Here is a 72089-nt window from a genome sequence, read left to right as displayed (position 1 = left end):
CAGTATCATCCAAGTTCCTGCACTGTGGGATTTGGTGAACACCAGATCCACATTCAGCTTACGACTACCTGCATGATTTTCTTGATGATGTCTCCCCTCAGCCTTCTCTGCTCCAAACTATATAGTTCAGACTTTCTAACCTCTCCTTGTAAGGAGGTCCTATGCTCGATCATTTAGTTGCCCTTTTTTGGATATTTCTAACACCCTTACATCTCGCTTGAGATGCATGGCCCAGAACTGCAACATAGGGCTCAAAATATGAGCATACCAGAGTGGTATACCGCAGAAGTAGTGTAGTGGAAAATGGCACTCTTCATCTTTTCCCTATGCTCTCGATTTTCCGTAGTGTATAATAGAGATACATGATATAGTTTAATATAAGGTAACTTTTATAGAAACAGTATTGGCTATCTGCTTTAACTTAGCCAAGTGTACCACAGAAGCATCAGTAGGTAAGTCTTCAGAAAATCTGCAACCTATAATAATCATTGGAGGCACACAGACGTTGCGGCTAGCTACACACAACTCTAAGCACAAGGGATTTTGCCATAGGCTTAGAGAAGAGGTTGACTTTCATGGACCTGTTCTGTTATCTTGCCTTGAAAGTCACTGCTGAGTCAGTCATCTTTTTAAAATAACTACCTCAACTTTCTTCATTCAAACCCAAAGCATTTGGCATCTCCTGGGAAACTGCACACATCATATTCAGAGCATTTCTCTAGGGCCCAAACTATCTTTCCTCTTCATAACGTCCAAATAAAGGGTTTTGCATGTGGAGTGAATATAAGCAGGCAAGGTGAAAGAAATCGTCCTCCCAAACCTAGAGGTGGGCTGTGGCACAGCTTTGTAGCCTATCTGCAGTTTCTACTGGAAACAACTAGGCTAGAGCAATGGCCAAGGACTGTTGCACATATCCTTTACACAATGGTTATCACACATGAAATCACATGGCCCCAGTTCAAGACAGTGCTAGCAACATATTCATCCTCAAATCAAGTAAAGTCGCAGGGGAATAGACACTGGTATTCCTCGTTTGCCTGTTGGAGCTTGTTGACTCTATACTTTTTCAATGAGTGAGCAGTTAGATAACTGCCTCAATCCCAAAGAAAAAAGGAATTAAGCCTTTGATATGATCAGCACATTTTGGCAAACCTTTCTGGAAGTGATCTGGAAGTGAAGGGCCATCCTTCATCTCAGCACTGGCCAGGTGAAAATGCAATCGCTATGCTCAAGCATAGACTTGCTACTTCATATCTCCCCAAGGTGAGCAGGGATGAGAAGAAGAGCAAACAAAATTAGGATTTACCTAAATCATTCCAGCCACACAGGGGGAAACATGTGCCACTATCACAGTCTGAAGCGGAGCAGCTTAGGGCTTTTCCCTGCTGGATCTTCCAAAGGCCTTCACGTCTCCCAGAGGCACAATGCACTTAGTGGTGGTGGGCAGACTGAGGAACAGGGCTGCCCTGGCCCCAGGCCCCCACAGCAAGATGTACCCCATCACTGAAGTATTTATCCATCTCTAGAAACATGGGTGAATAACAAGGACACACTGAAATCTTATTCCTGTATAGGCTGAAGAGCCACTTTCATCTCTCATGCTTGTTGTGCAGACTACTTAAGAGGAAGGTGTATATCCAATTCATCTTCCTGGGGCAGAGACTACACTGTTAAAATTAGTTGTTTCTATTTCTGCTATCACTTCCTTCATTTTAATATTTTAGTCTCTGCAAGTTTCATAAGAAAAGGACATGCAGCATGCTTTTTCATCTCCCACAGACTGAAATCCTCTCCTACCTACTCACATCACCTTCATGCACTCCTTGGCGCTGCGGCATAAAGATTTCTCTCAATATGCTAGCACGAATCATTGCTGATGAACATGGCTAATCATGTCAGATCCACAGAAGACAGAAGCAATGACACTTCCTTTACTAGTGTCCTCAGGACATGTTTCACCGACAGGATAAGAGTGCGTGGGGGGAAAAGAGAGAGCATAGAACTGTTGCCATCATCCATAGAGCTGAGCATTATAAAGACGAAAGACAAGGCAAAGTCCCAAAAGAGATCTGAGGAAGTCCAAATATGATTGCATAATTGCACCACATGCTGACAAATTAGGGAACACAAGTATATTCATTTCTGCATATTCTCTCCCTGCTTGTCATCCCTTATACTCTGTCACTACATACTGCTAACCGCCTGTGCGGGTCCAGTCATAGTAAGACATCCTTACTGGCATCCTTAGTCCTAGCAAAAGGAATCTTCTCAGAAGATAATTTGATTTCACTGAGGTCCATTTTATAATTACAAATTCACTTTCAGTATATTAGATGCTAGTCTGAATCTAACAAAATAATGATACTGTTTACATCTTTGGAATACCAGTGAAATAAACCAGGAGTCAGGAATCTAAATAGAAATTAAGAGTCTAAATATTTTCTTGCCACATCTCTACAGATCTACATCTAGACAGAGTTTTCTCACAGGATATAGTCTGTGATTAACATGGTCATAAATCCAGAAACAAAAGTATGTTGATTTTGGTCCATTTGTTTTGTAGTCTGTACCTATTTTTAAAAACATCTTTCCTTTTCGGCATGCGTCTATCCCTCCATACAGGTTGAGATGTTCCAAAGTGACTAGCATTTAAGTTTCAATGAACATTATCCAAATGACAAGAAGAGCACTGAAAAGCAGATAGAAACACAAGATGTGGACCTACACTTTTCACTTTTATAAAACAGGACAGAGGCAGGCTACCAAAATCACTGCTCAAGGTTTGAAAGGATAAATCCAGCTCTGAATCAGAATTGTTCCAATATTTGAGGAGATTAAGCTTCATTTTTACATGAGTGATTATTAGATACAAATATATACCCAAGGAAAGGTAGTTCAGACATTGTCTCTGGTTCTACTTTTTTTTCCTTTTAAACCAGAAGATAGCATCAATTAGTACATAAGAAGTAGAGCTGGATTACTAAAAGAGAAAATAACCCCCCCTCCAAAGGCTTATAATTCCCAATTTGAGGACTTTTCTTCCAAAAACCAACTATCTGAATTACTTTCAAAAATGAAAATTTTGCAAATCAAATACAGGAGGTAAATTGCCTTCCTAATGAATGTAATCTTTTTTATAAGGGAACAATTTTAAAGAGCAATATTTTTATAAGAGCACTTAAAACATCTTAAAGACCTTTTGCTGTTTTGGGTTTCTAGGATTTTTTTTTCTAAGATTTTAGTTGTTGTATTAATAGGACACCATGCTGCCTGGTAATGGTTTTTCACATACCCTTACAAACAACCAGAAAGATATTCAACATATCATTCATTCACTAAAACTTTGTTTATTTTCTGAATCTTATTTTGAAAATGAAAATTTCTTTTTGTATTTGTAATATAAAAATAGGACTAATTTTCTTTTCAAGATTGTCAGAAAATGTCTATTTGGTGATAAAACAAGAAGTCCTCTATTTAGAGAGAAAAAAAAAAGGCAAAAGTAAAATACATTCAATTTATTCATAGCTTTTATATAAAGGTTGTAATAGTAGGCTTAAATTATTGTATTAATTCAGAAAGCATAAATGTTACAGCCAGTTTAAGAAACAGCAGGCATTGTGCCAATTCAGAATTGCTACTTACCTTCAAAGTAATGTTCTTTTAGAATCTGATACAAAGCTCACTGAAATCAAGACATATGTCTGAAATGCACTTTTAGGTCTTGTACAAAAAGTGCCTCCATAGTACTTTTGAAAAAACATAAGAACTAACACCTGATAAATAGCAGTCTTCCTTTTCACAGACATTCCTGTAGTAAATAAAAATATGTTTTATGATATATTTTTTAGTCTAGATGAATTTTTTTCTCATCAGTAGATAACATTTTCATTTCATGTTTGATCTGTTTATTGTAGTTGGAAAAGCTGGATCCTTTACCTACTTGATTGTCAAGGGAACTTTAGTTTTCTCATAACCAGGTACTTTTCCAGAAGAAACACAAAAAAGTGTGTAACTACCTTAATATTAGTATAAAGTTTGTGACCTTTTCTTTTGAGGTTTCTTTTTTTTTGAAAAAATGCCCTACATTTCTACTATTTTTATTCCCAAATTGAGAGTCTGGCCCAACTATGAGTCTGGCCCTCCCATCATATATTCGTGGCCCCATCCTCATCACACCCTCCCATCAGATATTTATAAACATTGATAAGATCCCTTCTGAGCCTTCTCTTCTCCAGCCTGAATAGTCCCAGCTCTCTCAGACTCTCCTCATGTAAGAGATGATCCGTGTCTCTTTGGAACTAGGGAGCCTAGTCCTAGACCCAGCGCTCCACGTGAGGCCTCACCAGAGCTGAGCAGAGGGGAAGGACCACCTCCCTCAACCAGCGGGCAACACTCTTCCTAATGCAGCCCAGGATACTGCTGGCCACCTTTGCCACGAGGGTGCATTGCTGCCTCGTGTTTAACTTGGTGTCCACCACGACCCGCCGGTCCTTCTCTGCAAAACTGCTTTCCAGCCAGTCTGCCCCCAGCCTGCACTGCTGCACGGGCTTATTCCTCCTCAGGGGCAGGACTTCCCTGTGTTGAGCTTCGTGAGCTTTCTCTCTGCCCGTTTCTCCAGCCCGTCGAGGTCCCTCTGAAAGGCAGCGCAACCTTCTGGTGTATCAGCCCCTCCTCCCGGTTTTACCATTGGCAGACTTGCTGAGGGCGCACTCTGTCCCACCGTCTTGGTCACTAAGGAAGAGGTTAAACAGGATCGACAGTGGGGGACGCCACTAGTGACCGGCCTCCAGCTGGACTTGGTGCCACTGATCACAACCCTCTTGAGCCTGGCAGTCCAGCTAAGTTTCAGTCCACCTCACTGGCCACTTATCTAGTCCGTATTTCATCAGTTTGCCAGTGGGGATGTTACAGGAGATAGATAGTGTCAAAAACCTTACTAACATCAAGGTAAACAACATCCGCTGCTCTCCTCTCATCCACCAAACCGGTCATCTCATCACAGAAGGCTCTCAGGTTGGTGCCTGAATGTTTTGTGGAACCTCATTATAGAGTGCATTTGGCAAGAAAAATTCTGGGCTATGAGAGCTCCGTCCAAGTTAAGAATAGGATTTTTTAAGACCGCTGTGAAGACTAACACAAGTAGCATACCTGTGGGGTACAAATCACACAGAAAACAATAGAGCTAATGAAGTTCTTCCAGTGACATGTTTACCTCATAAAATCAAACTATAATTTGTATCTTCAGAAAGATAATTTCTGAAGCATTTGCTCCAGGGGACCTAACTGATCTTTGGCTATCTAGTTAACACTGCTTAAGAGCTTCTGCATAAAAGAACATGAGACAATATTAGGAAAATAGCTTTTCAAATGACCAGTTAGCTACACTTTTACATGCAGTAGGAAGATTAAAAACAGTTTTGCTACTAGATGTAGTGTGCTAAAGACCTTGTCCTCTGTGAAATGTAGCCCAGCAGCCAAAGCACAATAATTTCCAGTTGCTGCTGTTCAAAGCAAAGAAAAAGAAGAAACTAATTTCCTATAGGAAGCCATATTTAAGACATGCTTGCTGAAAATACTTGTTCAGAAAACTGCACTGCATAGTCCGTGGAAGTTGGTAGCCTGTTAGGGGAATGCATTCATATCAACCAGGGGATCAAACGAGGTGCAGGCTTCACAGTCAATGGCACATTGCAACAATTCTGATTTAGAAGTTTTAGCTTATTTACATGAGAAATTATGTTGTTTTCTGCAGACCTGGATACCATAGAAAAACTCCTTTCAGAAAACAAAGTCTTGTAGTCTTGAATGGCACTAGATACCATTTTATTCAGTGGAGCAGCTGTGAACTTAAATGATACATGACAAATCATTCTAGGGTAACTGCAAGTTAATATGACATCCATATCTTGACTTCCCTTAGAGTAGGCCCTGTGATGAAAAACAGTGATGCTTTCCAGACAATTGAGCTTTCATCAACACACAAGAAACATAGGCACCTAAATCCACCTCTGATGAAAGCTCGCTGAAGACAAATTCTACAATGAAAACTGCTATGGTTCATCAAAAAGCTTTCCTGCTTTGCCATTTACACCAGCCTTTGTTCTAGCCTCCTAGTTCTAACATGGGCCAACCAGCTTCTTTGTGATCCTCCTACCAAAATTGTCCTTTGGTTCAACATCCTCAGGGCAGGTACTGGGTTCCTTGGCAAATCATAGGGAGGAAGAGTTGTGGCAGTAATTGGCAGGTAAGCAGTGACAATGGCTCCACTACGGCCCCCACTGCTCCACTGTAGGACAAAATTGGGCCGGGTATGCTTCCAGGAAGCTCAGTTTCAGACACTTTATTAGCTCAATTTCTCTCACAGGTCAGTACAGCTCTTTGCCAGTAACATGATGTGAGCAGCACGAGTCCTGGGGCTAATAGCTGCGTTCAGCTCACCACCCTCAGGTGACCACGCATACTCTCTAGAGATTTTTCTTGCCACAAGTCAAGCCATTCAGCTGTGGTGCTCTTCAAATTCCTGCTGAAATCTATAGGGGTTCCAGATAAAGAAAAATGTCCTTGGCTGAAAGACAAAAGACAGCAAATTAACAAATGCCTGATGTGCATCCTTAAAGAGCAATTTTGGTGAGATGTGACCTTGTGATGCTACACCGAACACCCAAGGGCAGTGTTAAAAATGTTGACAAAGTTGCCTCATTTTTCAGGCAAGGATAAAGGTTTTACCTCAGGGCTACTTTCCTTGACATTTGGTTTGCTTTATTAATTCTACTTGATTTATTTACTTGCTCTTAGGTATCTTTGTTTAGCATTTATATGCTCTCTTGAGTACTCTTTTACAGGTAGAAAAAAACCACATCACTGTCTTTTAATAGACTGTTCATAGGTTATTTTGTTGTGGATGGAACAATACAGTACCTTCATTATTTAAGTACTGTGCCAAAGTCTCCACCATCATAGCTGAATGAATTAAAAGGAAAATTTCAGAACACGAAAATATAGACCTATTTTAAGTTATTTTTTCCATGTAATTTCAATGGCTCCTCACCTCCATGTATTCCTTCTACCTTAAATTATTTTTGAAATTCTAGAGAAGGAAGAGAGTAAAAAACTTCAGGTTATGGAGAGAGGTGTACTGTCAGCTGTTCCTTTCGCTTCCCTCTTTACCTTTTAATAAGATACAGTTAAATGTGCTTACAGCCAACACTGTAATTAGGAATTCATTTTCTAATGCTTTCACTGAACCAAGTTAGATTTCATCATTCTGAATTTCCCCTGGAAACAATAATTTTGTCAATTTTAAAATATTTCATTACATAGATAAGGATAATTTTTAAGTTGTTTGACTTACAGTTAAGTTGGGGGTAGGGAGAGGAAGAAATACATTCACATGTATTCATGCCGCCAAAAGATAGAACGTTAAGATTGTTTTAAAAATAGACATGAGAGAACAATAGATTCTAATGGATTACAGGATGAATCAGACACGTAACTATTATGAGAATCTGGGCCCTCTGACTTGACTTGTTTACTTAACCAGCAAGTTCAATAAGCATTAGGGAACAAGGAGAGACAAGGATAACAGTAATACATTCATATTCTTAAAGAGACTTTTAATAAGATACATATATACATATAAGATTCATATATACATTTTCGGAATCCTGAAAAACTGGTTTGTACATGCAGGAACTGAGAGTCTTGACACAGCTTTCATTAGTAAATTAGTTAATAGCATTAGTATCAAACAAAAATGCGTTTTAAGGCAGAATTTGAAATAGAAGGTTGTTGTAGCCTTATGAATTAATCCAGGGCAATGAACACATGCATAAAGAATTGGCATAAAAGGGTATAAAGACAGTAACAGAAGTCAGGGACCAAACAAACATTCGAAGCTTAACTCTTTGGCAGAATGGGTCAGAATGAAAGTTCATGCAGGAAGCTACATCAGAAGCTAAGCAGCAAGAAACAGAATTGTACAATGTCTTGAAGGTTAGAAGAAAAACCTGACATTTTTCTGTAATGGCAAAACAGCACTGACTCAAAGGCAGGGGGATTCATCAGCATGACTGGTAAGAAATAATTTGGAGAAATAATAAGTGTATGGGCAGTAATGGAACTTATGATGCAAATGTTATGTTCCATTAATGAATTAATTGCAGTAAGCACGCTTTTGGATTGAAACTCATGAACACAAAGAGTATTAGACCAGGGAGAGAAGTCACGAGGAAATGGACAGGATGGCCCATACAGGGGAGTGTAGGGGATGGAGACTGTCAGAGCATTAGGCGAGGTAAAAGCAGGGAAGCATGGGAGGAAAATTAATCAATCAATAAGCCTTTTTGGTCCATATGATATTTAAAATGACTGAAAGATAGTCAGAAGAAAGAGAGGGGGATTGTAGTATATCTGGAGAGCTGGAAATGTATAAGTCCTCAAAAGTCTTTATATAACACCATAGTGAAGCTATGAGCAAAGATTGGCCTGACAAAAAAGAAATATGAATCGGCAGGAAGAGAGAAGGAGGAAGCCCTCAGAGGAAGCTGAAGAAAGAAGACCAATGCAGACCTCCCATCTCTGCTTACCACATTATCATCTTCTGACCTATCTGTTCCATTGCTGGTCTCATACATCTTTGTGTACCTGAGCTCCAGATCTACACAACCTTCAGACCTTCTTGCCTTTTTCTGTTTGCCAGCTTCCCAAGCAAGTCCCTGGGATCTGGTTGCCATACCACTGTGCATGCCTGAAGATGGACTCTAGGAAGCGCTGTGGTCTCCTCAGCACAACTTTTCTCCTTGTCTAAAATGTTGATGGTTAGGCACTTGAGGCACAGAGTTCTAGGGCCAGTCATAGATGTATACCCAAATTGTAATGATTTGGGAGTGACTGCATAATCTACAACATGTAGGGCCAGCCCTGAAGGAGCCTTAGGTGGAATTCCTGTTGTTGAACACCGCCTATTTGTTATCTATGAAAGGCGGTAAGGGTTTGTTTTCCAGACTGGTAAATAGAATTTCCTTTATTTAGAAGGGGATTTGCTGTGACCTGCAAAAAATATTCCCCGTGGTCTTTATAACTTCATGGAAAAATAATGCAGTCACCACGTAGCCAGAGTGCTGATACTTATAAACTAAGTAGATGTAACACTAATGTTAAAAATATTATTGTACTGAACAAATGGACTATTGGATTTAGAAACAGCTTGAGACAAACAATACATTTAAGATGAAGAGGCAGAAGTATGCTCAGGTGTATGGTTTCAGAGGCTTATTGGACAAGGAGCTAGTGAGGTACAAGTTAACACAAAGGAAAACAGAAAATATAGACTATAAAGTTTTAAAAGTAGTCACCTTTGTTACCAGATTCCACACAGGTTTCAAGCCAGCCCACATTTCTTAGCCTTCCTCTTAGCTTCACTCTTAAATGATTCAGCAGGTGCAGCCTGCTTTTATAGCATTTAATTACAATCTCCATGGACAGGATGCAACACAGAATGCAAAGTTTTCCCTTTGCTGATTGTTTCCCAGGAACTCCCAGCCACTAAGAATAAATGTGGACAAAGAGACCCTTAGCAAGACCTGTACTATAGGCTGGAAGTCACAAATCCAGTAGGAGTTTGGTAATTATGCTGTCTCAGCACACAAGACCTGGCAAGAAAGCGTGGTCTGTGACTCCGGCTCGTTAAGAGTCATTGCACTGCTGATGTGCGCCCTCACCCCCAGCAGCTGGCACAGGCACTCCAGGAGTATGCAACACACTGGGGCAAAAGACCTAGGTTAGGTCTTTTAGGCCTAGTTTAGTTAGTTTAGTTTCTTTTTTTTTTCTTTTTTCTTTTTAAAGCACGCACTCATCCTTATTACCCACTTCCTAATGGGCCAGAAGCCAGCACAATTCTTAGCACGTTTCTCAGCTGAGCTCTTGAGTGGCCCCACAGCTATACCCCAGCACCATAAACAAGTTTCAATTTGAGTACAATCTAGGGAAGCTGCTGGGCTCTTCTTGCTCTAAGAAACCAGAAAGGATCCCAGACTTAGAGTCTTTAGTCCCAGCCCCTATAAAGGTTAAATGTAAAAACAGAAGGAATGATGTGGTGTTTCAGAGTGGTTATTTCTGATTCAAGCCCTGACACTAGAAAACCGCTGATTAAGAATCAAGTTTAGTTTTTTTTCAACAAGTCTTTAGTCTTCATACTCATGGACTCGAGACTGAAAATGATGCCAGGACTGTTGCTAAGGACTCAGAATTCGAGCAGGGCACTGCGGCTGAAGTTTTAAAGCAAGAGCTGTTCTGCAGCAGCTATAGAGAATCACAGAAAGCATTTCTTCCAGCACTCTCAGAAGATCATTATTAGAATACAGAAAACAATTATTAGCCCTGCAGCCTTTCTTCCCTCATTTAACTTACTACTGCATCTTCCCCAGGGCTCCTGTTGCTTGGTTTCCTTCCATAGCCTTTAAAGAGGTAGCATATGTCTCCATAGATCTTCTCTTTAGACTAGGTTTGTGATTGCTTATGTATGACAGCTTCACAGCTTCACAGGTTCTCTATCACGGCCCTGAATTCAGGGTAATATCTGATTTTAAATCGTTCCAGTTCAACTGTGGCAAACCCCTCATTGTGTATTCACTTACCCCAGTTTAAGCTTTGATTAAAACTTTCTCAGATGGCATTAGGAGACTGCTAAATTACACTAAATTGACTAAGCAGGTGATAAACCGGCTTAACCAGGTCTGTCTTTCAGTGGACTTAAGAAGACCAATTCAAAATCAGTTTAGGTAGATAGCTACAATGCGTCAATGAAGAGAAGTACATGTAAAGATACATAGTAATCCTTTTAATTTGAGGCTAAATTGCTAGAAGAATCTTAAATGTCTTATTTTATCAAAATAGGGACACTCTCTTAGTAGTCTCTTCAAATAACGGAAATGTGTAATTCCCTAATTAACTCTTTGCAAGTTTTCTTCTTGCACGTGCCAGACCCAAGAAAATCTGCACACATCTGTATTTCTCACACTGTGGCATGTAGCACCCATTGAAAAGACGTCATAGTGACTACAGAGGAAGAAAAGTGTTCTTAAAATTACAGCTGACAAAAGATAGGAGGATAAGTGTTAAGGATATACACCACTGAAGGGAAAGAGCAAGCCATTGAGTTGCATAAAGCCTGTTATGGAGACCACATAGGGGTAAACAGTGGTCATTAAAAAGAAGTAGAGAAGCATTACAAGGGATCTCCTGTGTAACACTTAGTTCTGAACTACCTTTTGAATATATTTTTAATAACATGTTATATGTCTCAATTAAAAAAATAGGGTGAAGTACTTCCTTTTATAAAAGTAAATTGCATAATCTCTATGCCACTTAAGCTTCCAGTACTACATAACTGGTAGTGATGGCCCTCCACATTTAATATCATGAGACAGTGTGAAGAAGGATATCGACTGGCACAGTTCTAAGTGGATCAGCTTATTTCAGAAAAAAGAATTATTTTTCTTCCTGTTTATACCTTGTTACTTTGAATCCAAAGTTATTATAGTTTATAGCACCTACTTACACATTTCTAGTAACTGCAAAATTGATGATTAGGGCAGTATAAGTTTTGTTCCTTAGACAGTATAAATTTCATTATAAGTAAAAGGACTTTTTAACTTTTTTATAGACTGAAAAAGGTAAACATAGGTATATTTCATCCATATTGCCTACAGTCTAAATAGAATTTGTAATAAGAGCATTCTAGTACCTATCTGTTAAAAATTATGTCTAGGACACTAGAAGAATGATATTTCACCATCTGCTGCTGAGTGGCTCATATTAATGCCTCATTCATCATCTTTAGCTTGTTACAGAAGTGGAATTTATAGAGCAAGAGTCAAACACTCTCATCAGCAAGCAGAACTCCTTTAAAAACATTAGAAAAATTTAATGCAACAGGTCTTCAGTAACTTTTGTTTTTCATGGAAAGGACTTTTTTTACATGTGATATTTATGAGATGATTTTTGGAGTTAGAAAATCCAAATTTTGTGTCTGATAAGTAGAGTCAGCAGTTGATTTCAATTGATTCCACCGTTTTTTTGAATGGAGTTTGCTGGAAGACCCACCGCCTCCATATTGCGTTGATGTGAACCTACAGCTTTCACAGAAGTCTTTTTAGCCTTTCTACATCCTTCATGTAGTCCATAAAAAATCAAAAAAATGCCAGTTACAAACTGCTGAAATCAATAGATGACTTAATTAGAAGGTCAAAGGGAATGCCTGTTTACAGTAAGTGAATTAGACTCCACAAAATTTCCCTCACCTTCAGATTATATGCTTGCAGGTGCTTTCAGTGGACTCCATGCAATAGGCTAAAAGCTGCAACATGCTCTCAATGACTGAGCAGGAAATGCAACAGCCGCCGGCACAGCTTTGCTTTGTGTGTTTTACTAGGTATCACCTTCATCTACTATGGCAACCTATCATTCCAACAACGTATCTTGCAAGTGACCTTTTACATCATACCTTGCGTGATAACTTTCTCATATTCACAACACACACTTGAATGGAATATATAAATCCTAAATGACTGAGTTAGCAATCATCTTTTGACAAATACCAATCCTATTTTTGTTGGCAGTACACATGATACGTTTCACTTGTCTCTGTAGATGAGTAGTAATGAGCACTTACATAATATTTTTGTGATTTCATTACCTGTTGTATTTTGTGCTCTCTTAATCTGTCACTTTACCTGAAAGTTGAGAATGGGAGGTATCAGAGATCTATGAAAAATAACAGCTTCAGTGTATCATGAGTCTAACTTTTTACATTTAAAATATGAGCTAAGTGAGTGCTGTCCTTCTGAATCTGTCTTTTTTTTTTTTTAGTCTGAGATGATCCCCACTGAATTCTACAGAACTGCAGGTTATCATCCCTGTAGCACATATCATGTCAGTGAACCACAAAGAGTAGATATTACAGAGGTAAAGCAAGCCTGCAGTATTGATGCATGCCTGCCTCTAGATTCAGAGCCAGAAATGACAGGGGATCATCTGGGTGTTCCTTGTTGTTGTGCAGTATTTCCCTCATATTAAAAGTACCAGAGAGGAAGGATACAAAGGAAGCATTTTTCGATAACTACGAAATACTTTCCTCTGCTTTTTTACCAAAGAACTGGAAGCAACCACATTCAAATTTAAACTGGGAACATTTCACTCTGTGTCAGCCTTCACACTGCTGTACCCTTCAGTCTTGGCTTCTCAAAGGCAGTTAGGAATGTAAATCACATTGATTTCAATGGCGCATGGGCACCAAAATAATTCTGCTGACCTGGACCTTAGTGCCTTTTCAGGGATACTGTATGAAGTGGATGGAAAGGGGTGGAAAAAGGCCACAACAAAAAACAGAAATCTCAGATGGTGTAAATGAGCAGCGCTAAACTGTTGTCAATTCTTCAATTTACACCAAAAGAAAATCTGATCCTTTGAACATGAATCCTGTCCCTAGCACTAAGCAGAGCTTGCTGCTTTTTGTACACAGAGAAATAGATAAAAAGTCACACAAAAGGAAAAAAAAGTTTTCCTATTTTCAAATGACATATACTTCATTTTAAGAATACAAGTCTCATAGTATTGGTGGCACTCATTAGCTGCTTCCAAAACTAAATATAGGCAATTAGACCAATAAAAATTTGTCATTTTAAGAAGTATGATTCTTTATCCTATTATAGTCTGTATTTGACTCTTAAACTTTTAAAAATACTTCTCAAAAATTATTAAATAGAAAATATTTCTCTGGAAAGTTTCAAAGGTTATAGCTGGTGAAAACATACACTATTATTTATCAATTAACTTAATCTAGACATCAAGAAAAAAAAGGAGATTATAATGAATCATAAAGCAGTCAGTGTGTGGGGGGTGAGTACATAATAAAAAATAAATAAATAAATCACATCCTCCTAGTCCATTGTCCGCTTTTTTCCAAACAAAAGCAACAACTTCAATTACACTGCACAACTGAAAAAAAAAAGTTCTCATTTTTTAAATAGTAATGAATTTAAATAAGCATTTTTTTAGCCTCTTAAATTCTAAATTAGTTGTTGCACAGTCCACAGCACTTGCCTGGGAAAGGTTGATCTTCAATAATTACTTTTTTATCCCCTATGAGACATTAAGTGTAGAGCTCCTGGTCCAGAGGGAATTTGATATTCTGCAGACTTCACCAATTTTAAAATAAGCTAATTTGTAATAGATAATTCAGAAGGCACACTGCAGACTTGAGCTTTGCACTGAAGATTATGTTGTTAATTCACTTTTTCTTTTCTTTTTGTCATGACAGTTTCCTAAACAATGGTGTGTTAATATAACACCATAGAAATCTTTTGCCTATCATTCCTTATGCTAAGATTGCTCTGGTTTTATGGGGAAGCTGTGGATTTTCTCACAGAGAGCCCAAAGGCCTGATTAAAAAGCTACTAAAGCCAGCAAGATTATTAACTTTGGGTGTTTCAGGAGAGAACATACACAAATTATAAAATCATCTCACAAAATGACTCTTGTAGATGCACTAGGAGAAAACAGTGCCCAGATATCGCAGGTTATGCAGTAGGACCTACAGCTGCATTTGTGCAAGGGGCACAGGCAGTTCGAGGAGGGCTTTTCCTTCTTTTCTCTTTCCTCTGTGGTCAACCCTTAACAGAAATGTTACGTTCTGATTCTTTAAGTTCATTTTAGTTAGTGATACAGAGAGCAAAGCTTGGAAAAGAACTATGTTCTGTGCAAATTATATTTACAGCTAAATGTATCTGCGTGTAAAGGGTTCCAGCCAAGAATCTTAAGGCAAATCCTTTCTGAGTCTTGCTCTTTCAAGCCCGTGGCAGCATACTGATAACAGATTTCTATCCTCTTCTTTCACATCACTTCTGAATTTGGCATGTTGAGCTGAAGGTGACATAATGTACACGACAGGGGATAAGTGAAGGAAATATAACTGTAAAAGAAACTTGGAGACAGCATAAACGGCAGCCAGTAATTTGGTCCAAAGAAAACAGCAATCGTTTCACAGGTACTTGCTTCAGCACTATTATCTTGAGCATCCAGGAGCTTAAATTCAGCCCCACAGATTTCAAACTGAATTAGGAACCCCCCCACCATGGTATAATATGTCTTCTTCCATATAAAGGCCACTTTTAACAAAAGCAACGTCACGCCTTTTGTATACCTTTGAAGATTAAAAAAAACCCTTAAAATTAGAAACAATACAATAGCTACCGAGATAACATTTGATTGGGAAGATAGCGGGACACAATGCACTGGGAATGAAAAAAATAACTCTAGACCTTACCTTTCCACTGAACTAACTCGTCTCTCAGGCATGCACCCCCACAGCTAGCTTAGATATGCATCAGTTCTGGCTTTAAATCCTCTGAGCTTCTTGACTTCTACAATTTTCTTCGACAGACTGTTTCCTAGGACTATATCTCTTTAAGGGCAAAATATCTTCTGAATATTGAGTCTAAATCTCTTTTCTCAGTTTTCATTATATTATTCTGCGTTGAAGAAAGGTTCATTTCCTAATTCTCTGTGGGATGTCCATTTGGGTGCCATTTTTAAGCCTTCTCTCAGGTCCATTTCCTTTTCATAGAGTCTCAAACAGAAGATATAGAACAAACCTTCAAGTCCGTCTTACTTATCCCATCGCTCGTACAAAACTATTCCCTGTAGAAAGTGCTCTGTTCAGTTCAATTTAAAATTGTTTCACACAATAGGATTTCTGTCCCTTCCCTTGCGAAGCTATTTCACAGCCTAGCAGAGCAGTGTTTCCCTTGGACCTTCTGAGGAAAAGTTTCTCTTATAAATGAGGGGCCCAGTTCCTCTCCATGGCCATGCAAAGTTTACTTGTTGCAGTTCTATTTATTTCCTGATTTTTTTTTTTCAGTGAAAGAGCAGAGGGAGCTTTACAAAAATAAGAGAAAAAGAAGTCCGTGGTGATTTGCTCTTCTCCAAATAGACTACCCTCTGAGAGTGCCTGGAATAGGAAGTGTATAATAAAAATGAGCTCTAACTCCTCTTGCTGTGAAGCTGCATCCTACTTTTCCTGCATCAGGATAACCCAGGAACTTCTCCAGTTTACTCTTTAGCTGCAACCACTACTATTAGGTCACAGATTACAAACACATCTTAGCTACTCCTCCAGCTAGCCAGCTAACAGGATAATTCTCAGTACCTAGGGGAAAAACATTTGTGGCTGAACTCGATGGCTCTGTATCAGATGATTCAGAGCCACAGTGGGATATTTTGGCACTCAGAAGGTTTTCCCTTATTCTGCCTTGGTTCCTCTCTTGCTCCCCCCCAGACCACAGGCACTCTCCATTTCGGGAGCAATCCCATTTTCCCAGCTGCTGTGGACACATTGCAGCCACTGCTATTGCCAGCCCACCACTGCTAGCAGGACTGATCTATGTTGCTTCACCCGTTCTGTAGCTTTAGGGCAGCTAAACCTGGGTGACAGCAGGATTACACCAGCAGCCAAGCACCCCATGCTGTGGCACCTAGTTCTGTGTAAAAACAACATTGCTATAGCTGAGAACATCATAATTATGAGGTATCAGGTCTAAACGTTGATCTAAGTTTTTTACATTGAAAATTTTAAGTAAGAAAGTTGTTAGAATAACCCAAGCATTAATCCAACATTATTTCTGCTAGCTAGAGGCACACGTGCTTTGGCAGAGGCAGAGAGGCTCTTTACTTTAATTGGATTAACTGTCCTTTTAGTGAAGGATGAAATTCAGTCCTATTGTACAAGAAATATGAGGTAAAATCCATTTCCTAAGTTAAGAATATATCAGGCTGATAGATGTAGTCATAGATAATCCACATAGGAGCTGCAGTTTTCTGACAGAAGTTACTCTAAGTTTGTGTCAGTAAATGTGAGAACTGTCTTGGAAAAAAATATTATAGCCCATCTCTAACTTTTATGTAGTTGACTATAACTTGTGTTCAGCTATTTCTCTATATCTAAAATACATATATCACCTTTGAATAGGTAAGTGAAACTTCAATCTTAGTCATACGAAAAAAAAAAAAGTTATTTATGTTTCTCCTGAAGTCTGGTCTGAGAAAGATGATTTTTTCCCTTTTGTCTTGCAGGCTCAGGCTCAACAACCTTCTCAGCTCCACTAATTCATCTTGCCCCAGCTGCTGCCTCTGCAGGTGATGAGACTCTCCACTTGTCAGCTAGGAAATACAGCTTCAGTAATAGAGAAAGGTTTCCATCTGTGAGAGTCTTAAAACCTCTGTTAAAAGCTTTAAAATAAGTTCGGAGGACCTTGCCCAGGTGATGTGAAGAATATTGGAACTTTGAAAAGTTCAGAAGCATAAACTACTAAAAGTTTAATTTTCCCCACCTCCCTTTTAAACAAAGGTTTCAAGAGCTGCTTAATAAATACATTTTTTTCCGTGTGCCACACAGTCATTCAACTGCAACATCAGAGTTTTCAGCTGACAAACTGTCCAGCTCTCTAGAGAAAAAAAATCACTTTCTTGCCCTCCCCTAATAGAACGGTATGCAACTGAAAAGGCTGCATTACTAGATGTGTGTTATTTTTCCTATGGCAACCAGAGGGAATGCTCTCCACAAAGAAATGCTGTAAGGACTATTTACCAAAATAACGGTGAGAAGTGAGAGTATATGGAGATTCACATCCAGCAAGATGACTTGATGATGAAGCTCAAATCAGCCTTTGTGCGGTTTTGTCTGTATTGGTAGGATGTTTTCATTTATCTACACTGTTCGTTAAGAATTGGTTGCTAGCAAATACAGCTTGAGAAAGGACTTTGAATGGCCCATAGTTAAAGTGAGCGTTACTGCTGGGGCTTTATTATAAACAGGCCAGAAGGTCAGCCTGTTTATTCCATCAGCCCCTTGCTTTGACCAAGGAAAGTAACATAATCTGACCGAATCGCTTTAGACTTGGCAATGGCAGGGCAGCTAGCGTGTAGTGACTGTTGTTTATTACACTGTCCAGAGCTCGAACACTCAAACAGGTGCTGCTTCCTCCTGTTGTAGCTGTACCCCGTAGTCGGTTCTTATATCCATGCCGAACTGCTACAACCTCCCTTTGATCCATGTGTTCCTACTGCACTGGGACAATGGGATTAAGGTGCTATAATACCACTAATAACTGTCTGGCTGTTCCTTTCCGCTATAGAGTGTTTAGCAATTTCCTTCTACTACTTGAAGTCCTGTGTATATAGGCAGAATCAACCCAAGGAGAAAATAGAAGGAGCTAATCTCTGTTCAGTGAAATTTGGAGTTTTGCATTTTGAAAACAGTTTTCTGAGGATAGTTAGCTGTGGGAGAACTTAGCTGGAGCCAGAGGAAGAAGTCAGGGGTAGTGAAGAGCAGCTGTCTGACTTATCTAAATGAGGTCATGGTTGCTGTGTAGAAGATCTGCTTGCAGCTGTATTAAGACACCACTGTGTTGCCTATGCTAATATATAAAACAAGGTATGGCCTGTTGTTGGGTGCTGGTAGAGGGCAGCAGATACTCCTATGGCTAAGCTCTTCTGCCTTCTCCTTTCCAGCCCCCAGTGCAAGATGGCCTTGTACATTCAGCCTGCTGGGAGCAATCCCTGGGGCAGGCTGTTGCCCGGGCTGTGGCTCGGCATTGTTAAAACTGCTCCAGGTTAAAACCACTTCATGCCAATAATTAAGCAGGATGGATGGACACATACCATGCTCTTTCCTTGTTTAGTTTACTAGTAGTAGTTTAGTGAACACCCTGTTTAGTGTTTACATAATCACATAGTTCAAGCATAGTTTCCCTTGGCATAGAGACTTTGGGGTGAAAATTTATAGTTACTTAGAATATTGAGGCAGGAAGGGAGCTGAAAAAGCTGTCTGGTCCATTCTTGTGCCCTAGGACAGAGTCTATATCCATATTAATCTTGAAATGTACTTCATAAATACTTTCTCAGGAACAAAGATATTCAGTGACGGGAAGTCCTGAACTTACGGAGCCAGTCCGTTGCGGAGCTTTATTATCATCACTCCTAAAAGGGTTTCCAAAAGGTATAACCTCAAGCTTTCCTACAGTATCGCTTTTTCCAGACCTTTGTTTATTCTTATTGCTCTCCTGTGGGCCTTCTCTAGTTGGCGTAAATTGGTATAAATCCTTCTTCAAGTGCAGCACCCAAAATTGCCTGCAGTGCTCCAGCCGAAGTCTTTCCAGTGGTGAGTAAAGAAGAATTATTTCATTTGTTTTTATACAACATCCTTGTTTATGCATCCAAGTACAGTTCTTGCCTTTCTCAGAAGGCGGTAACGTCACTGACCCCTGTTCAGTTCCTATTCAACACCTTAGATCTCTTTCTGTAGAACTGCTACCTCACCAGTTAATCCCTGATCTGTATTTGCCTAGCAGATTATTTCTTTGTAGGTGAACTGTCTCCCTCTAGTCTTGAGTAGCATATAATTTTTTCAAAGCAAACTACCAAGATTAGTTTGAATTCTAATTCTGAACTTTAATTTACAGAAATTTTTAAAAATGTACCCAAAAGCAGCTATCAGTTGCTCATTGTTAAAATCAGAAGAGGTATTGAAAATGAAATTACAGAAGGGTTGGGTCTGTTCAACGTTTGCAGTAATTGTGCAGATAATAAAGAAGAAGGTGATAGGAAATCACTTTTGAACTAACCCTACCTCATATTCACACAGACCACTTTCTATATTTGCTTATAATAACATAATGTGCACTATATCAGAAATTTTTCTAGGGTCAAGTAGATGACATTTATTGCAGTTTTCCTGTCCACAAGCCCTCTTACTGGGCTTCCAGATGAAATTAGATTAGTTTAACACAGTTTGTGCAAAAATTCACGTTGGCTTTTACCTATCTCCTTATTTTCTTTCCAACAATTCTAAATGGTCAGTTCAATTCTTTATTCCAGAACTTTTCCTAGGGAAATAAAATTAAGGTAAGATGTCCATATACAATTCCCTTCCTTTCTTACATAGTTTTGTTTGTTGGCTAAACATTACCAGATGAACAATCAAATGTTTTCTACTTCAGAATAAGACTGATTAGTGAAAAAGCTCGTTAAGCACAGGAATTAGCTTAAAATTAATTTAAATATAGTGGCTGAATGATCTACCCTTGTTCAGTCAGGACTATTTTTACACTCAGGCAAGAGTCAAAATAAAAAAAGAAAACTGGAAGATATTTTTTTTTTTTGCTCTTAAAAATATTCCCAAATATGAAAGAGAAGTCTAAACTCTGATAGTGCTTGCTGCACGTCACTCACAGTGAAGATTTCCTATTGATTAAGTAAAATCCCGTTCCCTTTGGTAAAAGTAATCATCAGATTTCTCAGTTCCAAATGAAAATGAGGAAATAACACCAAATATACTGTTGGAAGATGCAAAAGCAGTAATTAAAAATTGTGTCAGATCATTTTCCACAGAGGAAAATAAAAGATTGAAGGCACAGGCAGTTTAGAAAATTCATTTTATTTCATTTGAAACGCTTCATAAAAAGAAAAATGAGTAGAACCTATAGGAAGAACTTGTTGTTCTAAGAGAAGAGCTTAAATGTGCTACTTTGAAGATAACATTGTTCTTAATGAAAAGCACAAGATGGAGATTCTATGGCGAAAATAGCAATAAACCTGATAGAATAATATCCCATCATTTTACAAAATGAGCCCATAGGAACACTGACCCAACTAACTGAAATTAAGGCAGCCATTAAACATTTTTGTAGTATTATGTATTGCTCCCAGATAAACAGGGCTCACATCGATGGCATCAACTGCAAATGAAAGTTCCCTTCTTTCATGCCATGATTGTAAATCCTTTTTTTTTGTTTCTTTTTCTTTTAATATTCTGCTGCTGATGCCTGTTTATTCAGGATTCCAGTAAAGGTAAATCTCCAGGGCCAGATGGAGATCCATTTCAATAAAAAAGTAAAAGATAATTGCTCCCTTTCTGACTTTCTTTCAAAATGGACAAAAAATTGATAGCACTTACCATTAAACCTACATGATGACACTTTGCACATATTATATAAAATTATCTGGGCTACTGAAGAAAGTCGTCTTTAGCATGTCATGTAGATAGGAAAACCTCATACGCGTAACAGGTCCAGTTCCATACAAATTCCCCTGTGTTCAGGGTTGAATTTCCTGCCCCTAAAATCATTAGAGAAGTATTTTTAATTAAAAACAAAATAACAAATAAAAAGCAAACTGGAAAGGGAAAAGGAGAATTCTGAATTAAAAATCAGGTCAGCATTTAAAATTAATCAGTGCGAATGGCAAGTGTACCTGTTCACAGTAAGGCAATGAGACAAGCATGGCTTGACCAGATGGTCATGTTTTAGCAGCAGAAATAACCGGATTATTTTTCTGAGTTTTAATACACTCCTGGGAAGAGTAGATGTGGGAAATGTGAGGAAACATAGGAAAAATAGCAAAGGCCCATTTGTGCAAGTGATTTAAAAGTTATAGACCTTTTCCTTCTCCTGTGCCTACACCTATTGCAGTCTCCTGTGCCTACACCTATTGCAGTCTGAATGCAGAGTATAACCTGTGCATGTTGTCCAACTGTAAATGAAAACAGCTTGGGCAGGCAGGTGAGAAGGGGTGATGAGGAGCCTCTCCAGACACACGTACAGATTGTCGTGGCTACAAAAGGACAGGGAGTGGCAAGCACCAGCTGCTGGTAGAATCTATGAGAATCCATAGGATTTCTCCTGTCAAAAGTACTAGGAATAGCAGTTAATTAATCCTCCTAATTGTTTATTTTCACAAATAAGAAATGTCAACTTTTTTTCATTTCCTCATCCATAGGCTGTGCCTTCTGCATTCTCCCCCTGCCCCTGTAAAAGACAGTGAGCCTCAAGTATTATTCGACAACTGACAGTTTTGATCAACTCTCAGATTTTTAGTGTAATAAGATGGATCTAGCACTTAATATTTTTTTCTGGTGAAATAGATGGTTAAATTGAGAAATGATAATAAGAACTCTTAAAATTCAGAATTTTCAGAAATGTTGCCTTAAGATATTAAATCCTACTGAAAAGCTGTGAGGACAGAGCTCTTCACTTTGTAAATCACTCAGTGCTTCTGAAATTTTTTTAAGAATTATCTGTATCTGTCTTTTTCTTGCTCTTCCTATTTGCAAGAGAAGGAAGGATGAGAGGAAAGGGCTAGGAAAAGCTGAAGGTTAGTTTTTAGGGATCCAGCACTAGAATCCTTAGAAAAAGAAAAGAATGAATCATAGGGGCAACCACCCCCTTTCCAGTACTCACTATTCTTTTTAGTAATTTCTAACTAGCATCAACAAAGTTATCTGCTGGGAGAAGGAAGGAGTTAGCAGTTAGGCGCATTGTACTTTTCTTCCTCCCTCTCCCCGCTTCTGTTACATGTACCACAAAGAACACGTATCTCTTAAAAGACTTTGTTGTATAGGTAGTAGTGTAGTATAGTATAACATAGACATGTTTAGCATGCTCCCTTCAGTGCTCCCCTGAAGCTTTTCAATGACCATTTTCATATTTTGTATTTTACCATTGCAAATGAGAATAGCACGTGCTCAGTAATGCCTTCAAATAGCTCTCAATTATTCCAGACCCAAAAGTGACACCAAGATTGTAATAACACATTAGAATAATCCATTAATTATTGTTTATTCACTGGCAACTCTACATTAGAGTATAATTACTTCACATACTACTATTCTTGTGGCATACATAACAGAACTCCGATTCCTCACTATCGTTTTTTCCCCAATTCAAGTAGCACTGCAAATGTAAAAATACAGATGGGATTACACTCCAGCAGTTTGCACATAGATATTTCCCGTATACAAGCATAGCTCTGTCGTGGTGAAGTGACATCGTCTCTGGCTTACTTCTGTATCCCTGCAGACAGATAAACTTGCCACCCTGGGGGGGCCACCCTCACATCACAGCAGCTCAAAATGGTAAAAAGACATACAAAAGATACTGAGACCAAACGCCACTCTCTGCAGCTAAGCCAGACGTGGAGCAAGGCAGATACTTTTGCAAATGCTACTAGCTCACTTGCAAGGCCAAGTGCTGAGTTTGATAGGAGCCTTCTCTTTTCACCTTCCAAGGTTTTGTATCACTTCACCAGACAGACAACAGACATTTTAAATGAAGAGGAAAGGCAAATAGGCTTCATTCGTTCTTCTAAATATTTTTTCATTCTAACTAAAATCATTCCAGTCTTTCCATGGCTGAGATTCAGTTTTTGCCAATTTCTTTTTTTCTACTATTTTAGGAAAGTAGGGGAAAGGATATACCACATGTTTCACAAGCATGTGTTGTGGCGTTTAACACATTCCCAGCAAGCCTCCCAAGGCTCCTGAGAATAGAAGACATCTCTGTGGAAACTCTAATGCTAAGGTTTCTGAGAGACGTGGAAACTCATTTCTGATAGGCCTTTTTGCTCTTCTGTGTATTTCAAGGAATAAGGACTTTGTAAAACCTAAGAAGGAACAGAAAGAGCAGGACAAAGGCAAGCCCTGAAAGCAGATTGGAGCATATTTGGAAGTGACTGGTGATGCACAGGTAGAATTAATCCCAGGATAGGCACTATGCAACAAAGGTTTCTCTTGAAAACAACAATCTTCAGATTGCTTTTTCCAGTCACTTGTATTACTGTACAGATTTGGGGGGGAAGGGGGGGTTCTGATAGGGCCTGAGAATATACTGCCTTGACTTATGTGGGCTATTTTACTTAACATTCTGCTCAGCAGAGAAACCAAAGCCACTTCTGGAAAGTCCCATTTGTCTACTTACTATGGCACATAGGATGAATCTGATTGCAACATGCTGCTCTGCAGTGTGGCTCCCTTTTGCTGATGTTACTGCTTCCTGGAACCCGCTGTAGTCGATTAAGGAGAAAACTAATCTGCCCTGCCTATCTGTTAATACGATTGCCTTATCAGCCTAGCTGAACAGAATCAGGTAACAAAAATGTTCTCTTATGTAGGTTGTCATAAGAAGAATAATTTCTATCTAATATCATCTTTCTTGTGCTTTCTTAGAAGGGGTTTGCCTACTCTGACAATTAAATGTAAAATGAAGTTCTGTAGATGGTTTGCAGTTCAGAAATGTGTTTCTATAATGACTTTGGCTCATGCACTTAAAATCTGTATAAAGATTGAGCCAAGCTACTATTTTATTAAGATATTTTATTTTAAAAAAATCTGTAGCAAATATTCATCTTCTAAAGCACGAAACTGTAATTTTAAAGAGATCATTTCAGGTCAGAGAACTGTATTTGTAACAGTGTTAATCTACTAGAAAAGACCACCTTAACTGACTAAAAAGTCAGTTTTTTAAAAAAAAATCTATCACCATGTAGCCCAAATGTGATCACTGAAATCTTATGGGTGTAACTGAAGTGAGAACCTGATCCTTCATTTATTTCTATGCCATACATATGTTTTGCATTTCTCTTAGCTTGGATAACAAGCGTAGATTTCTGAGTTTCATATTCTCATTTGTTGATTTAGTCCAATAATTTTGTGCTTACATTGCAAGACATTTTGTCTTTTAATTCTCTTTCCATTAGAATGTCTAAAAAAAGGAAATAGTTTTGTTGGTTCTAGATTCCATTAAAAGCTAAAATTATCCAAATGGTTAACCAAAACTGACCTTATTTTCACAAAAGGTTTGAACATGCTCCTAGGATGGTTTATAGTCATGATTCGCTTGCTCTTTTAACTGTACATTTTACAGTTTCCTAGGTTATAACGTTTGCCTCAATAACGAAATGAATGGAAAGGTTAGCAGAGTTGTATTAACTAATGATTTCCTGGAAAAAAAATATAATACAGATAATGTTGCAATGTCATTGAGTGGTGAACTCTGGCTGGAATCTTTAAAATCATATCAGGTAAAACTTAGCAGAAAGATGGAGTGTATCTTCCAGTCTTGTTTTAACAGTAACATTAATTGGTGTTAGCTACAACATTCATGAGTTCTTACAGTTCAATCTGAGCAACTTCAAGGGCAAGTTCCTTCACATAGTCCGGTTCCCCTTGTGTTTTTTAAGCCAAGCTAATAGTGTCAGAATTTGGAAACAAAACAGGAAAAAAATCCCAAATATTCCTGCTTGACACTGTTTTCCCTTCTTTTCCGGGAGAAGGTCTCTTACCAGGACTCGCCCTCTTTTATGCAATGACCTCTACATTGTATGCCGCAGACTTAAAGGTCTCTACTCCCCCCTTCCACACAATTTTTCATCCCCCATAGACACAGGTCCCCTTTCAGCTGCCATTGGCCTGTAGTTGGCAAGGCAGATCAGGAGAGAAATGTATTCATGTTTTCTTTGCAACAGAGAGGAAAATAAGCCTACTGCCTTGACTGCAGAATTAGTTACATTTATAACATTGCAGCTAGACATTGATATTTTTATAGCTCCTATCACAACAACAGCAAAGCATTTCATGATATTAAAGATATATCAAACACTGCTAGAAGGAAGATCTTTCTTTTCTTGTTTTCTTAAAACAATTTGGTCAACTAAAATGTGTTGCTGGCAGATTTCTTTATGCTTCATTTGGCTATTAGTTGGTATATGCCTATTTCAGTAGAAAAGTTTTGCTAGAATTGGAAAATTTCCAATTCAGGTTCAACCAAATCTGTTGTGGAAGTCTGTTCCATAGTATTTTTTTTCCCTTCCTTTCCTCAAAATTCCCTTTTCCTCTCTCAGTTGGATAAAAGCTGGTTTCCGTCAGGCATTATTTTCAGTCCCAAATAGGAAGAATGGATGGGAAGATGGAGGAAGAACTGGTTCTCTGCAGAGATTTTAATAAAGAGCTTGATTGGACTGAAAGTCTGACTGGCAGTCAGGGTGGGTGCCAACTATATGTATCAGAAATTCATGCTGGATAGTATCAGCGCGTTTGCTGGGAGAAGGCAGGATCTGTTTCAGGTGTCAGATACAACTAGTGCTGACCCCTGAACTAGCTCTAAGTCAAATGCTTCCTCACCATTTGTCATGGGAAAACATAAATGCTTGAGGACTCAAGGCAAAGAGCTGGGAATGACTGGATCAAAAGGCCGAAGAAACCTAACTAGTAGTATAGAAATGAGCACTCACTTTCTTCTCATTCTGAAGTTTTATAATGTATGAGAATACAAACTTACTACTTTTTTTATGTAGAACCTGCAAGCAGCAAAAGGCATCTATTCTTCCTCACAAATATATTTATTATGTGAAACAGAGGTTTTGATGTAGAGTGGTTAGAAAGATGGTTACTGTAGCACAAAGATACTATAAGACAAAATATCCTGTTGTAGCAGATAAGCCTTTAATGGATGCAGTGAAAATAGAGCTTTCCAATTTAATCTACAAAATTGATCTAAAATTTAATCAAAACCAATGATAATCACTTTGGTGACTGCTTTTTGGTTGATCAGCGTCGAACTAACAAGTGAATAGCACATTCTGTACATATTTTTAAAAACTTAATTAATAACTCAGTAAATAAAAATATCGTATAAGATATAAACTCTATATGGAAGTCAGGGGAAAGGAATCACTAATTCATTGGAGAACTGCATAATTTCGTTCTCTAAGTACAGAATGAATAAATTAAAGCTCCTGTGGCATATATTAAATTTATATTATCCTGTAATTTCTGAAGATTAAAATAATACAACGTTGAGAGATATGAAATTTTGTTTGGCTTTTATTAGGTTGATACATACTAGGAAAGAACCTGGTGTGTCACCTCAGAGAAATAAGCAGTTTTCTAAAACTAATGTACTTTTTTCCATTCTTCTGAACTGTTTTTTATAAAGGAATATTTTGGGAGGTAAAAAATATTCTTTTTCTCTCTTTAGATACCTGAGATTTGAAACTATCCTTTAAATATGATGTTAGCAAAAATCAAGATTTACTTTTCTGCTAATTCTCCCCTCCAAGGAGAGGTACATAAGTTGACTGACCCCTCTCCAGATTCCTAATTTTTCATCATATATGAGACTAGGTCTTGTTTTATTAAAACTTTTACAGAATCATAGAATCACTGAGGTTAGAAGCGGCCTCTGGAGATCAGGTAGTCCACCTCCCTTGGTCAAAGTAGGGTCAACTAGAACAGGTTGCTTAGGATACTGTCCAGTCAGGCTTTCTGTATCTCCAAAGATGGCAAACCCGCAATCTCTGTGGGCAACCTGTTCCACTCCTTGACCACACTCACTATAAAAAGTTTTTTCTGCTGTTTAAATGGAATTTCTTGTATTGCAATTGTGCCCATTGCCTCTAGTCTTTTCATGGGGCATCACTGAGAAAAACCTAGCTCCATCTTTTTTATTTCCCTATGTCCGGTATTTATACATATTGATAAGATCCCTTCTGAATCTTCTCTTCCCCAGCCTGAATAGTCCCAGCTCTCTCAGACTCTCCTCACATGAAAGGTGCTCCAGGCCCTTCATCATCCTTGTGGCCCTTCTCTGTACTCAGTCCAGTAGCTCCATGTCTCTATTATACTGTACTCTCTTGTCCTATTCTTGTACTGTTCTTGCCCAGATCTAGACCCAGCGCTCCACGTGAGGCCTCACCAGAGCTGAGCAGAGGGGAAGGACCACCTCCCTCAACCAGCGGGCAACACTCTTCCTAATGCAGCCCAGGATACTGCTGGCCACCTTTGCCACGAGGGTGCATTGCTGCCTCGTGTTTAACTTGGTGTCCACCACGACCCGCCGGTCCTTCTCTGCAAAACTGCTTTCCAGCCAGTCTGCCCCCAGCCTGCACTGCTGCACGGGCTTATTCCTCCTCAGGGGCAGGACTTCCCTGTGTTGAGCTTCGTGAGCTTTCTCTCTGCCCGTTTCTCCAGCCCGTCGAGGTCCCTCTGAAAGGCAGCGCAACCTTCTGGTGTATCAGCCCCTCCTCCCGGTTTTACCATTGGCAGACTTGCTGAGGGCGCACTCTGTCCCACCGTCTTGGTCACTAAGGAAGAGGTTAAACAGGATCGACAGTGGGGGACGCCACTAGTGACCGGCCTCCAGCTGGACTTGGTGCCACTGATCACAACCCTCTTGAGCCTGGCAGTCCAGCTAAGTTTCAGTCCACCTCACTGGCCACTTATCTAGTCTGTATTTCATCAGTTTGCCAGTGGGGATGTTACAGGAGATAGATAGTGTCAAAAACCTTACTAACATCAAGGTAAACAACATCCGCTGCTCTCCCCCCATCCACCAAACCAGTCAAATCATCATTAAATGCCGTCAGATTGGTCAGACATAATTTCCTCTTCATAAATCCATGCTGACTATTCCCAATGACCTCCTTGTTCTTCACAGACATTTGAAATGGTTTCCAAGATTATTTGCTCCATGACTGTCCCTATATATTTTATCACGCAAAAAACTTTAGCAACTCCTTTTGGTTTATGGAAAGCATAGAAGTATAAGGCTTACAGAGGAGGATTAGACACTACACTGTTGAACACTGAGATGACAAATTTTTGGCACCTGGATGCCTACGGGAATTTGTTACTCCAGATTTGGCACTCCATTCTTTACTTGGAGAGCACTGTGTGCCTATAAAAGCAGACACACAGAAGCCAACAAGTTGGCTGCAGAGTCATGGAGAGCTAGCACATAGGAAAATGAAGAAAAATGGGACTGAGGGGTTTTTCCTCCAAAAAGTATGATGTTTCTAGTTTTGGACTGGAAAGAAACACACCTCCTTCACAGCCACGAACCAATTCTTCAACTGAAGAGTCTAAGCTGAGTCAATCTTTAATTTTTGGCCAAAAAAGTAAGAAACAATAGTGGCTGCTGTCCCTGTTCTCACAAGCATAAGTATAAAAATTGATTGGGTAGGAAAAGAGTCAGAGTGATTCAGAAATGTGGTGGCTCTGATATTTACCTGAGATTATTTGGTGAGAATCCCTTCTCCAATGCATATGGAAGTATATTAACAAGCAGACAAAAAGGGAGAGACAAAATTTACCCGTTCCATGTCTTAAAGGATAGGAAAACTCTCTGAGAAGTGATATTTCTGTATTCAGATCCTTGCTTCAAATTAGGCAAAGGGAGAAGACTGGAACTGGAAGCTCCGATGGCTTGGTTTACTTCTCTTCACTGTGCAAGCATCTTTGAGTGCTGGACTGGGGACACAAGGAGGGTGGGTTGGCAGCTGTGACTACCATGAGGTGGAGTTGTATGAAAAGTTAAAATACTCAGAGCAGTCCGAGAAAATCAAGCCCACATGCAAGAAAAGCTGGAAAGTGCTGCTTTGTCTATCATAGATACGAGAAGAATCTTGCTGGTGATAGTTTATGCAGCATTTAGGTGGCTTTATAAACGTTTAAAGGCAAAAATGCAGTTGCTGGAGAATGTGCCGATGAAAAATAAGGTATCTGTACATGTAAGTGGCAGTAGCGTGGGGTTTAGCCTTTTGCACTTAGCCACTACAACACACAACACCTAAAGTTGCATTTAGGAATTAAAAGTGGTTTTTAGGTTCCCAAATCCCACATTTCTTTTAAATAATTTTGTCTGGTCAGAATATAAATCACTCCAAGTAGGTCGAAAGTGAGATTTTTCAGAAGTGCCCTATGCTCACTTGGAAAGAATGATAAATATTCTAACCAGTGAAACCAGGATAATATTCCTGACCAGCAGGAAAATAACAGGGTCATTGGCCTTTTTGAAAATCCCTTGTTGCCAGCAAACCGCAGAGCCCTGTTTCTGGTAACACTCCTACACTTCTGGGTATAACAAGCACATTTGAAAAATGAACTTAAATGTCTTGGTTTTTTGTTTTGTTTAAGAGTCATTAATACATACTTCAATATACATTTTCTTCCAGTTTTCAGGTGACTGAAAGCTTGTACTGTGACTTAAGAGTATGAATAAGGACATTATTTTCACATTAAAAATTATTACTCACCCAGCAACTCATTATTATGAGTATATATATCATTAATTATGAAAATTAATCCATCTGCCTTCAGATGTGCTGAGCTCTTAGTTTTTTCAGTGTTGCCACAAAGGGCTGAAAGTGAAGATTTTCTTACGAATGCAGTGGACAAAGTTCTGGAATTATATTTTGAAAAATACAATCAAAATCAAAGAAACTGGCAATACTCGGAATATAAGATGTAAAAATTAACTTCCCTTCTGGACCAGTAGATTGCAATGGATTTTCTTTCAATAAAATAACAAACTTTGTATTTTCAGTTGTTTTTCCGTTGAGATGGTCTAAATTGCAGTCTAAAATAAGAAGTAAAGAGGTGAAGACTAACCAGATACGGGAATGGAAATTCCTGAGTTTTCTCTGTTCATATCTTTTCACTTCTTGTTTGGGGGATAACAGAGAGAGAAAGAAAATACATGCTTCATTCCCCTATCAAAACTGGCAAGTAAGTCCTTCCCCAAAATAGATTATCAAACCCCAGGAAAGTGTGCCCTGCAGGACAGAAGTTATGCTATCTCTAAACTGGGACTACTCAGTGAAACAATGGAGGATTCAGCATCAATAATGTGGCAAAATCCAATTCACAAACAGAAGATAGAGGCAGAGCCAATTCATGATGGAGAGAGGATGAGGCTAGGTAAATGCAGTTACCACCATATCCCATATTGTTCAGTTTTAAAAGCCAACAGATAAAAAAGTCTGAAGAATTCCAGATAACTGGACTAAAACTTTCCTCATGTCTCTACAAACTGGGCAGTTAACTGTTCCTACCTAGGAAAGACCTCCTTCATTGCCTACTGAGGACAGGAGTTACTTCAGCTACTTATTAAAATTATTTTTATAGTTTACATATTGCAATATATATAGCATATTCTATAAGCATATATTTTGAAATTATTTTTTCTCTCCCAGCCTTCGGAAAATGTCTTCTGCTCTGAAAGTGAAAGCCCAATTTTGGGCTCATAGAGCACATTTTTTGCCTGAGTTCAGGCAATTCAAGCAAAGCTTGTATAGGCTTTCAGGATGATAAGTATGTTCCTTTTTTTCTAGGGCTACCTAGAAACCAAGGCTACCTGCCAAACAAGGCTACCTGAAAGTCACTCCGATGACTTGAGTCATCAATTGTGTGAGAATTTCACCACCAACAGTCTTTCAGCTGCTCCATAGCAATATGTTGCCTCTGTTGTAGAAAAATAGGGTTAAAAATAACTCTTGTAAAGGCCCCAAAATCCAAGCTGTTCCAGCCAATCTCATGAGACTAGTTTAAAAAAGATCAATCAGTGTTTTGGGGTTTGCAGTTTTTTAGTTCTTGCATCGGCAATGTTACATTTCAGTAGTTCAACAGACAAATTAGTTTATATATATATTTTTCTTCCTTTCACATATATGTGACAATGCACTCGGAAGCTGCAGTGTAACAAAGTGAGGGCTTTTTTTTCTGATAATTCTGCAGTGGCTATTAAAACTCTCCAAAGTGGAATTCAGTTTATTTCCTTTACACATTGTGGCCTTGGAGTTTATTCAATCTCTGGCTGAATTAGTTCCTTTTAAAAAGGAAGCACTGTCAGCTAATCATTTAAATAACACAAAGGCCACTTGAGTGTACAGAATGCATTTCTAGTAGGAAAGCATATGGTATTTCTTTTTTCTGAATCTCTGTTAACAAGATGAGTCAGAAGATAAACAAATGCAACAAACCTGACTGTGCTAAGGCTGGCGGCAGAGGCCTTTGTATTAAAATCATTAACTTCTGCATGGCCCCAAAGGAAGAGTCAGGCCTGGAAGACTGGGAACGTTGCTACGAAATCCCCTTCCATCTGCCCATACCAATTCCTCTCTAGGCAGGGTATTACAGCTCTAGAAATCTAAAAATCCTAACAAGACAATTAATGAAGTTTGTTTCTTTTTTTTTTTTTATAAGGGAAGTTCTTTGTTCAAGCAGATAAAAATGATTTTTTTTTTCATTAAAAATCTGCTCGGATGGGCTATGCTGCAGCTGTTCTATGCCTCGCTTTGTTTGGAGGAGTAGAAAGATCAGAAGATAAAGAGGGGGTAGAGTGAGGAGAGAATAAACTACAAAACACCACAGAGGCAAAACGTAGTCGTGAGAGCTCGATCCTGAAACCACAGAAATCAAATGTGACTATAGCATCCCGACCTGTCAATCTATTTTTAGTGTCAAAGCCTTACAGTATATGCATTTCATACACATAAAATTTGATGTGTCTGAAATAAAAACCTCCAGCGTTTCCTAACTAAGGCACTTGCTGCTCTTTCATAGCATTCCACCCTAAACTTTCTAGTGCAGACTTCTGACTGCTATTTTTCAAAGCATTATTTTGAAATTTTAAGAGATCTTCAAAATGGACTTTCTTAAAAAGGACAGAGTTACTCAGATTCCTGGTAGCTATCAACTGATGGCTGAACACCCACTTGATCATATACTCATTTGGAGTATGCCTCATTTTGTCCCTCTGCGCACTTTAGTTTGCTTGTCAAAGTCATTAGAATACGCCTGCTAATAAAAAATGTATTCTCCATTGTATATGCAATCCTATTGTTTGGAGTTAATACAAGCCTGTTTGAAAACAGCAGTTTCCATAGGAACAGTTTTGCCAAATAAATCTTACATGCAGACATATGTCATAAATAATTGGTCCTGCCCTGAGGGAACCGTTAAACACCCAGAGAAAATGCATGGGTAGAGACAGAGAAAAGAAAAGCTATCAGAAAGGCATAAAATGATGGCAAATTTGTCTATTCAGAATTCTCTTCAAAGTTAAGAGCTATACCAACTTGAAAATATAAAAAGTGTTTGAAATATGAATGTACCTTAATTTTGAAACTTTTGTGCGATAGAGAGGGAATCCATATTCTATACTTAGGATCTTAGCTGTGTTTAAGTTACACTCCATGCAAATCTCATAGTGTAGCCACATGTTGTTCTTTTCTCAGTTCATTTGTATTGCATAATGCTTCTTGCACCAACGAGAAGAATATATACATGCCTTCTGTACATTTTTGGAATGGAAATTTAAAAGCGTGAAAATAATCCGCAACGTTATACAGAAGGGATCAATATTATGTTACAACTTTTCAGACTACGATACCTCAGGAGAAAAATGTGTTTGCAAACCAATACCCAGCCTCCCTGGAGGACACAATAGAATGGGGTTTTTTACCATCTAAAACTATCCTAGAAAAACAAAAAAACAGAATTTTGCTCACCTTCTGTAGCTAAGGAGAGTTCAGTGGATAAGTACAAAAAGCAGAGAAACTCTGGTATTTGAAATAATGCCTGTAAGGGACATAGCAGGGACCTCCGCAAGCTGGTCCACAAGCAGGAATTGGATGCCACTTCCTGTGGTATACCAGTTTACAGGCTGGGGTATAAGGATGCGTCTTGGGCACCTGTTTCAAGTGATGCTTCAGGAGTCGTGACTTTGTTTATTTAATTCTAGCTGTACGAATGGAGATAGCTGAATTTTCTTCTCTCCAGCAACAGGCTTCAAAAGCCTTATCTGGGTCATAGTTTCCAAAGTATAAGACAATTTTGAGCACATTATTTTCGTAATTATTTTCTTTGAATTATATTTTACTGCTGACTAGATTTTTGATAGTTAATTATAAACTTGATCTGAAAATGAGCATCAATGGTTGAAGCACAGAGCTTCTAGCTTCACTAAAAGCCCTGGATGAGATCCTGATCCAGTTGGTTTCAGTAGACATGTGGCTTGATTTCCTTAGATTTTGTCGTCATGCCATGACTTTAGGGTGGACAACACACGAGTGTCATTTTGATAAGATGTGCAGCTTGCAGGAATCCCTGTCTGAAGAAAAAAGCATCTCCATTAAATATGCAAAGCTAAGTTTTCTATTTCTTATTAATTGAGCTAAATTTAGCTAGAAAACAATTAAGAAGGAGATTAAACTGGAGTGAAAATATCATTTACCACAATATCTCTCATGGCCAGCTGCCCAGGAAATGACTTCTATCATGCTGCCGTTTATAACAGTGGGTCAGCTGGCTAAGCTGTCTGGCCAGGTAAAATAAACTCGTCTTCTTGGTTAAAATACACAACTAGAGTGTAAAGTATCTGCAGTGATGCATTACATCTTTCTGAAAAACTTTTCCTTATGACCATGAATAATGACCCACAAATGTTGAATATCTCCTATACTTATACAACCAAGGCCTCTGACTATATTCTTTTTCATTTATAACCTTGACATATTTGGTTAGTTAAAGCTCTAAAAGAAAGTTATATCCAATATATGGTTTAATTATGTCATTCAGAAAACAGCTAGGCTCTAAATTCCTCATTCGGTTCCCCTCTACTCTGGAGTCTTCACTCATACAAGACCATATTGACTTCAATGGACTTGCACTGATTTATACCAGCTGAGAATTTGGCTCTTCCTGCTAATCATTTTTAATACCCTTTCAGTGCAAAAATATACAGATTACCCCAAGGTGGGGTGGAGGAATAGGGTAGGGTGGCATATGATGAGGAACTTGTGACATGGTCATGGATTCCAGCATACTTGCATAGGACGTCATTGGTTGCAAACTCAAAACTGAGTTCAGGGAGGTAGAAAGAAACCCCTTAAGTCTTACATTCTCACCCCTCTATACTTCACTGTGGCAGTAAAAGAAATTGTGTTTCTTTGCACACACAGAAACACTTACAAGCGCACACACACACACATGCACACAAGCAGAGTCAAAAAATCCTGTTTTAAATACCATGACTGGTCCATTGTACCAGGGAGTATATAACAGAGATATAACACCTGCTTCAGAGAACAGCACTGGGTTGCACTTAAATACAGATCAGAGGCTGTGTATGAGTATCTAGAGCTGTTTTCTTATACATATTTTATTTTAAATAAAGGGACTGAATTTAAGAGGATAATATCTCCTTCTCAGAATGCCACCATCATGGTAGTCTTCCCCAAGATGTATGTATAATATGTAGGCCATGTGTACGTAGAGATAAGACGTGCTCTGCACAAAATCTGGTGGAAAGATGGTGGTTACAGCTATAGATGTCCACACTTCAGCACAGTAGAATCAGATTCGCCATGCAAGTCCGTGAAAGCAAGGAGATCTCATGGCAGTGGAAAGATGGTGGTTACAGCTATAGATGTCCACACTTCAGCACAGTAGAATCAGATTCGCCATGCAAGTCCGTGAAAGCAAGGAGATCTCATGGCATCAGATGATCATAGTGAACACAAGCTATCACCTGTAGTTTGATATAAAAGCAGTAAAAATTCTTCCGTAGATTCTATTATAGTCTTTCCAGATTATGGGCTATGAAATTGCTATCTCATAAGCAGTGCTGGAGAAAGTTTAATGGAGGCAGAACTTAAAACAGACAATTCGATTCTGTACCAAAACATAGAACTGCTGATAGAAAACAAAAACAGTTACTAGAAATGCTATTGGAGTGAGAATTGTAGCATTTCCTCTGCAGGAAATGACCTTAGGAGTAGACAATACCTAAGCAGAAAATGGTAAAAACTAAAAGCCTGTAAAAATGTTTCTGACAGGGAAACATTCTATAATCCAGACAGACAGCCTTCTCATAGTTGTTAATTAACTAACATACTATGTGCACACATAATGAAGAAACAGACTTCAACTTACTCATTTTCAAACAAAATTTATGAAAACAAAAGTTGCATGGTCTTTCTTTCTTTTTGCTCTTTCCTTCTTTCCCTCCCTGAAAAATCTTTCTTTCTTCCCAGTCAAGCTCCTCTCTCATCCAGAATGAGTTCTGTTACCCTAAATTGCAGTTAATTAATTCAGTCACTTAAACAGTAATTCTGACATCCACAAAAAGCACTGAAGAAATCCTGCTTCTCCTGTTCAACTTTTGCCATCTCTAAAATCACTTAAAAACCATGAGTCACACTCATTTCCCCCCAGCTATCTGATGATTAAAAAATAATAATTTTGCTTTAGAGATTTCTTTTTATTTTCCTTCTGGTTCCTTAGCTTGGACTTTCTTGATGAGAAACCATGAACACAAAAGCTAAAAACTCTCTCTAAAACTGAAAGTTAGGTTCTACCATAACCTTCTAATTCCAGGAATGGGAATCATATGGGAGCTACCCCAAAGTTGTTAATTTACAATAACTTCACACAAATTGTCAATACTGCAACTGCTTGACAGGTATGTTTATTTTTATTGTTACCTTCCTAACTGTAAGGCTCAGAGAGTGGGAAGGGGCCCAATGGAAGAGAAGATTTCTCCTCTGAAGACTGGGAAAGGGGGAAGAGGTGTTGGCAGGTCTCTCTCTCCTGTCGTTCCTAAGTTTGTGGGTGACAAGAGCTGTCTCCAAAGGTCTCTCTCACCAAAGGATAGTGGAGGAGAAGGATGGCAGGGGGATGTGAAGCAAAGGAGGTATGAGGCAGTGTGTCCTCAGCCCCCTGGGCATTCCCAGGCCATGTCTCCAGCTCTTTAGGCTGCGGAAGGGAGAGCACACGCTCAGCGTGAAAGAAATCACTCACAGGTTTCACTGACACGATGCTTTGCTATGCATCGTTTCAGGATGGAGGCAAAAGGAGATGGACAGTCGAAGGTGAATTCCCTGCAATTGGCCGATCTGGCCATACAGATACTATACTTCACAGGTACGCTGAAACCTATGTCTGTACTCAAATACAACTAGTGGAAGAAGAGCTTCTTCTGCCTGTTGCTCCCATGATCCACCAGGCTGGTTGCCTTAGAATTAGGTATTTTAAAGCCTGCATCTAGATGAAGGAAGCCTTCTAAAATAAGATGCCTTTTTTCCTCTTCTTAAAAGGTTGAGAAGTCTAATTCAGCTCATATTCTCTGATATAACCTGCTAAAAATTAAAATTATTAATTAAAAAAACACACTAAACTTGATTTGCATTTTTTATAAAGCAGCAAAGATGATAGCATGCATTTTTATAATTTCTGGATATTCTTTTCTCAGTAATAATTGTCCAGCAATAACTGAGCACAATTTACCAGTACTGATGTTGCAATTACACAGAAGATTTTATTGTGGAAAAAGTGAAAATATGGAGAGTGGCCATTTCACTCCCCAGCCCTCTCTTATTTTGCTATATGGATTTATGTGATGTGTGAAAAAAAACCATATCTTATATTCTTCAAAATGCTTTACATTTGTTTAGCTAGCCAGCAGGATTATACACAATGATTTCAATGGCTTGCAGTATTCTCTAGGTTAATTCTGTCCTCCAATAATTGGCATTGTTACATTTAAACACCTAGTTTTCTTATAGGATGTTTTTTCATAATATTTTAACTAAGTAAAATCTTGAATTCCTTTTCATCAGCAAGGCAAAAATAAATAAAATGAAAAATAGAGTAGAAGTTTTTTGACAGTACTATGACTTCCTAGTGAAAATACAAGGAACAAAAGACTATTGAAACGGAAGAAAAGTAGTCTTGTAGCTTGGATCAGTGCTTAAAGTAGAAAGTACTGGATTTTGGAGGGTGAATAATAAATTCCTCTAGAACTGTAGTCTCAGGAGACTATAACTATTTGCAAATCGGGGGAACAGTTTTAGCCTTTCCGGAATGGCAGCTGGAATGTGGGGGGAAAGAAAAGAGGACTTCTTAAATATTTTCCAAATGAAATTTGGAAATTTGAGATGGAGAATTCCATTTTTACATCAGCCTTTCTAAACCGCTTTGTTTTGCCTTGCTTTGTTTTTTAAAGTAAAATGGGAGGAGGGTAGGGGCTGAATGCAGAGGGGAAGGTTGGCCAACCAGTTGAAAAAATCTGTTGCTTACTCACATCTAGCTAGAAGTCTGTAAAGGGCTTCACATTAAGGCACGCTGTTTGTTCAAGGGCTTAAGGTCTGTTCCCCTCTGGCTAGAAAGCAAACCCTCTATATGGAACCTGCTTGGCCTAAAACGTAGGGTTGGAGAGGTCTCTCTCCCCCACCTCTGTATAAGGTGTCCCTTGTGCACAGCAGATCTCTGCAAAAATCCAGAGATGCACTCCTTCCCAGATCCACTAACAATACTCGACTCTATTCTCAGTATTATAGAGACTTCCAAATTAAATGGCAACATATTGGATTTTCCAATTAAAAATGATAGTAATTCCTTAAGGTGGGATCACGCAGTCCAGGGAATCACACCAACATTTCACTTGTGTCTACTCCCTGAAGACTTGGGGCAGCTGCAAGATGTGAAATGCTTTTGACTTTCGTGAAATTGACAACTGCCCTTGAGGTACTAAATAACAGGGAAGCAGGTGGCCATGCAATGCTTACGAACGGTTTTGTACGATATATTTGTGTGACTGGTTCATGATCCTAATTCTTTAGGTCAGCATCAAGGAGGAAGAGTGGCTTCTCTCCATCGCTGCCAAGCTGTCATCACGTTATAACCTAAGTGGTGGAAGGAGGTCAACAGCTAATAAATCTTGTAAGCAGACTCACCACTTTCAGACTGTAGTCCCTTCAGAGATTGCTGCTGTCTTTTCCCTTTTTTTCTTTTTCCCTCAATGAACCTTTATGTCCTCAAAAGCATTTGGCTTTTCCTGGCCTCTGACAAAGGGAAAAAACTAGATTTTGAACAGGGAGCTTCAGTTGTAGCCACTTAGTCTCTGAGAGAACCAGATAAATTATAATGCCTGAAATTTTATGTTTTTTTTTTTAACATTTCTGAGCTAAAGGTTTACATTAAAGACAGGACTGTGAATTACATGAACTTTTTGAAGGGCATTTTTCTCTGTAGCCTTGATTAAATTATTGAAAGGTTATTATATTAAGAAAATGATGCCATTTAGCTGTCCTTTCTGTGCTTTAGAGTTAGCCGTGAAAGAACTGCATTACTGAGTCTGTTATATTGACTATATTATCGTCCATAATCAATGGATATGTTTATATTAGCAGGTTCCTCATCAACTGTGCTAATACTCAGCAGAGAACCAGCCTAGAGGGCATCACTTTATCCATTCTCCTGTAAAAAAATGGTCAGGAAAATGTGAGTGAGATTGCACAGAGGATAATTAGCACAAAGATGTCTGGGAAATCTGAAGCCTAAGTTGTTTTTGTCTCATTAAGCATTTTATAGTAATGTGTTATATCTTATAGTAGCTTAGGTTACACACTGTCTTTCTTGAATATTTCCACTTTACTTTGCTATTTCTTCTTCATGGGCAGCGCCAGGCCATTCCTTGTTCCAGAACAAAAGGAGGTACCTCAAGGCAGTTGGATTGAGTGGTGACAGCCCAAGGAAACAAAGTATTTCCCAGAAACAGAGGAAGCTATGTGACATCCGCCTACCATGTATATACAGTATCACAGCATCCCAGAGGCTACAGGACACTGAAGACCATGGTTACCAGACACAGCAAGCCATCTGCACTTCAGACTGTGCCTTACAAGGAATGAATGTTAGAATGGCTTGAAACAAGATTACTGCATCTGCTAGGACAAAGTCCTGTACTACACACACAAATGCCAAAGGATAATTTAAGAAGAAATGTTCTACTCTAAAGTGTAGTTATCCATATCCGGTGTTGTCCAGTATTTGCTGTTACTTGAAGAATATAGAGCCTCCATGACGTGCTGTAGCATGAAAATAAGTAAGAATATACCTGCCTTCTGAATGAAAATGTTTCTGAGCCAAAGGTAAAATGCATCAAAAACAGCCTTAGGTGGCATTCTGCAAGCTGAGATTGGGGAGGTGAGGAGAACACAATACACTGTGCCAATGCTAACTCTGTGCAACAGTCTCAGAATGGACTGCATTTCTGACAAATGCAGATTAAAAAAGACACTGCAGAAGCTCTGGTGGGTTGAACGTTACATCTAAAAAAATAAAGCAGAGGAAAGCTAACACTTATTACATTCACTTTTCTAGTGGAAAAAAAAAATTCTTTCTCAATCCCATGTCACAAACTAAAACAGTCGAAGGCAAATCATGACCTTTTTTTTTGGATCTATTTCTTAAAAGTACATAAAGTTTAGAGAGCATTTAATTACACCTCTACTCTTTTGTTTGAGGATTCCTCCAGTTTATCATCACTGAAAAAAAAAGTCTATGTCTGAGGGTCCCAGTGAAAGCTGGGGGCCTTGAAGCCAACCCCATTGGCAGTCTACACTGTGTAGTAGCCTGTGGGGGCACTCAGAGAATTTCAGCTGGTAAAGGAGTTGAAATACACCGAGTTTGGAGATATTAAAAGGTAGAAACTGCAGAGATTTCATTGTCTCCTGTTGTTCTTCTAGCAGGAGACTGTCAAGGCAAGGTGTTCATTAGCGCTCAAAAAGTGTAGATTTAGCTGTTGTCACAAGGGTAATCTCTGCCTAAGCAGACTGGTCCTCCATGACTTCATTTGGCCAAAATAAAAAGCCAAAAAAACAATGCCTCCTTTGAGAAACATCTGGTCCTGCTACAGCATTGCTCAGCAGGCTCAAGAAGTTGCAAGAGACAGGCAAAAGGATTGCACAGCAGTTGCAGCTGGGAGCTTGCAAAGCAGCCATAGCTGGAGCTGTGTGGCTGCTTTTCACAGGTTCGCTCTGCCTCATCTAAACATCCAGCAGGCATCAGCCTCAGAGGCTTGTTTGTCTCTAATATCCCTCTTATTTCAATAAGATTGTTTACTTTCCTGTAAATAACCAGTAATTACCTTACAAGGTTATCGAAATTTCCTGCTGCAACAAACTCCAGGTGAATGTTATAGGACAGTGGCAGGAGAGTCCCTGCAAAGGCTGGCATGTAGGAGGAGCAGAGAGCATAGGGGAGAGTCACCTCCTGGTGCTCAGCAGAAGCAGAACAGAGACCGATCTGTAAATCTTTTTGCTGGAAGATTGTGATGTCCTTCCTAAGGACTTGCCACTCAGGATGCATAGCTGGATCATCCAAAGATGCATTTTAGATTTTTCTCCATATTTTATTTTTAACTATTGACAAGAGTTTAACAAAAGCTTTATTTCAGTACGGGCAGGGAACTAGAAGTAGAGCCAAAGCAGCTTACATTTAACCAGGGCCACATCCAAAATTTCCAGGACAAAGTCAGAATTGTCATCCTCTTTATTCAACGTTTACCAATTAGCACAGATGGCGAAATTCTTTTTCTGAGGGACCTACTAGTCCTATACATTTGTCCCTCTCTCCCAGCCTTGCACTACACTTAACACATTTTACATAACCCAATCTGGTACTCACAGATACAAACACTTATACTCAGTTCCCTTCATTTGTGTTTTACATTAAAGTTCATCAAAGGTCAGTGTCTCTGGCTGACCGATGATCTTTCCTGTTCTCTCCTGCAGCAAGAAGTTTCATCACCTTCAGTGACTGCCCTAATAACAGCCTGTCACAGGGAGCAGCCAGAGCCGGCCACTCCAGGAGGGAAAGATGCTGGCTGACGGCACGGCAGGCAGGGCAGCGCTCAGCAACAAGGGCTGCAGACCCATGGACCCTAAACGAGCAGAGCAGAGCAGGTCCAGTGGCAATGCCTAGGGTCAGCCAACAGCCCAAATTGCCAGCCAAGTCTGCAGGGATGAGATCAAAGCAGGATGTCAAGTCAGCAAGTCAGGATCAGCAAGGTACCTGGCCAGGCACGGACAAAGCTCAGGCAAAGACCAAGCCCTAAGGCCTGAGAGATTAAACACAGCTCTGGGCCAACAGGCAGAGCGTGTGGGTGAGGGTCCCAGACGAGGCTGATCCGGGCAATCAGGGCCTGCTAGTACACTCCGAGTCCTGACAGTCTCTAGTCTAAAGCATGCTTCAGTTTTTAGCAATACATGTATACCAGGTAATTAAATACTATTTGTGTGCTGTAACAACAGAATGAATCCAGGGCCCATTCAGTGAGTGATGGATTAGGGCCAACATTACCAATTCCCTTGCTAAAGAACCGCATGGGGAAAAACAGAAGCAATGTCTTTGTTTTCCGGGAATACTTTCTGCTTCTTATGTCATTCCTTAATGAAACTCAAATTTAAGTATTAGGAAATGTTATGTTAACTTTGTCCACATATCCTGTACAGTCTGGATTGTGTGTGGTTTAAGGTTTTGGCAAACTCATTGCTCGTTTATAAATACCTAGCTCCTAACTGAAATCTGCTTTAGCTTGGAGAAGATGATGAAAGAAACCAAGCCCGTAACTTCAGAGGCTCTAGGCAGAATCCAGTGCAATGCCTGCCTCAGGAGATGCCAGCCTCAGAAAGTCCAGAATGAGTGAGTATCTGCTGCTTAAATGGGATAGTTGTTGGCATAGGAAAAGGACTAGCTAAGCTCTCTGGAGAAGGCAGACTGGCTTTAGATGTTTGTAATGAGTTTGACTGTTTTCAGGCTCTGTGCACATTGCAACCCTATTACTTTCAGGCATCCCCAGGCTGCAACAATCCTGTCGCCCTTTCATGACTCCATAACGTCTGTGTGCCTGTGTTGCTCGCATAAGCCCTGCTCGAACCTCAAGCCAGACCCAACAGAAGATACCCGGTTTATCTCTAGATTCATGAGTATAGCCCCAGCTACAGAGTTGAATGTAATAGAAATGATCTCTTTGCTTCCATAACATGCATGCACAAGCTAATGGCAGATAACGCTGTGGCATATGAGCATGAGGTAGGCACTGTGGCTCTCAGAAATTATCTGAGTGCTCTTGGATGACCTGTGCTCCTATGCTATTTGGTACTAGAGGTGACCAAAGAGATAAAATAAATAAAAACGTGTCTGTTAAATGACAATCGACTGCAGAACCAATTGAAATCATCCTCAGTACCCTTCTCTTCTGCTGAGCGCTTTATAAAATGTTCTCGTGGCATGGTTCAGACACAAGTGGGATGTGATGTATGTAACAAGTAGTTCATTGCGAACAATGGTTCAGGTAGAGTTGAGAGCTCTGAATCCATTACCTTTCAGGGTCACTGAGCTGCAGGTTGTATGGAAAATATCTTACACATCATACCACTGGAATTATAATAGGAATGAGCAGAGGCAGAAAAGGTAAATACCAAGGAAAGAGATACAGTATCCAAGTATTATCCTTTGTGCTGAACAGAAAAAATAGAACAAACTATTTCCTCAAAATCAATGCCACTGCTCGAGAGAGTTAAGCTCTGGAAGCTCTATTACAACCAAAAACAGGGTTCTTCCATTCACTACTGGCTGAAGCAACAAAGAAAAACCTGCAGATAGGAGAAAGAATGAACAACAACCAAAAAAAGAGAATCTACTTTTCCTTTGATTTATGTGCTTTGTGGTCCACAGAAGATACTGCACTATATCCAACATGATCACTCACGTTTCCTAATTCCCACCAACCCTACAGGCCAACGAATAGTCAGTCAAGCCTGAGCAGAGGCAAATATTAACGAGGACATATCAGCTGTGAAACTCATTAGCCATGAGCAGGCAGATCCGTAGACTGCAAGCAAGGAGCATTAGCACCTACACAAGGAGTGATGTTCTCTGCACAATTGCTAACAGAGAGCATTTTTTGGGTTGGGGCAGTGCTCAATATGTGCTGTCAATACTGTTCATGCAGTGGAGCAGGGCTCTAGCAGCTGCCGCTTTATATTTTCCTGCCAGAAACATAATACCAAGAAGATAGCTGGCCGCTCCTACTCCTACCCTGCCAAAGGACTTCTTACCAGCTTTTTGATTTGCTTGAGTTTCAATTCACCATGCCTAATTTTAGGCACCTAAATAACATGCCTAACAGTCCCCATAATCAGATTTTGTGGTGGGGCGATGCTCTGAATCACCTTCTGGGGTCGCCTCAGATCTGAATAATCTCTGGCAGTATCTATCCGTCCCTACTGACTGCAGAGGAAAGCCAGTGTAAAAAGGATTCCAGTGTGAAAACTTTATTCTAGAGCCCTGAAGAAAAGGTAAATTTCCTGCTCTGGTCCATTTCTGAATAGCACCTTGTCAAAAGCTTTTATGATGTCCTACACCTGTTCTTACTCCCTTGTTCTTAAAATAGCAGGTCTTCTCTCTCTGGGATCCTTCACTCTTAGGATAAGAGAGAGGTCAAAGTTGCACTCGGAAACCCAGCAAGAAATATTCCCTTTCTTTCCAGAATAGGACTTGTTAAGTCTCTGGCTTTTCTGCTTTCAGGAACTATAAGTGCCTTTGCTGCAAGGGAGAGGAATTAGAAATGTTTAAATCCACTCATTGTTAAATGCACCCAAATGTTTAAATCAGCTCCATGATGTTGGGTCACACAGCAATAAACTGTTCCTCCAGTGTCCAGGCAGTATATCCCCCATGCTGTTGTTTCTATAACTTTGTGCTCTGTACCTCTGCAGCCCCATAAGGCAGACTTCAACTTCTCCATCTGCCTGTACTTCAGTCATTTATAAATGAATTTTCTTCTGACAAGAAAGACATCTGTCTTCTTCTGACATTGTCTCTCTCCTCTAGAGACAAGTTAGCGTCTCTAGAGGATACTTCCTTGGGATGTATGATGTTCATGGGTGCCACAGGATGTCCATGGGACATACCTCATCAATCACTTCCAGTCTCACTCTGCTACAAATTACAGTTGGGAAAATCAAGAAATACACAGGATTAAGGATAAGAAAATACAGGTGTTGAATACCAAGATTAAAATAAGTGAAAAAAACTGAACAGCTAGTTCTATTAAAAAATTCTTACTAGGATTTTTCAGACTACTTGTTATTCACACAAACCTGACTGAATACAGTATTGGCCTGACTCTGCTTTCAGTGAATGATTATGAAAATCCTATCCTTCAGGTGCCAAAAGGTAAATACATGAGGTCATCATATACTGAAGAGGCTCTAGGTGAAGGCCACACGTGTGAGTGATAAGGCCAAATGCAAGGAATTACTAACACTACAAACTTTTATCCACCGCACTTTAATACTTCCTCAAGTTATACTGCAAACAGGCAAAACATAACAGATGCATGTGAGAGCACATTCAGACACAGCTGATCCTTCTTTCTATTATTTCTTACACAATTTTCTGATACTCCATCAGCTGTACTACTCACCAATGCAGGCAGATTCTGCAGTGCTTTCCTCTCTGCATCTCCCATCCCTCTCTCACATCCCTCTTCCTCACACACACTGGTTGCAGCACAGATCATCTTAGCCCAGACTCTGTCCTGCTTCCTGCTGCCATCCTTTCCTGGGCAAAATAGGAGACTGCTGAATTCTCCCAAATTCTCTGCCATCTCCTTCTCCGTATAACTGCTTTCTGGGATGCTCCTGACATGACTGCCAGCAAGTCCTGGGTGAGACCGGGTCCAAGGGGTAGTAGGTATAAGCTCCAGGAGGTCTGCAGGGCAGCTTACCTGCTATTCTTGTTGTAAGTGGCTGCGCTGCGCACCAGCAACTAGGTGGCTGCCTGTCAGCATCAGCCCCCAGCTGATACAGACTTAATAAAGAGTGAGTTCTGATTTAACTCCTGATCTCTGTAAATGAAGAAGATCCTATTTAAAACTAAAATAATAAACATAGTTCCCTGATCCAATACAGTTTCTAATAACATTTATCAGGAGCAGTTCTGGACCACACATATGTATCTTTTATTTGTGAAGCAGGGGCCTGGGAAGGGAAGGGCAATGCATTCAGTGCTAGGTGGGCAATTGGAGGTCCCTTAGAGTACATGGGAGACACAGAGGGAAGCAAAAAGAAGAGATGTAAGGCAATCATCAGATCAGTGGTAAAGAGACAAAACAGACCATTTCTTTTTGATAGACTGTGCTTTACACTTAGGGTTCTATGTATGTTGCCACTGATGGCCCATATGTTGTCACCGCTAGTCAAAGGCCCCCTTAATGAACCGTGCTTGCTTGTTATTATTTTGGCTGTTCAGAAAATCTCCACTACAGTGACATTTTGACACAAAAATAAGATGTGGGGGAAGGCAGCAGGAATAATGTTACAGCTTGATCGTGCTCTTTTCCAGGGAAATTACGGTCCTGTTTCACCAAGTGTGCTGTGGCACAATAAGGCTGTCCTAGCTTTGTCTAGGCAGCCTCATTTCACAAGCCTAGGGCTGTAATCTTCCATGGCTGGGGATGCACAATCATACTGTCTTCTGCAGATATCTCTTCAGCAACATTATGTACAACATGAGGAAAACCTTTAATGCACTATTTTTTCATTTAGTATGATATATTTTCATTTAGAAAGCATTATAGTGTTCCCACTGCAATATTCTGAAAGCACATGCAACACAATTAGTGTTGTAGCTATGCCTCTGAAGAGGGGAGGAAACAGTCCTTTATAGGAGAGTGTGAATATATTTTGAGCAAGGTAATATTATATCTGTATATTTTGGGGGCAATTCAATACTAATCCCATCTGGACCTGATATTTTAGTGAAATGAGATCATCAATTACTGTCTGTGCTTCCTCATGAGGGAATGTTTTATTTAAAGTGTTCCTGATTTTTTCTGACAGTTTAGGCAAATGTAATTTTCATAAAAAGGAAACTACCGCTTTTCATAAAAAGGAAACTTTTACCACTTTTGGTTTCTTTCCTCAATATATAATTTCTAACAGCATTTTTGAGGCCCTGATGATTTCTTTATTTTTAGCCCCCTCTGACATGGGTGCACGCATAATACGGTACCTCATATGTTTGCCTTCTTGAGTTGCGATTAAATATGGCATTAGTCATCTTGATTACTGCAAATTCAGGAAGTCTTTATACCTATATCTATATGTCTGTCTATATATCTCTGCTAGAATTCCTCCTTCACCTCTTTGTCAAGAAAAAAAATTATTGATTTGTTTCCCAACTCTAGAGGTAAGGAATAGCTCTATCAGCTACAATCACCAATATCCTGAAAGAATGGCTTGCTTACAAACAAGGCTGAGCACCTCCTGACAACCACAGTCTCTGGTTCCTAACCTTTTTTTACCTTCTGCAAAGTTTGTTCATATGCAGAGCCTGAAGGTAGAAAGTCCAAGAAAAAGAACAGGTCTCATAGTGTTGGAGGTATTAATTATCACAGTCTTGGTTTCCAAGTGAGAACAGGTGACTGAAGTGCAATCATTTCTGTGCTGAAGGAAAAATAGGGGCAGATATAGGACAAGTGGATTTATATATTATGTTTGCTATCAGTCAGTATTCAAATGTCATTTTAGCAATAAATTTTACCAGAGAATGGAGTGCAAGTAAGCCATCACTGTGCCTGCCGATAGCTTATGCTCCAGAGAGAGCTGGAATTCAGATGTGTAAAAGGCTTATTTATCATATACTGATCTTTGGTCATGCCACCAGAAAACACTATCCCAATATAATGCAGCAAAATGCATTTGAAATGTGTAGAAAATTTCGCTGGGGAAAAGATTGAAATAAATGGAACAGAGGATTAAAGATAGAAACATATAAACAAAACAAATGGAAGCAATGAAGCAATCTGGGTGTATCATCTATTAAACTTCCTTCTTGATACAAGAACAAGCAGACATGCACAGAAATTGGAAGACAGTAGATGCAAAAGCAACAGAAGACTAGTGATATAGATCATCTCCTGAAAACCAAAAGCATTCAGTTACACTCATTGAATTACACTTTTTTTTTTTTTTTTAACAATGAATCTCGCTTTCATGGAGCTGCAGCTCCCCAGTGCTTAGGTGGGTAGGCCTTCAGATGTAACAGTTTTCTTAGATGCTAGCTAAGGCTGCACTAGGCTCTCATGACATGCCCTCTACAATTCCCAAACCTTTTCTACCTTTTCTGTAGTTCTATATCACATTCCATGTATTCACAAACTCCCTTTTGCAGAAGAATTACAGTTGCTCTTTCTACTTCTCCTGACCTGCATGTGAAGCAAAACCCATGAAAAAATCATAGCAAGAATCAATTCTTCTCAGCCTATGTGGAAAACAGAAAGACAAATTGCTACCTCTGAAACTGCAAAGCAAAGTCCACAGTGTCACCCGTTTGATCACCTCTGCTTTTCCAGACTTGACACCAGAGGAACTTTAGGAGGGAAACACTTCCTAAATAATCAGAGTATATGTTTATCCTACGTCTTCACCCACTATCACCTGACTACCCTTCATTCACCCAGTGGACTATTTACTGATTCATATTGAGTCCTGGCTTGTCCCATGAGCTCTTCAACAGGTGCCCTGGGTATGAAGGTGAGAAGAGAGCTTAGCTAATCAAACAGGTATCTAGTAAGGCTAACACTAGAAGTTCACCAACCAAATTAGAAAATATGAAATGTCTAAACTTTGCTTCTATCCCACTCTTAGCTGAATAAACTGAGGCCTTTTTGAGGCCACTTAATGGCCTTTTTGAGGTCTGGGAATAGACAGTTTTGGACCAGAGCTTTATGACAAAATATGACTTGAAGTCATGCTTTCTGAAGAAGAACAGGAGCCTCTCTGGATGTATTGCAGAGAACCCTCAGATGAATGATATAACTGCAAAGAGAGGTCTGTGGATTTTTGAAGGAGTTGAGGAACTAGGTATAGAGAAGGTGGATGGATAAAAGCCTGGTGGGAATAAGGACCATAAAGAGAAGACCATATTCGGCACCTAGGTGGAAGGAGTGACCGGAAGAGGAGAGGACACTGTCACAAAAAGCCAAACATCAGATTCTTCTGAGAGGCTGAAATGTGAGGTGAGGCTGGACTATGATCAGATCAAAGTGACTTCTCGGGATGGTTTCGCAACTGTCACACTTTGAAATACAAAACTATCAGAGAATTTCAGTTTTGAGCTAGTACTACCCCATATACTTCTTGTCCATGAGACTCAGGATCTGGAGCCCAACATAATGTACAAAGCATTGTTTCAGATTTGCTCATTCCTAACAAATGACAATAGGCATAGCTGATGTTGAATGTGATGTTTACCTCAAAAGCAGGACCACCTCCTCTGAATTATTTACCTTTTCCTTCGTATCATTCTTTCCGCTCTGAAACACAGAAGAGGTTAGGGAAATAAGGAATGATGCGAGCAACAAGATTCAGTTGCCTAAAACCCACTTATATCTAAGTTAGGGAAGATTTTTCCTGGTTCGAAATCTTCTGCATATCCTCCTCTTATTTCTTGATTTCTGTATTGAGTAAGATTTGCAATTAATTGTAACTAATATGAAATTGATGTTTACATGACAAATTAGAGTACTGCATACCAAATCTCTGTGGCTAAAGCTGTCTCATTATCTTCTTACATTTGCTTTGTCAACTAAACCCATGACTGTTTTGTCTGTGAAATAGACAAGCAAAGATTTACAAACATGGTAAACATATTTAAATATCCACAGATGTCAGAAAGCATTGAAACTAGTTCTCATGCTAGCTCAGCAAATCAAATATATTTAAATATCCACAGATGTCAGTGTGTTGCAACTAGTCCTCATGATGTATCAGCAAATAAAAATTTAAACAGCTGTTCTGCAATGGAGGTTTCGGTATAATTAGTGCCTCTATCATCTTCACAATAATAACTTTCCTCAAGCGCGAAACCCACCACACACAAGCTCCTCTATCAATTCCCTAATGATTTCTATCTTACATGTTCCGTGCTGACTGTACTTCCTTCTCAGAGATATTGCGGACAAAACATATTTTGTCTCATTAAGGAAGGTTTCTGAAATCAACTCCATACTTTCTTCCAGCCATAATATGCTTGTCATTACTGTTATAAACTACTCATTTGGCTAATTTAATCAGTTTGGTATGAATGGTCACAGTAGGCATAAGCAAAAATTTAATTCAATTTTAACTTTGTCTTTCCTAAAATAAATGACTCACATTTACCAAAGAAAAAAATAAAGAGGAATAGAGGGATTAAAAAAGTAAGCCTTACCCAAAATGATCAGGAAAGGGGAAAATAGTTACCAACTAAGGTGGTAACCATAAATGAAATAGTTAACTAACATGACATCCATTGCATGCGCTTCACTGAATTAGATGCCAATTGTCCGTGCCAATACAAAATACCTCAACACTTCTAGAAGGTTTCACCCAGGACAACGGTTCATAGCAGTATTTTGTATACATGTAGTGCATATATATGCAAAATCTATAGTTAGGGCAAGAATATTCAGCGTTAAAGAAGCTGAGTCTGAACGCACTGGTTATGTAATCATTTCCGTAATTACTGCAGTGCTTCTAGTCATGTAGTATCATGCATTTTGGAAAAATTTCCAGCCATAATGTTGAGGTTTTGAGGTTCTGTCAGCTTTGACATGCATTTGTATGGGGTAACCCAGTGTTGTGAGAGGAGAGGGCAGCCTGAGTCTAGTTCCTGGGACTAAGGTCCAGGCTAAGTTCTCACAAGATCAGGAATTGCATTCAGACATGATCCATCTACCGCAGGACAGGCACCTAATCCCTGTATTTATGCAATGCGAGGCACCCTAAAGATCTAGATACATCCATGCAAATTCTGCATGGTGAATTACAGGCTTGCAGTTCCTTGTTGGAAGGACATATTAATACACTCGGTCCAGGGGAAAGAGCTACTCTGGCACAGGATGTGGACTGAGGCCAGTCAGGGGGAAAGATCCTGGCATAGGCTTGCAAAGCTCTGGCTGCACTTGCTCTAGCATGTGTCGGTGCATCGAGGAGAAGAAAGAAGTCACTGAGGCCAATAACACTATCAAAGGTCCCACTATCTCTCCGCCCCAGTTGTTAATGGCATGCCTCACTCCTTCCTAAACATTGACCTTCTCCCACAGGAAATATCACTTCTCAAAGCAGCTGACTCCCTCAGGTCCCCCACCCTCTTGCTCACCAGCAAGAAAAACAGCCACCTCTGTGCCCTGACTTCAAATACCAGCATTGCCTGGTCCATACTCAGTCATGCCTCTTGATCTCCTTTTGGAGCACAGGTCTATGGGTTCCTGCAAACATTTCCCTCTCCAGCCAGTGCTTCGTTTCCTAGTACCAAGGTTATTACCTGTGTCCCTGGCATTGGCAGGGGGAAACAGTAGCTCAACATTCACCTATGATGGGAAAGCAAGAAAGGAAGGATTGCAAGCATGGTAGAACATAGTAGAAGGCTTCTCTAGAAGTAGTGATATAACCTCTGCATCCACTTAAGCTCACAAAGGACTTTATCTTCTTCCAGCTCTTCCTTCTTGTAGGTGGTATCTTTTCATCACCCCTTAGGTCCACCAGCAGAACAAATCATCCCTGACAGCCAAGATAAGAGGTTGAAAAATACCTTGAAGATAGTATTTACTCTCTTCTGAATAGAGAGTGGAAGAGACTGGCATCGACAGAGTGATGCAAGTTCTGCCATCTGCATGTTTTTAGGATGCAAAACGTCAGCTCTAATAGGAAAGACCCAGCAGTGTCCATGCCGTAAAGCTTTTCTAAAGGAGGCTGGGAGTGCCCTGAGCAAGATGATAAGAAAGGATTTAAAGGCATTAGTGCTATCACCTGTTGAGAGAGAGAGAGAAAAGAAAACAGAGAAGCTATCTGATTAAAATCCATACAGCCAGGTGACAGCCAAGATTAAAGCCTTGAATATTGCCTTATTTTATTTTCCTGATGTTGTACAGGCAACATCTTCCTGGTTGTAGGGGTGGTGCACAGTTTGAGATCTGGGTTTCTGTGCTCACTGAGAACTCATCTGTCTACTGCACTACTTATACTGAAGCAGCAACTGCGCCTGCCCCAAGACCTCTCGAACTTGATGTGGGTGTTAATTAAAACTATTCATCTGGACAGCTGCCATATTCCCATCATAAATACAGGGAAGGGAGATACACACCATTATCTGTTTGCTATTGGGCTGCAGTATTATTCACATCATAACTCTGAGCATTCTGGGTTAACTGGCTTACGAAAGAAACCATACACAATCGGCACAATGCTTGGCCCTCTGGGCTGACTGGACAACAAATTGCTCCTGCTGCCTCAAACTACCCTGGATCCTGGAGGCGGACAAATGGCTAATGTCAATGGATAGTCCTGCTGTGGGCTGGAATGGACTGGTTTGTCAGGAAGCTCACACTTGCTCACTTACTCCTCACATCAGGCAAATAAGCCTGTCCAGAGGAGACTGCATTCAAATGGAGTTGTGTGATGTAGGCAAGAGTGGTGTATGTGAGGAAGCTGAACTGTGGATAATGTCTGGGTGAGCTGCCATCCTCATGCCTTTATTTATTCCTTTCGGTGTATGAAAATGGCAGCATATTGTTGGATATATTGATGTTCCTTACACATGTCACTCTAGTCTCTCACATCGCCTAGGCCAAGTTCTGCTGTCACTGATCCCAAGCTCCGACTCATCCTCTTTGTGCTGTTATTAATCAAAGGGATAGGTGGATGCACTTGGGATTAACATTTTTATGTCAGTGTTGCTTTTTCGGCAGAGCAGTTATTTCAGGGGCTTCATCAGAGTAGAGCCCAACTGAAGTAGGCATGGTTTTAGCAAGCTAAAAATAATGGGCTTTAAGATCACCAGAAAAAAGCAGGAGAGGAACTGGGGTTTATAGACATCTAGATTATTCTGAAGGCTCACAGTGGGCATATGCAAGGGAGGAAATGTAAACATTTTTCTGTTTGTAGATGTCTGAATGCAGCCACCAGGATGTTATATGTGGATTTAGTGTGACTGTGGATGGGGAGGGAAAGGAGTCAAGAGCACTTGATGTTAGCTGGTTGTCAAATTATTCACATTCCCTTGTGTCCAATGCACATAGGCACTTTGTTTAGGTGTACTGTACAATAAAAATGTTATAAGATTGATGTTTTATACCTTAAATTAGAAATAAGAAAAAATTTTCATGTAAGAAATATGAACAACTTGAATGAACAAATCAAACCAATATATTCTACTACCAAGAAGAGCTACAGTGGTTTCCTAATGAATATGTAATGCTTACATTAACATTTTTATTAGGCTCAAGTTATCATCTTTCTCATATCCATAAGCACAGTGGACCGTGCATGAAATTACTACTTTTTAAGAAAGTGAGTTGTGTTTCTTGTGGTAGACTTGTAAACCATTGATTAACTGTTGTGTGTGTTTCCTCTAACAAGGTTCTTGGGGATATCTTTTCTGTTCTATTGGTCAGGAACCATACGGCAGTGACAGAATCATGTTTTGAGATAACTCATTTACTTAACTAACAACAACAACCAAAAAAAACCAGTAGTGTAATATAGCCTAGAAGAAAGGCTGTGATTCAATTCAACAGCTTTTTCCCTTTTTATAGGTCATAAAAAATTGAGAGTCCTGTGCCCTCCACAATATGTGGCAACTTAAAATTTCTTCTGAGGTTTTCAGTCCTTTATAGCATAAATATTTTTGTTTTCTCCTGATCTGTCAGAATGCAACAGATTTTTTTGTTCATTTTCAGTCAAATTTTATGACTAATGTGGCTCAGCTCTTCTGATGAAAATAAATTTTAAAAAATAGTAGGAAGAAAAGAAATAATATGTAACTAAATGAATGACCTGGTTGCAAATTCTTTGCTGACAGGTTAGAGTCCAAAGTTAGGCTATACCTCTCTCTTGAGTTAGGTATGCCCATTTACCCATGACTCATCTAATCCCCCATTGACATGGGAAGCAGTCTAGAAGTGAATGCCATCATCTGAAGTGCAGTAACTGCACCATACTTTACCTGGGTATCTACCATGTGCGTGATTAGTATGTGCTAGCATGGCAGACACAAGCCAGCACAATCAGCAGGCCCTTTTCTTTCCTCCTACTTCAGCACGTGCTCTTGCCCTTCATTGTTTCTCTCCTAACTCCCTTTTGTGACAAGCTCTTGGTCGCACTTTCGCACCTCCTCTCTCCCTGCAGGCCAGCATTCCCACGGCACACGGGAAGGAAAAGCCCCACCGGACAGTGCTGAAATAAAAGGCAAGGCTTCTGCTTCACGGAAAGACCAAATAAGTACATAGCAAAGCTGGCTCAGCAGCTCTTTGAGAGCGCCACCCCTGGCTGATAGCCAGTGTCGAGAGACTGGCACTGGGCAGGAGGCATGCTGTCCAACTCAGCCTACGAGGCGAGCAAAGGGCGGCTAGCTTCCATACGGAAGATGCGCTGCTTTGAATGAATACGGTCAGCGAGTTGCTTAGAGATTCGGCGGAGGGATAAAGGAAACCTTTCGTTGTAAACGAAAGCAAATCATTTCCTTTCATTGTAGAGGAAAGCAAGGGGAAGGAGAGGGAAGCGATCGTAAGAGGTAGTTTCAAAGATGTCCAAGAGCAGACACATACAGCTCCCCCCCACACACTCTCAGCTTGCTGCTCTGCAGGCACAGCCAGGACGGAGGCACAGGACCGGAACTGTCCCTCAGCAACATCCCCGAGGGGAAAAAAATGTTTTCTCTACCCTTCTGCTCACAGAGCAACCATCAGATTATGCTCTAGTCCTTAAATTTTACTGTGCAAAATGAGAGGCAAGCACATTTGTTTATGTCACTTTAATACCATGGCTAATGTGGAAAATTCAACTTCTAAAGGTTTAATAACTACTAAGGTAGGGATCAAAATATCAGAGAAGAAATGTGAGGGTAATCTGAAGCTAAATCTGAGGGATATGTTCTCTTAAAATCAGTAAGGAGCCTTTGGTGAGCTTATTGGTTTATGTAAAATTTCAGATGGTATTAAGAAGTGTTTATCAGTTCTGATTCTGAAATATTTTAGTAACTGCAAATGTACCATGACCAAGTCTATTGCAATGAAATTAATTTCACAAACACTCAGTGCCTGATAAGTACAATAAATCTTCCACAAGAAAATTCTTTGAGGCACCAGGTGCGTTTGAGAGCCTACATTACTTCTTTAAGGAAACTAAGAAAGATCACAAGCCCTTGGGAGTATTTGGTATTGCTATTGTGAGGTCATTTGATTCAGTATCTCTCAAGCACAATGTACAGGTAGTGCATGAAAGGGATGTTAATTCATATATTACTATTATCAAGGGATTTAGTAAGACTATACAAAATATATTCGGAATTGGAAAAAAAGAAAAAAAAACACTTTGGAATTAAGACTAAAAGAAAAGAACCAGTGTTTTCACTCCTATTCAATCTATCACTTGATCATCTAACTTTTAGTCCTTTAAGAATCTTTATGCGTTCTTAACTCTTTTGGACAGCACAGAGTGATTTCTCTTGTACCTTTTGGTCTTGCTAAGCAGCTCTTGGAAAGATAAAGAAAAAGTATAGGATCTTTATAGAATCTTTTTGCATACTACTGAGTTTACAAAACCCAAGATAAAAAAACCCCACCACTTTTATGTTAGTGCTACATGTTACTCCTACACTCCAAGGAGCTGTAAAACATAGGAAATAAATTCTGAGGAACCAAATATGCTTGCTGAAGACAAATCTGAAATGCATTTGTGTATAATGACACACCCATGAATTGGACCAGCAAAAAAAGATTTTAATTCCAATTGGTAGGACCACCTTGAAACAAATCCAGACACCTAAACATATGTTTATCAAGGACTGTACGTTTAGCGTATACAACAGGAAGATTTATTTTTCCTGCAGGATGATTAAAGAGAGGCATATTTTATTAGCTTGTTCTTGTGATAGCTTACTACGTTTAAGTTCTAAGGAAGGTGGTTTGGACATAGGAAGAGCTGCTAGAATTAGTGGGCCTAGACAGGTGCATCAAATGACCTGTTCTATCATCCCTATGATTCATGAGATTGCTTTGGAAGGATGTACAGAAAAGGAACACAAGGAATTCTAGATTTTAGCAGAGGGTAAAGAAAACAAGCCAACAAAAAACTCAAATATTTTTGACTCCACAGTCTCTTTGAAAATGCCACTTTTAACATGCAGGTATTACGATGTTCCAAATGAGCCAAAGATATTCTCTCTCTGAAAAAGTAACCATCCTAAAACTTGCCTTTAGAGAACATTGCATTTCACCTGTGGACTAAACTCTCAAATCAAAGTTATGGAATCAAATATTTGAAAAAAAATAAGCTCATAAGAACTGAATTAAAAATCAAAGAGAATCCCTGGAAAAGCAATTTTTGCTGCATTTGAACTTTGCACTAGTGTTTTTCTTAATATAGACTTTTGGGATCACGGGCAAACAAACGTGACTATGAAAAGTAGCTGTTGCTCAAAAGAACACAAACCTTGACTCTTGTTTCGTGGGTACTGTCCAGCTTCTCAGATTCTATTGCCAGATAAAGCAAGTTATGTTAATTTTGACCAATGCAGTCAATAGAAGACACTGAATGATTTATCACAAATCTCACTTTTGAAATTATGATAAAAAGCTTAAAAAGCTCAAAGCATTTTTGTATGTTTTTGTTGTTAAGGATCCTGGTGCTATGATAAACCCTGTTCAACACTTATTATGTGTATAAGCTTAACATGCTTTCTGTGGGTTGAAAAAATTCAGAAATATCAGAATTTAATATCTTAAACTATGGAATTAACATTGGTGTGAGGAAAACGGTATGGCCCTGTCTGTGGACTGTTTTTCTCACCTAGTTTCTGGGAATTTGCACAAGTGTAGACTTGCATAGCCAGATTATTTAGCTAGAGGGCTATACTGTACTCCGAGATAGTCTCAAGTTGTATTCCAGTTCCAGGGAAAACACTGGAACAGTACACTGTTACTATAATATTTTTGTTTTTACTATATTTTTGGCTGGTTTACGTTTTTTAATTTTGTCATTTTTATTATTGTAGCTTTTAATTTTTTTTTATTTTTGTCTACTCAGTTTTATTTCCTATTTTCACTATTTTGCCATTTTTTCCTGTCTTGGGATTCTTTAAATGTTAAAATAGGGTCATCTATTGTTCACATTTTTGGTGGAAGGGTCACAAAAGCTATTTCCACTTATTTGTAAAAAAGCTCCCCATCAGGAATTCATAAATAGTCAAATATCTGAACATATAATATGTGACATACACAATCAGTCAGATTTCTATTATCTGTATCTATCAAGTGCAACGACAGCCAAGGGAATTGGTTTGGTAAACCGAGTTTATAGAAAAGGAAAGGAAAGGAAAGGAAAGGAAAGGAAAGGAAAGGAAAGGAAAGGAAAGGAAAGGAAAGGAAAGGAAAGGAAAGGAAAGGAAAGGAAAGGAAAGGAAAGGAAAGGAAAGGAAAGGAAAGGAAAGGAAAGGAAAGGAAAGGAAAGGAAAGGAGCTATTGCTTTTACCTGTCCATGATATGTTTAGGCTACAAGAAATATACCCCTGTCTGGCTATCTCTTTTCTTGGTCTGATGAGTACAGATTCTGCTCTAAGTTTTGTCAGGAAACAGTGATTTTCCTTTTCCCTTAGAATTATTGTAGACAGTTGACATTTCTGCAAGGGTAAACTGAGAAAGAGATGCTAGAAAGCAGAGGAAATATACTCTGCTAACATCATCCATGGTGCTAGAGTCAGAAAGGAGGAGAAAGAAGCAGCATTACCTCGTCTACTGAAGACATCTATCTGCTTCCCTAAGTCACCAGTGGAAGCAGCAGCAGAAAGCCGAGGAGAAATCTGAGCCCCTCCTCCTGCAGGAGGGGAAGATGCCTGCATATCCTTCATGACTGCAATTAAGGAACTAGAGAGAAAATACAGGTTCCTTATGCTGGACTAAGATAAAATGATCTTCTGTTGGCCGACGAGCTAAAAAATTATGGAGGTTAAGACAGAATGGAAAGGACATTGATTAACGCAGCTGTCACTGACCTGTCCAGGCACCTGGCTATGAATATGTAGCAGAGTTTTGGTTTGTTAGTATCTACTAATAGTCATGTGGAATATGAGCACCTAAATCAAGCTGATTGCAAAGAGATAGGTGAAAAGTATTCAATATACTTTTTAGAATATTCTATATTATTCTTTAGAATATTCAATATTCTTTTCAGAAATTGTATTTAACATTGATGTCTTTTAAATTTCCAAGTAAAATGTCCATAACCCTTTCTTTTCCCCATTTCTTCCTGTTTAAGTTAAAAAAAGAAGTGAGATAGAGTAAAGGCTTTCTCCAGTTAAGGAAAAAAATTAAGAAAAGAAAAAGAACAATAAAATGTTGCAATTTAAAACATTTTTATTTTGATTAAACTTCAAAATTGAAAATATTTTCCCCATTTTTTTCAGATCATCACAATTATAGTAACATTATAGTAGAATTTTTTAATGGGATCCAAAACTCATTTTCACCTTTTAAAATTATTTTGACAGAAATTTTCATCTTCTCTAGCCTGCCCTTTAATCTCATCAGGAAGATCCTTCTGTAGAGGAACATGGAGCAATTGGCGAGAACAATTCTGATCCACCACCTTGATTTCTAATTACAAAGCAAATACAGGTACAGAAGGTGTTTGGAGTTGTACTGTTGATTTTTAGATCTACCTGGGGCTGGGGACATTAGTGTAATAGAGCTGGAAGTGTCAGGAGCCACTGCATGAATTAATACTTTTAATCATTTCCCTCAAGCAGGGATAGTGAAGATCTGAACTCAGGAGACTTGCCCTCATCTGACTGCAGTCTTGCACCAACGTGCCCCCGATCCTGCAAGGATCGTTAAGGTGTCACACTGAACTGTTCAAAGCAGTAGTAGCTGAGCTCTCAGCACGCACTGGAACGTGGGCCATTTCTTCTGAGGAACGTGCCTGGTGGCTGTTTACCTGTAGCTCAGGGGTCTGGGGTGAACTGAAGAGATTCTCTGAAATCCCTTTAGCCAGAAGAACTTCTGTTGGTTAATGAACTGTGCATAGCTGCTGGGATTTAACTCTTCCCCTGCATGTCTTGCTTTTAAAACGACAAATAAAATGCATAGACACCTAATGTGCACTTTGCCTTGCTTTGCTCAGTTTAGAACAGTGTCACTCTTCAGAGCAATACCATTTAAGCATGTTGGCAAACACAGTAAGTATCCATAATTGTCAGATCTCCTCATGTCATCAGCAGGTACTGAAGATAAGTAATATTTAATCATTCGTTAGGAACACACGTAGCCATAAAAGAATGTGACTTGCCTTTAAATGTATCAGCATAGAGCAAGTGGAAAGCTGGGTGGCTGTATGGAAAAAGAGCTTGGAAATCCAGCAAATATGTTGTAAGAGTGCTTTTATAGAACAACATATAGCTTTTTACTTGCACATACGCAACCTTTTAGGAGCATCTAGCCGGCAGCATAAATCAGCAGATCAGTAACACACAGGATCTACGGGCATGATTATAGAGCACATACCAGAAGGAAAATAAACATAGATTTTAGAGCTTGTATTCGCTAATACTGGACTTTATTCTTCAGTGTTTATGTTTATAGGTTCAGCCTTTATAAACTGGCATCTACATGTGGGCTACACCTAATTAATATCACTATTACGTCACATCTATACACAGCAAAAGCCAGCTCCAGTCAAAACACAATAAACCTAGATCTGCAAAACTTGGTTGGCTGCCAATGACTGTGTTGCTGCAAACGAGAATGATGAATGCTTTGTTTCTCCCAAACTTGTACCCCTTCAGTGATATTTCTACTGCCTGTGCCATACAACTCCGATACTGGATGCTCACTGAGAACATTCAGAAAAATTCCCTCCAGCCTGCTCATCTGAGATCAGCAAGGTGTGCATGAGAAAAGTTATCCAGGCAAGGCACTGCCATATGCCTCGAAAAACAGAGTGCTTCAGTGACCATGGCTTTAGGAAGGGAGCATGCAGGAAGATTATCGTCTGCACAGGTCAGAGACATGTGTGCTGTGGCTCTGCTGCGCACTTACCCACCAGCACACCACACAGAAACGTAAGCTCATTCACATGACAGCATATGTTCATCCTGACATCAGAGCCATTGACTACACATATGATATTATCAGTGCTCCCTTGAGGCTTGTTTGACCTTTAGCATATGATTGTGATATTACAGTTGGCTTCTCAGTATGAGCTTCTGCTAGGAGCCTAAAGCAGAGCTGTGCTTTGTACTTTACCATCAGCATCTTCATTAATCAACATTGACAGGGTAATTTGGGATGGGGCTAGAGAAACCTGCCTGATAATTTTTGCAGAGTGCTTTGCCAGGTGAGGATAGGTCACTTTTGTTTTTAATCCCTTGGAGTGCTCGTGTAACTACAGGAAAGGCAGGAAAGTTGTCAGGCAAAACAGCCCCGAAACAGCTATTATGGGAGTGAAGTAGCCAACCAAGAGCTTATATGTGACATTGTATTCCTATCGCAACACCTCTGCCTCATGAAATTCAGCACGTGACCAAGAGTTCGAGCTCTGCAGCATGGAGTAGGAGCAGATCACTTAGTGAACATCCGTTTCTTTATTTCAGTACACCTAATGTTTACAGTCACAGAGTTTTCACATCACTGATTCTGCTCAAGAATTTAACATCACACTCACCAAATCTCACAGTCCTAGCGCAAGAGCTGACTCTACACCTTACAGTTCTTTTTCTGTTTTTTTTTCCCCCATAGAAAGAAACAGTTTCAGACTTCTTTAAACCTTTAATTTTCCATATTGTGAAAATTTCAAACAACTTGTTTTCCTCAACCATTCTGTGGGACTCTGTGATTCCTTCTCCATCAAGTCTTTTCTTACTTTTGCATCTAAATTCGAACTGTTCCATCCACATTTTCTCATTCACAGAATCACAGAATGGCTGAGACTGGAAGGGACCTCTGGAGATCATTTAGTCCAATCCCCCTGCTCGAGTAAGGTCATCTAGAACATATTGCACAGGATTGTATCCAGGCAGGTTTGGAATATCTCCAAGGAAGGAGACTCCACAACCTCTCTGGGCAACCTGTTCCAGTGGTAAGTTACCTTCATAGTAAAGAAGTTTTCCTTATGTTCAGTTATGCACTTCCTGCATTTCAGTTTGTGCCCATTGCCTGTAGTCCTGTCACTGAGCACCACTGAGAAGAGTCTGGCTCCCATCCCCTTGACACCCTCCATTCAGATATTTAGCAGACATTAAACATTGATCAGATCCTCCCTCAGCCTTCTCTCCTCCAGGCTGAAGAGTCCCAGCTCCCTGAGCCTTTCCTCATACAAGAGATGTTTCAGTCCGTTCATCATCTTAGTAGCCCTTCGCTGGATGCTCTCCAGGAGCTCCATGTCTCTCTTGTACTAGCGAGCCCCGAAGTGGACACAGTACTCCAGGTGAGGCTGTGCTTTTAGGAACTGTGCGTGAACTGTGCTCTTAGGAACTGTGCAGTCGCATAATTTTCTAAGTTACATAAATAACTTTCTCTTTGCATCTGGATGACTCCTACCTTCTTTTCACCTGTTTTGTTGATTTAGGTTAGATCTGATTTGTCACTTCCTGCTCAGCAGTGCTGCATTCCGGTGGTCACGAAAAGCTGGTCACTGCTTGTACCGTTTTTGCTTACAAATACCTCCCGGGTGCATCCCTGTGATGGAAGGGAAGTTAGTCACTAAATGAATCCCAGGCAGTTACTTAGCTACATGAAGCTCAGTAAGAGGCTCCACCTGGAGCTGGAAAACAGCATGTATCAGAGCTTATGTAGGTGTTGAATTGTGAGGGGTAGTCATCATGCAAGAAAAGTTACAAATAATTTGAACTACAGTCAAACTTCCTTAAAAAAAATCATTAGATTTTGAAGGAGTAGCGGGAAGAACAGGTCAGGACAGGTACACTTCTGTTAGAAAGGGAGTTTCAGGAAAGACTCTCAAATGACTTTAACTGGTATGAGTATTGCGCATGTCACTCAAACTTCTGTGCATTAAGAAATGAGCCACAGCAACTAGTCACAGCACAAAGGAAATAGAAAACAGCTTTATTTCTCTGAATAATGCTACTCTTAATTCCTAACCTTGGACACTACTATCCCAACCTGTCTTGAATGTTTCTAGTTGCTTCCATGTAGCTATAATAGTTACTATTACATACATTAAAACATATGCAGCTGACCCTCCTACTTGCACTCAGTAATCAAAGCTGGTTTACATGAGGTGCAGGTAAGGAAAGTAGAATACCTCTTCCATAATATGAACTAAAGCATAGTTGTTTAATGCACTAACATCTCATTTCACAGAAAGAGCAGTATAAGTCTTATATCTACAGTTCATGGCTTTCTCATTGGTATTATTTACTCTGGTAAATGCAGGTGCAGGAGGTGACAATTTTGTTCCCTCTCTGCAGAGCAATATGTTGGCCTTTAATGTGTACGCTGGATGAGACCAATCAGAAGTGTTAACAGAGGTATCTGCTGCAGGGCTCAGGAAGTCATTATAGATCTTTGCATCCTCTGGAGATCTTAGCTGGAAAGCCAGGCTAGTCACACAAGCGCACACACGCACAGAGTCACACTGACATAAAAATTTAATTATTGCTGCTACTCTCTCCGCCAGCTCATTCCAGAGAGTTAGCAGAGATCTTTCTCATTTCTCCAGTGTCAAGCCAATCGGGAACCTGTAAAGACTGAGAAGCTCTTTTTCTCTATAATGAGAATTATGCATTTCCCAAAGAGCACAAGAGCTGTTCCATGATGTCAAAGGCTTTTTTTTTTTTTTTAATTTTCAAAGCGGCTGCTATGTTCTCATCTGAAGGCCCTTCGACTAGAAGAAACAAGAATACATGTGAAATATATACCGCACAACATTGCCTATAAAGCATCACACATTTATTTCATTGTGAAAATCAAATTAAGGGTTTTTTTTATTTTAATGGATCTGTTTTATGTGAGGATGACCCCCATCTTTAAAAATAAGAAATCATAGGAGCTATTGACTGAGGTTTTTGTGTTTCATTGTGGATAACCATGCTAATATGTGAAAGATGGAGCTGATCCTTATAGTTTTTCAGGGACAGGGTGCTTAGACTCAGTGGCTCTGAAAAGATGAGAAGCTGAGGCTTTTAGGACTTCAGTCTTTCTCTCAGACAGTGGAATATCTTTGTTTCTGAGATCCTGGGGGCATTAGCAATATTCCCATACATGAGCAAGTGAAAACAGTTGCAATTTGTGGTCTTCTGCCACGTTTTTCATGCTGTCGTAGTTGCCATCTACTCGTGTTCCTGTCATACTTTGCTCCACAGTTTCATTTGGCTCACCAAAAATTTACTTAGTTTGTTGCATATGTTCCGAAAAAGGCAATATCTACCTCAACAGCTTTCTATAATTTTCCATGGGCATTTCTGCTTAGGAAAGCCACTTAAAATTTCTAGCTGGTAAAAAGAGCAACTGTCTCATGTTGGCCTTCCTCCTCTAATTTTAGAGGAAAGTACTTTGCAGGGAAACATCCCCCTACAACCATTATCAAATAGTGCTGACACTTTTTAGCCAAGACAATTTCATACAAGTTCCTCTTGCTCCTTCCAGTGAGGCCCCTGTAGCACTCATCTATAATCTTTTCCTCTTTCTGGAGCATACAGAAGATCCTTTCTACATTTCACAAACTGTATTAAGACATCAGCACAAACCGTGCATGTCATACATACGCTCTCCTAAAGCTCTAATTTAAAATCGTCTTAAGTACAAACACAAAGGGATGATGTTTTCCTTTTAAATCCCCCTCACTGGTTTTCTTTTCTATGAGCTCTTATTAAGCAGTACCAAGTAATACACCAGTAGCATGAAAAAAATTGTATGAATTTTGAACTCACCTCCTATGCTTCTACAGGGTTTAGCAGTAGCCTTATACACAGCACAGGTATACAAAATAGCCTTTTCTTGTTTAGCAAATTTATTTTTATGGCTAACATAGAAAGCTTTCTCCCTTTAGTGAGTGTCCTTCTATGGAGAGATGTTCAGAAGCACCATTCCTCAATCAAAATTTGCTCTTGCTGAAATGAAAAGACCAGACCTGAATTAATTTCACTGGGAAATGAAACAAGGTACTTTAGATGGGGGATGCCAGATCTCAGAGTCTAAATTATTGCACTGAATCTCAAGATATGTGACTAATTCCCAGCTCTGCCTCTTGACGATTTCTACTATTTTGGAAAATTAGCCACAGTCTCCATGCCTTATCACCTAGTGCCCAGAATAAAGTAATCAATCTCTGATCTCTTACAGAAGTGGAACATTACCAGGGTTATTTAGAGGATGCAAAGTAATGAAAGATATGTATAGAGCTCCTCATGTAGTGGCTTATGATCCGCAGGGCTGGCTGGTAAGATCCCATTGCTGTGCATACAGTTGAGGGAGCCAAGAAGGAAGGTGAAAAGGAAATGAGTTTTGAGTCTAAATTCAAGAAATTTTTACTCTTCAAGGATACTTATCAGCAATTTGTATCACATAGCTTTCAATATTTCAAAAAGTACACAAATAATTTCAATAGGGCTATACAAAGTATTATTTTCATTCATATTTTTAACCATCGCTTTTATAGTCACTATAACTGCATGGTGAAAAGATGTGGTAGACTTAAAAAATAACTCAAGGTCACAGAGTTCCCTCTGTATTTCCTTTAAATAAATGCATTGAATAAAGTTTCCTGCTTCTAAACAGCTTAAAATTATTTGTAAATCTATGACACCAAAACACTTATTTTTAATTTTACTAGGTTTAACATAAAACTGGCAAGATCCTAATTTAGGAAAGACAACTTATGAAAGATAACTTAGAAAATCATTGGTTGTCTTTTTCCTTCTCTTCTCCTCCTACTACAAACTATTTTTAAATCTTCTTATTCAAGATGTAGTAAAGAATGTTGTCTTCAGCCACTGACAACAGGATTATCTGTACAGACCAGAGGGAATATGGTGTTTGGAATTCAAGGCACATACATAAATTCCTCTTAATTCCCTATAAAAAGGTGGCACCAAAACAACAACAAAAAAATCTTATCCTGGGGCCATAACTCTGATGCTGAAAGACTGTGAATCCTGAATATAGTGATTAATGGTTGAGGAATCTGCCTACAAAAAGCTACACTGAATGAAGTTTAAAGGCATTTCACTCCCAGGAGGCAATTAATATATGGCAGGAATACTGTTCGTTAACAAGGTTATGTTTAACGGGTAGTGATGTCACAGAGCTGGGTAAATGGTAGGACTGCATTAATGGTCCCCAAACCCCAAATCTCAGCACTCATTAAGCCTGAGTCATAGATTAATGAAGAGACATTTATATTTTCAGTCTGTGCCATAAATAACTATGCAGCATTAAAGTCAGCTAATAAAGAGCCAGAAGATGTTGCCTTACAACTACAAGCACATTTTAGAGATGTTTATTTCAAAAGAGATTTTTTCTTAAAGGGTGTATTACAAATCACACAGAACTACACAAAACAGTTGATAGGGTTTCTTCTGGGAAACTGTCATGTACACTGCAAATAACAAAAGTCTTCAAACATAGAAGTTTGGCAGAACATATGTTCTTTCAGTAAATGACACACTTTTAAGTAGGTAGAAAACTCGACAGCAAATATGACCTTTGACCAGAAAAAACCTTTTAAGTTTAGTTGTTTTCATTGGCAAATGGAAGAAAAACATGGATACTCTGTACCCTATTGAACACATGATTGCTAGGTTATACTTACTAATAAGCCATTAAATATCCTTTTCAGTGTAAGTGAAAGATTTTGCTTTTTTAACTGTTTCTACATTGGCCTTTCATTCTCATATTTTATTTAAATGTGATAGAACAAAGTTTAGAGGTCTGGAAAAATGATTTTACACTAAGAGACCCCAAAGAGTCTCTGCTGCTTTTATACTGCAATATTTGCAGCATCTCCAAAAGAAAGTCATGCAACCAACTCCAGTAGCTAACTTTTAAGTTTGTAAAGATTTCGAGCAAAGAACTTCATAAGAACTACAGCTGCCATTTTTTATTAATGTCAAGCTATTCTTAACAAATCGTAGATTTACTGAAGTGGCACAACTGAGATTTAAAAAATAATCAAACAAGAATCCAAATGTTGATTGGGTTATATGTAACAACTGCTTACTTTACATAAACATATCAAAATATGAACAATGTTAAAATAAATTTTATTTGAAGGCAATGAATTTGAACAAAGTATTTGATTGTTGAGAATTTTGCAGTCTTTACACAGCATATGGTGTCATTTGCTAGCATCGCTAATTTCTGATGAATTCACTTTCATGATTAATTAGCCACAGATTTTGTTTTCTAATTTAATATGAAATGATTTTTTGCTTTTCAGATCTATAAAAAATGGTTGCTTTGATGTTTTTCTTCCCAGGAAGGAGGACTTCCAAACTACTGCACTGTATATTTTTGCATTTAGTGTAATTTTACCTATCTTAGTATTATTAGACAAATAGCCTTAAGAAGACCCGCTGCAGTTTGTAGATATAGTAACAAAACATCTTATCATCACTTTGAGGCAGAGGCATATTCCAGAACGGTTTTACCAAGGTGAGTAGTCCAGAAATCACTAAGAGACTATAGCTGGCTGCAGGTGTGGCTTGTGGAGCAGACAAACGTTTAGGAAGTAGAGTTGGACCTGATGAAATTGTTTATAAAATACAGCTGAAGGTGAGACTGGGTATAGAGGAAATGTCTGGAGATATCAAAAATAGTGTATAATTTATGGAGAATTTTATAACCACGAACCATGGAGCAGGTGGAAAGAATAGGCCCTGACATAAAACATAGTTTCAGAAACAGCAAACACATATAACCTCGCCTGACTGACTACACCAATTTCAAGTGCGTCTTGATACCAGATCAGGAGGAGACACAGAACAATTACAATATTAATATGACCCCTGCCCTTAAGCCACTCATCGGAAAAAGTTTCTTCAAACTAAGTACTATACCAGAAAGTTTTATCTCCAAGACCAGAATAGACATTTGTTTCACTCCTCAGACGGCCAACCTGCTCATCCCCCAGGAACATTTCTCTTCATGGAGCACCAACAAAGCTGAGTCTTATCCGACAGCTGAGAACAGAATATACTTCTGAAAACACGGCAGTTGACTGCAAGAAGGCTGGACCCGCAGTCAGATTACACTAACTGTGTAATTAGCAGAGTTCAATGGGCCCTTCATACAGATTTTCCCACCTAAAGGGAAAGAAGTTCCCATATTTTTGCTATTGTTCTAGTATAAATTGCTATGCCAGAAATTAATACATTTTCTTTCTAGAGCCCCCAGAAGGCATAACAAAATATGAACATCTTCTACCACTCAGAGTAACTTACCTTGCACTTACAAGGACGGAACTACTAAGGTACATGTTTAGGAGAGAAAGCTTATGCGCCAGCTTACCTGACACAACAGCTAGATATCTTGCTGAGGCTCCCGTATTTAAGGAGGGACAATGAAAGTCCTTAGGTACTTCTCCTAAAAGGACAATTGGAACTGGTGATGCGAGTATTAGGACAGGCTAATGTCCTCTACCTCTAAGCACTGGTCATATTTCTTCTTTACTGAAAGGAAGTCATTATTAACTTCCTTGTAACTGTCTCACCAGAAATTTAGTGAGGGGGTGGGAGAGGAGTTTGGGAAATTAAATATTTGTGATAGACTTTGACATAGACTTCCAGTTCATCTCTAGAAATTGCTCAGGAATGATTGCTCGTGGTCTAACAGGTATGCATGCCAGCTTTCAGAGTGCTTGCTTATGAACCAGCTGATGAAGTGCTATCAGACCACTATCTATATAGTTATCTAGGTGGTAAAGGCATTTTGGAACTGGTAACATTGCTTAAATAGATCATTTTCGTTAACTTATCAGAAAAGAGCGAAACGTAACGAAGATAAGACCGCAGCTGCTTCAAAATCAAAATACTGAAATCCTACAAGTCCATGAAACTAATTTTGACAATCTTTTCTGCATTAGATAGTAGAAAAGCCTGTAAACACCTCTCTGACAAGATGCCATGACAGTTGCAAATGAATGTCAAATTCTCACATGAACAGTAAGCCTAAGCACTTTCACTAACTGAGCTGTATTTTCCTTCCCATCCATATGAATAAGCTTTGTACACATTACAGTAATTGGAATAGTCCCAAGACCACATATTAGGTGAACATCTGGCTCAATCAAGAAAAGACCAAAAATTCTTCTTGGAAATGAGAGGAACCAAAGGCAGTGCCACTTCCCAGCACTGTATGAACTGTCAGTCAGCATCTACACACTGTCCAATAAGGTACCTTGTAACACTTCAAACTAAAGGTGTTTGACCAGAGATGTTTCTATGATTTGCCATTGTCCATAATCAGCTCTCAAGTGAAAAAATTCTTCTCCCGTTGGGTCAAAACTGGACTGCATGAATTAAACAACACTTTGTACTTTACAAAGCATCAATCTGCAATTTTGTTTTAGGCTGAGGAAGAGCCCCAGACTGACATAGAAAAGTACCATAGTTATTAGCTTAACTGAGGCAGGGAGAATTATAATGGCAGAAATATTAGACATAGGGAGTAAGCATAGCCAGAAAGATTTACAGCACTCAGAGTAAATTACTTAATAGGTTATTTAGGAAAAATGCTAACATTATTGCTATTACCTTTGATATCACATTACCCAGCTTGTTCCAATACGCATGGAACAAGATGCAGATTACTTCTTGCTACTGCTCATTCCCAGCACAAAGCAAGGACAGGGAATCTCCTGAAAAAACAGGTGGAACTGATGATGCAAACCATTGCTTACACACAAGGGTCATGATACAGACAAGAGGATCAGAGAAAACAATAGGAAACCTGGAACTCAATTTTGTGATTTCTGAATTTATATTATTTATAAATTACCACAGCAATTACCACCTATGGCATCTGGGACAATTTAAAAAAAATAATTCAAATAGAACTAAGCCTAGTGGATGAAGGAGAAAAAGAGAATACAAATTGAGTTGAAAGGACAAAAAGATAAAAAAATCAGACAAACAAGTGTGTGTGTGTGTGTGTGTGTGTGTGTGTGTTTGGTGGGGAAGAGGGGGTTGGAAATATATGTAAAGCCTTCTTCCACCTTCCAGGGATTAATACCCTTTCTTCTTCATGCCATAACTCCAAAATCCCTTCTGTGACTTCCCCTGTAAATATAGAATACTGTAGACTTGATCCGCACCCATACTAAATATTTGCTAATGTCATTACAGCCTTAGCATCATTTCAGTATTGTACTAGAAATGAAATCAATGTGTTGTGCATAGCATTTTCTTATCTGCTGGGAGCAGATGCATGCTGTTTCTGGAGCTGTAGAATCTGCTCCTGCCAGCTAAAAATATGTTACGTGGTGTAAAAACAGGGTTAAGCTATTTTATCCAGCTTGGCACTTCCTCCTTCTAATTGAGCCATAGAAGAGAGATCACACTTAACAAACTTTGCTTTCAGTATAAACTGTTGCTGCGGTTGAGATAATGCATTTCCCCTTCCTGTAAGGTTTGAGGTACTGAATGATCACATTGAAACAACTGCCTTTGGTGATGAACAGCACTACACATTTAGGTTATTTAAATTCAGAGTCAAGCTTTTCTTCTTGTGCTAAACCATAAAAGCCATAGGTATTCCACGGTCTCGGTAGATCATATTTGGTCAGGACTAGCTGATGCCATGATAATGGATTATGTGTTGATTCTTTTTTTTTCCAGTGGGGAGAGGGGAGGCCAGATAAAGTTTTCTACAATTCCAGCCAATTTTCCTATATTTCCAAAAAGCCTCTGACAGTTTGCTAACTGAGTCCATCCCTCCTCATGCTGTTCAACAGTGGCAGTGAAAGTTGATAGAGTTGTTAATAATGACTGCTCTTGAAGAAAAAAGTACAGACAAATGCCAAGCCATTTAACTGAATAGCACTGTCTCCAGGACCAGAAAGGCATCTCTTGCTGCTGATCTCTTTAAAATATGTTTTTGAAACCAGAATGTGACAGTCCATTTGAAAGAACTGATAACTTCAATTTAGCGTAATCTGCAATCAGATACATTAGAAGTTTTCAGTCTAGTTTTTGATCTGGATAGAGAATGAAGATTATATTAATACTGGCAAAGTTATCTAAACATTATTTTCTGAAAAGCAGAAAACATCAGGATGAATTGTTGTCCCTGCTGACATGTGTTCTCCGTTGCTACCCGTAACATGATACCTATGAAGTATTGCTGACTTCTGCAAGTCCAGCACAGAATAGCTTGATTAGGAAATTCAGACACAACAGTGGCTTAGCCTCCCAAACCTGTGCCTTAGGGAGACGCTGAATTCTATTTCTTCTCGTTATTGAAGCTGATGAGGAGATATATATGGTGCTGGTGGGTCATTAATACTTTATCTGTCTTCAGTAACTGACTGTCAATTACCTGACGTACCATGCTTCTAGTCAAAATCAAAATACAAATACTGGCTATTTAGGAGTTTAGTGTATTCTGACAATTCCCTCTAACCACTAGGGGCAAAAGTAAACTCCACAGAAAACTGCAGTCTTACCTAGTTATATACATAGGAAAATATACAATAATTCATCTTCAGTATGCCGAAAGCAAGTTCTCTCTGTTAACAGAGATATGGGACAAACTGTAATATCCCCTTCAGTGTAAAAGAATATGCTCCACTTCCAGTGGAGGCAGACTACTTGATCCAAACATTGGTAGAAAGGATGGTAGGCTGCATAGGCAACATTTTTTTTTAATCTTTTCTTTCCCCCGCTTTTGCAGTAGAAGGCACTTCTGGCACAAGTCAGCATCACTTTTTAAAAGTCACCTCAAATATCAGGCATCCTTTTAAAGTAGATCTGGCTGATAACATGATAGGAGTCAGTAAAGATCCCTGATTTTATGGATACAGAACATGGGCTAAGAGAATAACCTCTACTGCATCAAAATGGATTTATAAAAACAAATAAAATAGGTCTCTTGACACAGCCTCCTTTTGTTTTACAGCATTTTTCTCTCTGTTTTCAAAGGAAAAGATACAGACAGTTACTGTAGAAAAGTCCTCCCCCGCATACTATTCCCTCTCATGTGCCTCAGTTTCTTTGCTGTCTTGCTCTTCTACCATATCTTTTCCCTACCTCTTTTTCTCTCTCTTCATCTGATATATCCTTTCCGTTCTTTAAGAATTACTCTACAGATTACTCATGTTCACAATTTGCAGCGCCGTTTTCACTTTATCTTTATGAGAGCAGGCTGACCAGCAACACTCAGTACTGGGGATGGCTCCTGCTGTGCCTGGGACTTCCTCACCCACCTTCTCCTCTGCATTTGTGCTCAATTTGTGCTCAGCATAGACTCACCAGTATTACAAACATGGCAGAAATCCTATTAACTTCATTAAGCAATGTAAATAACTTCACTAAGCAATGTGAATTGGAGTTCAGGTTAAGAACAGACAAGTATTTCCCAGATTTAAAAAAGAAGTTCTGCCTGGAGCTGGATATTTCATTTTTGGCATCTAGTTCAGAAAAGCATATTGATAGTTTGCCTTCAACTATAGCCCACAGTGATATACATTGATTATTTACATTAATTAATACAGTAGAATTGAGAACTGCATGCATCAATAAAAACACACCAGAAACACCAGCAATGTCCTCGGTTGGTCTTGAGGGCTGTTTTCAGTAGGGACACCCTCCCCCATCTTGATAAACAATCAGCCTTTTTTTTTTTTCAGAGTTAAGGGCTCCAGCCCGGTTTACCAGCTTTTTCTTATCCCGCAATCCAATAGATGGCATTAGGTTGAGTTTTGAACTTAATAAAACAAGGATTTTACAGAATTCCCCGATGTGGGGATGGCCATAAACCACCAGAAATCCTGATCTCAGCCATGTCTCAGCAGGATGGGAACAAGTTTAATTCAGAAGTAATTCTGTAGTAGAGTTTTACATGATGAGTTGGCCAAACATCAAAAATAAGTCAAATTGATTTCCATGATTTTTATGTTATTTACTACTGGAACTGGTTGACTTAATCAACTCCTCCCAGAATCTTCAGCACTTTATACCCTAGGGATGAGAGTACCATTGTTATATTTTAGTGGCTTACACCATAAATGCCTACTAAGTTGTAAAGGGTAATTCTCCTAGGGAATATCTTTTCAGTATTCAGTATTCATGGTAGAATATCAAGACAATGGCATATTGCTGACATTCGATATGCATGCAATAAGTCCTCAGGTGTCCATGTAAAATAAGACTTGCCTTGAATGAGAAATTTCTAAACTTAAACTAAAATGCCCATGTACACACTTTTGTGAGGCTGAGAAGAAAAAAAATAAATACAAGTCTTACAAAAAAAAGGAGAGAGAGAGACAAGTAAACTGTTTTCTTTATCTATCGGCTTTTTATCCACCCATTAGCTACTCTTTAGCAATTGATTTTAAAAAATTGCTTTCTCCTAGTCCTGAGCATTTCA

This window comes from Struthio camelus, chromosome 3 (genome assembly GCF_040807025.1).
Source record: "Struthio camelus isolate bStrCam1 chromosome 3, bStrCam1.hap1, whole genome shotgun sequence".
NCBI classification, from domain to species: domain Eukaryota; kingdom Metazoa; phylum Chordata; class Aves; order Struthioniformes; family Struthionidae; genus Struthio; species Struthio camelus.
This window is presented reverse-complemented; position numbering follows the sequence as displayed.